The sequence below is a fragment of the Schistocerca americana genome, chromosome 5, assembly GCF_021461395.2.
Source record: "Schistocerca americana isolate TAMUIC-IGC-003095 chromosome 5, iqSchAmer2.1, whole genome shotgun sequence".
Taxonomy (NCBI): Eukaryota; Metazoa; Arthropoda; class Insecta; order Orthoptera; family Acrididae; genus Schistocerca; species Schistocerca americana.
The window spans coordinates 187,387,031-187,459,119 of NC_060123.1; positions in this window are offsets into that span (position 1 = coordinate 187,387,031).

The following is a 72,089-nucleotide window of genomic DNA, read 5'->3' on the forward strand; positions in this document are numbered from 1 at the left end:
TATGTTTTAGGGTGAATTCCACTGTACGTGTTCCTACATTTCTCCGGAACCCGAACTCATCTACCCCGTAATCGACTTCTACCAGTCTTTTCAAGTTTTTGGCAATATTTGGCAACCATGTCGTGTTAAACTGACGGTTTTGTAATTCGTGGTATCTCTCCATGGATCTTAACAATTTTTAGGGAATTTAGTCTACTCAAGGGGCCATGTTCCAACCGAGGACTTTGAGCACGCTGTCAGATTCTACTCGCTGCGTCATGTCACCATCTGATCGTCATTTACTTTCTCTTCCCTGTCTACACTCCTGGAAATGGAAAAAAGAACACATTGACACCGGTGTGTCAGACCCACCGTACTTGCTCCGGACACTGCGAGAGGGCTGTACAAGCAATGATCACATGCACGGCACAGCGGACACACCAGGAACCGCGGTGTTGGCCGTCGAATGGCGCTAGCTGCGCAGCATTTGTGCACCGCCGCCGTCAGTGTCAGCCAGTTTGCCGTGGCATACGGAGCTCCATCGCAGTCGTTAACACTGGTAGCATGCCGCGACAGCGTGGACGTGAACCGTATGTGCAGTTGACGGACTTTGAGCGAGGGCGTATAGTGGGCATGCGGGAGGCCGGGTGGACGTACCGCCGAATTTCTCAACACGTGGGGCGTGAGGTCTCCACAGTACATCGATGTTGTCGCCAGTGGTCGGCGGAAGGTGCACGTGCCCGTCGACCTGGGACCGGACCGCAGCGACGCACGGAAGCACGCCAAGACCGTAGGATCCTACGCAGTGCCGTAGGGGACCGCACCGCCACTTCCCAGCAAATTAGGGACACTGTTGCTCCTGGGGTATCGGTGAGGACCATTCGCAACCGTCTCCATGAAGCTGGGCTACGGTCCCGCACACCATTAGGCCGTCTTCCGCTCACGCCCCAACATCGTGCAGCCCGCCTCCAGTGGTGTCGCGACAGGCGTGAATGGAGGGACGAATGGAGACGTGTCGTCTTCAGCGATGAGAGTCGCTTCTGCCTTGGTGCCTATGATGGTCGTATGCGTGTTTGGCGCCCTGCAGGTGAGCGCCACAATCAGGACTGCATATGACCGAGGCACACAGGGCCAACACCCGGCATCATGGTGTGGGGAGCGATCTCCTACACTGGCCGTACACCACTGGTGATCGTCGAGGGGACACTGAATAGTGCACGGTACATCCAAACCATCATCGAACCCATCGTTCTACCATTCCTAGACCGGCAAGGGAACTTGCTGTTCCAACAGGACAATGCACGTCCGCATGTATCCCGTGCCACCCAACGTGCTCTAGAAGGTGTAAGTCAACTACCCTGGCCAGCAAGATCTCCGGATCTGTCCCCCATTGAGCATGTTTGGGACTGGATGAAGCGTCGTCTCACGCGGTCTGCACGTCCAGCACGAACACTGGTCCAACTGAGGCGCCAGGTGGAAATGGCATGGCAAGCTGTTCCACAGGACTACATCCAGCATCTCTACGATCGTCTCCATGGGAGAACAGCAGCCTGCATTGCTGCGAAAGGTGGATATACACTGTACTAGGGCCGACATTGTGCATGCTCTGTTGCCTGTGTCTATGTGCCTGTGGTTCTGTCAGTGTGATCATGTGATGTATCTGACCCCAGGAATGTGTCAATAAAGTTTCCCCTTCCTGGGACAATGAATTCACGGTGTTCTTATTTCAATTTCCAGGAGTGTATAATACTCGAGTTTATTTATTACGGAAATTGCTTCTTTTGACACAGAATATTAGTGGGTGTTTATAGAACGCGGCGATAGTGGCGGGAAACAGACGAGCAATCTCCTGGCAGAATTTTAGTCGCTGCACATACGCGGTTTGTGTCTGACAAGAGACTGTCGCCACAGCTCGAGCATACACAAAAGACGACCTGAATGAACAAGCACACGTGACGCGTTCGTCAGGTGAAATGGCCGGAAAACGCATTCCGCATGCTCTCAAGACACAAGTCTTCTTGTTCCGTTGGAATGACGTCTTGATCTGGAGGTAGGGCAACGGTATCTTTAAAGCTGCCCGCGAGCCAGTAACAGAGGAGCGAGATCAGGAGTTGTTAACAGTCTAACATTATAGAGGAAAGTGCACATTTCCCTCCAGCCATACTAATTTCATCAGTTTCTTTACATTACATCAGATGAATAGACAGGGGCGATTCCCTTTACAAGCCCATAGCGAAACAAACTAATATTTTGTCTCTAACGACACTGACGTCGACAGGCTGCGGATGCTCGGTATATTCGCTTTCAGACACTTTAGCGAATCCACCCGCTTAGCATTTGTATTCCGTAGCTCTGTTCTTCATGAGACATAAGCAGAGTGCGAGGCAGCAGCTAGTGCGCCCCAGCTTCCAGGGTCTCTCGTTTCGCTACAACGCTAGTATATCACAGTTTCCGCCAACAGCGAGCTCCAAAATTCTTTCCATCTGCCTTCAAAAGCATGAAATACCAGAAGTTGAACACGTGTCTAAAGAGAAACGAAAGTGAGAGAGCAAAGATGCTTTAAGTTTTGATAAGACTCCCTTGCGTTGCGGTACCGGCAACCACACGAGGGGGAAAGTGTTGACTGCAAATGCCGTCGTCAAACTCATTCCAGATTCTTTTAACAACTCCTTGCACAGATCGTCTGTTTCCCACGTATGTTGCTGCTGGTGAATCAGCTGTCATTTTAGTCTACACAAAATTTATTTCAGTTGTGATAAAGACATGAATATCGCAGACTACGGATATCTATATACAATTCGGAGTATCCCTTGGACGATATGCATATTGGCGTATTGGATACAAGTACTCGTCGGGACAGCGGCGACGAACACGCAAGAAAAGGAGGAGGTGGACGATAGCGGCTTCTCACCGCATCTGGACCCGAAAGAGATCTCGAAGGTCATTATAAACTATTCAGCCAGAACATTATGACTACCTACCTAATAGTCGGTATTTCCACCTTTGGCTCGGATAACAGCGGCGACTCGCCGTGACATGGAAGCAAAGAGGCCTTAGTGCGTCGCTGGAGGGCGTCAGAACCACATCTGCACACACAAGTCACCTAATTCCTGTAAATTGCATGGAGGGGGGCAGGGGGGGTGGGTGATGAGCTCTGACGCCACGTTCAATCACATCCTACATGTGTTCGATTTGGTTCAGATCTGGCGATTTGGGGGACCAGCACATCAACTGGAACTCGCAGCTGTGTTCCTCGAATCACTCCGTCACACTCCTAGCCTTATGACATGGCACATTACCTTGTCGAAAAATGCTGCTGCCGTCGGAAAACATGATCGTCACAAGCAGGTTTACTCGTCTGCTGCCAGTGTACGATATTCATTGGCCGTCATTCTGAGTTGCAAAAGCACCACTAAATCCATCGATGCGCACGTGAATGTTCCCCAGAGCCACCGCCAGCTTTTCCCCGACCCGCAGTGTAGGTCTCAAGTAGCTGCTGCCCTGGAAGGCGACACATTCGCGCCCTCCCATCGCCATGATGAAGAAGGCGGGGGCATTCGCCAGAGCATGCAGCGTTCCGCCACTACGCCAAGGTCCAGTGCCGATGGTCACACGCCTATTTCGGTCGAATTCTCCGCTGTCTTGGTGTTAACATTGTCACACGCACGGATCGTCGGCTGCGGAAGTCCATCGTTGGGAGTGTTCGGCGCACTGTGTGTTCTGACACACTTGTACTGTGCCCAGCATTAAAATCTAATGTTAGTTACGCCACAGTTTCCCGCCTGTCCTGTTTGACCAGTCTGCCCAGCCTACGACGCCCAGCGTCTGTAACGAGGAGTTGCCGCCCAAGCCCACGACGTCTGGACGTAGTTTGATCTTGGTTCCGCCACGTGTTGAAAACACTCACCACAGCACTCCTCGAATATCCGACAAGTCGTGCAGTCGGGCCATCACAATCCACCCTCGGTCAGACTCAGTCAGATCGCGCGCCTTCCCCCTTCTACACACGAACAGCACGCCCACTGATGCTACATGGACCGTGCATATGTCTGACTAGCAGTCATTACTCGCCAGGTGACGCTGCTATCGGCTGGGCGGCTTTATATCGATAGTAGGTCTCAGTGTTGTATAGTGCTACGTAACGATTCTGGATTGTTTAGCATTCTGTTGTGAAGGTTGAGACGCCTTGCTAAACGAGCAGGACAGGACAGGTAGTTTAAGCTGTGGAAAGGGGCCAAAATAAGCGGCTGTCAAACTCGAACATACAATCTTTTATTTGATCAAACATTACAAGAGCTAAGAAATTCTTTTTTAAACAATCATCTTTAGTTTTGGAATTTGATTATGGGTTGAATGCGCCGTACAATCTCAAGCTTTAAGGGCAAGACCACTTTAATTTAAAAACGGCTGAAAGCCAATAACTTAAAGCTCAACCAAAATTCAGAAATTTAAAAGCCAAAGCCTTATGTTAAAACAGTTCCTTATTAGGCTGAAGGCCCAAAGAATCTAACAGTTTAAGAGCAAACAGCTTAAATTCAAAATCGGCTGATGGCCCAACACTTACTACTCAATAACATTAATTCTAAAAATGCTAAAGTCTTTACATAAAACAGTTCTTACACTAGGCTGAAGGCCCAAACCATCTGACAGCTTAAGAGCAGAACAAATTTAATCCAAAATCTGCTGAAGGCTCCAAGAATCTGACACTTGAAGAGCAAAACAACTTAAATTCAGAACCGGCTGAAGGCCCAACACTTAAGACTCAATAACAATAGTTTTAAAAATGCCAAAGGCTTTATGTAAAACAGTTTTTAAATTAGGCTGAAGGCCCAAAGCATCTGACGCCTTAAGGGCAAAACAACCTTAATCTAAAAATCGGCTAGAAACCATACAAGTGCAAACAACAAAAACAAACACGAAGAGGCAGTACACCCAAGGGCGCTCAGAAGTTCTGAGGATCGGCCTGGAACCCTCGCTTAGGTGGGACAGGCAGTCGCCCCAACCATTGTCGATCAGACAACAACCCAAGTGGCAGACAGTCAACGGACTCACTGACAAGACAACCTCCGCTTCACCCGATCAGCACACAACAGGCAGGTCAACGGAACAACGTATAAGGTATTGGCGCCCACAACCAATTATACATTGAGCTGTCAAACTACACACCGTGCTGTACAGCGACAACACGATAAGGAAAATACACTGCCTGAATTTATGTCAACGGCCAGGGCAGGTAACCAGAACGTTAACGGCCACAAGGCAGAAGATTCCGCTGGTGCACTTCAATTCAAATAACCAAGTACAGTTTAACCCCCCGGAAGATGGCTAAAATTTTCCAACTTGAAAACACACGTTGTTACTCGTGGGAACATCCCAACAGCCGACAACGAAATGCAAACGACACAATGTGAACAGTCGTGACTTGCTGGTAGATTAAGTCAAAACTCAAATTTCATGTCCAGGATCGGTGAGCCACGAACCTCGTAGCAATGGGAACAGCACCACACACTCCGACACCACTGGACAAACCACGCGCCGCGGAATTTCCTCGCTGCTCCACGCCAACCGACCGACTGCCTAGGCCCGGAAACGTTGAAAGGACCAAGTATACGTCGGACGATGAGGCGACCAACTGAACGACCAATCAATGATCGTCCCGCTCCAATCTCCCTCCGTCTGACAGTTCATGTGTGTCGCCAGCGGTCGGCGAGGACTGGCTGTCGCCGCCTCACCGGCGCTCCGTCCCCCGACTTCACTGCTGCTGCGTCCCGACTGCACTGCTGGTCCGTCCCGAACTGACTGCCAGACGCACGACGACCCGGAAACACTGCCGGTCGCTCCACAGATGGTAGAAGTGCACATATCGATTTCGCTGCTGCTGCCGCTCACGGGCAAGTAAGGCAGCAAGTTAGTGACGCCAGTAAATGGAATAAGAAAACGTAATAGAAGATGACAAACAATAAATGGGATAAAAGCGAGCCGTGTACGGCTCAAAGGTAAATCCTCCTGCAACCACCTTCTGCATCAAGTTCATAGCAACAGGCATGAGAGGACTCCTTGCACAGGAATACTGTCCAGTAAAGATTTCTTCTTTGACGGTAAAAAATCATAACGGCGAAGGACGTAGTACAAGGAAGCAAGTTGGTGTGTGTGTGTCGATATACAGTTTCTAGGAACCGCTGTGCAAGTACATCTACTACATAATCTGTCTGGCTGAGGCACCACTACAGCTGTTGTGATCCCATAGATACTGTGATCAGCCAGTCACCCTATTACGTTAAGGAAAAACTTGGTTCTTTCTTTGATCTTTTGTCTGAAGAGTGGCCGGAAACATCTCTCCACGCTGGTCCATCCCCTGCAGATCCCTTCAACCCTGCATGACTGCAACAACCAGCACCTTTCTGAACCCGCTTAGAGTATTTGAGCCTTCGTCTTTCTCTACAGTTTTTAACCTCCCCACTTCCCCTGTATACAATCTGACCAATGCTCGATGCCTCACGGTATGTGCTAAGAACCGATCCCTTATTTTATTCAAGTTGTGCCACGAAACTCTCTCCGCGCAAACTCGCTTCCGTACTACTTCATTACTTATGCGACCCAGACATCTCTCTTCAGCATTCTTCTGTAGCACCACATTTGAAAAGCTTGTGTCCTCTCTTGTCTAAACCGTATATCGTCTACTTTTCAATTCCGTACAAGAATCCACTATTTATTTATTTGCTATTTCCTTTTGGTCTGTTATCTATATAAAAGAACAGACCGAATGTTGCACATTAATGAAGCACACAATACTTTAAAATGATTTCAAATGTGTTAGTATGTAACGCCGGAAATGCATATCCTCCTATTTCCATCTATTGTACTATAATTTGTTTTCCTTATTTTTGTTACCTGAATATATGACATTTCTGTGTCTTTACATATTGTAATTGTTTTACTATTTGTATATATATATTTATGCATTTATGTCGATGTATAATTGGTTTGTTTCGTAAATATTATTTGTATTTTACGCTGGGTCTTGCCTAGGGAAAACTGCTATCGAACGATTACATCGATAGGTCGTGTGAAGACTCAAAGTGTGTAGGATCTTTGGTAGTGTTAACTCTGCCGCATGGAGCGCGGGCAGAGCAGTAGGAGTCTGGCTGGAGTAGCGAGTGGAACAGGTGTGTTGTGTGACGCTCCCGCGAGTTGCCGCGCTTTCAGGGTTTGGCAGCATGTAATTGCTCTCGACTCGCGATGATAGTTTCTGACATGGTGTCGTGGACGGGAAGCATTAGCTGGCGCACATCAAGAGCCCGTTTCGCCTGGTGACCGTGTCGAGAAGAAGGCGCGCCAACCTCCAGCTTCTGCAACAGCGACGGCCGACAATGAGTGACTGTCGCCACCTCCTCGATCGACGGCTTCAAACCTTCAATCAACCAACAAGGAAGACTAAAAGCACGTAAAGTTTCAGAACTGTATGGCAGACCTCAGCTTTTCAAATTGTTCCATTTGCCTCGCAAAATTACAGCAACTTAGCATGAACCTTTGTTGCTCATTGTCCCAATTGCATTGCCAAGCAGGGTCCCTTCCTTTTCCGAAATGAACCCGAGTGTCGCTGAAATTCAAACGCCAGCATAATTCCATTTCACTGCTTTAATTCCAAAGTTCAATTTAAGTATTCATAGCTGGCTACAATAGTTAGATTACACAAGCACAAATTAAGAGTGCGAGTTTTGTTACCGTATTTTAGCTTACCTGTGACTGCAGCTCAGCTTGGTACGTACTAAATTTTACTATTGTTAATTGTTCAGAATCGTTTAATTCAAGTTCAAAGTTAGATCTCTTCTTTCTAAATTGCGTAGATTCAAGTAGCTTTAGAAATGATTGTTGAGGTAGTCCAAGACTAACTGTATTTCGATGTGCTTCAGAAAGAAAGCTCACTATTAACTTCAGTCACTAAATTAACTTTCGATTTTCCGGTTTCATTAATTCTTTTGCTAAATTAAGTGTAGCGAAATTTGTTACTTCTGACAATCTTTCAGTTTTCACACTACACGTGTCAACCTTCAGTTGCCACGCTTCTAGTGCTAATTATATGTGTAATAACCTTTCTTTTTCAGTTATTATAGTAATTGTCCATAGGACTGGCGACCGTAATTTCCCCCAAATCTCAAATATCTAATTACCGCTAGTTGATTGTTAACGTAACGGCCGCACATTTACTTTCTTTATTAACTTTGTCCCTATTTCAAAATTAATTTCCACCAGTTTCACTTGCATTTTTCCTTTCATTTAGATGTAACCCTTTCCTCCCTCTTTACCGACAGGTTAACTTCGGTGACGATTGCTTTTCCAAAATTCCCATTAGGTACACGCGGTTTCATTTTTCACTGTCATTAAGGTCGATAAGTGAGGGGGAGGTTACATGTGGCGACCTGGTGACAGGACAGTCTTCAAGTTCGAGGTTGTTCTGGACACGAATTTTGCATTGTACAAATCTCGTAACAAAGTACTGGTTACGAAATGGTCGATACGTCAGCGAGAATATTAGTGTGAGGAATCCTAATTAGATTGAGATTTGGCATTTATATTGAAAATTATTAAAATGAGTGAAGGCAACAATTACCAAAATTTGGTAGGCTTGGATAAGGAACAATCGGTCGAACAGTGGGGAACGCGCACCGCGGTACCCATTGTTCAGGGACAGGCGGCTAGCAGGAAAGACGCGACCGCCGAAACGCAACAAAGAGCAGAAATGGAATTCCACACTTTAGAAAATTTTTCGGAGTCGGAAGTGAAAATCAAATGAGAATCCCGTGATGACGAATACGGGGGGACAATTAAAGAGGAAGCCGCTACGGAAGTAAAACCGGTAGTTTCCGGGAATTTAACTGATTTATTGAATGTTTTGATTAACGAAATCAAGAGTCAATCGGCCAAGCAAGAAGCTCAGTCTGAAAAATTTGAACGGATGCTAGACAATCAGAACAAAGCTATTAACGTTGTTATCAACAATGTTGGAGTTGTTAACACGAAAGTTGATAAAATCAAAGAAGATATTGTTGTAATTAATACCGAAATCGGTAATCTTAAACAGGAAATGATAGGCGTTCAGGCGGAAATTGCGAGCATAAATACTCGTTTTAATTCCGAAATTAGCAGAATCGAGAAAAGTGTAGGAGAATCAGTTGCTCCGATCATCGAGAATAAGGTGACGGAACAAATTCAATTAGTAAAAAAAGTGGATCAAAAGAAGGTGGAAACTTTAAGGACTTTAGTATCCGAAGTAGATACCAAAGTGACGAAGCAGGCTAATACCTGCGAAGAAAAAAAAGGGAAGTAGAAACGCTTGCGACAACCACTTGCCACGTAATTACGAGAGTGTCGGAATTAGAAAAGAAACTTGACGAAAAACAGAGCTATGTGCCAATCTATGCACATAGTTCGGAATTGTTGACGAAAGAGGAGCGGTTCGACCCCTTGAAAAAAGGCGGTATACACGCGACGGATTTCATTAAGAATTGTGAAAGAGTTTTATCCAGATCATGGACTAATGAGAGAAAAATTAATGCGATTATTGATGTGTTGGCTGGTGATGCCAAGCGTTGGCGCTTAAACCTCAACATTACGGACCTGACTTTTGACGAATTTAAAAATTTGTTTCTGGCTGAATACTGTTCAGAGCAAAAACAGCAAAGTGTCTGGTGCGAATTTGTCGTATCGAGGCCTTTCGATGCGAATTCGCGCGGTTCGATGAAGGAGTTTTGTGAGGGCTGGATCCGCAAGTTGGAATACTTGCGTGATCGCCGCACGGAATCCGAAATAGTCTGGGAACTCTACATGAAGCTTCCAGATGATACAAAACGCTACGTAGGAAGCAATTACAGGACAATAAATGATTTCCTGGAAAGAGTGGAGGACGAGGACTATTGGCGCAATAATCGCGACAGTGGTAGAGGCCGTGGTAACAACAACGGGTGCCACAGCAACCACAACAACGATAACCATGGGAATAATGCATATCGCAACCATGGCAGCAATAACAATAATGGTTCGGATCGTAATAACAATCGGTACAATGCAAATAATAACAGGAATGACGGAAACCAGTATCATACTAACGTGATACGGGCTTCACAGAATAGTAATAACGCCAGAGGGTGTGATCAGCCGCCTCAGCAGCATCCGGGGACCGTATCTGCTGGGACGAGACAGGGAAACCATTAGCCGCGCCGGTGAGGGCCGACCGGGCGTGGAGAAATTTTGGCGGCCCAATAGCAGGAGAAAACCCAGGTGTCGTCGATATGAAAATTCCGTGTGGAATAATCAACGGCGGGAGGGTGTGCCAGTGTTAGGAGAAAGGAGTGCGCCCACATGTAGTAGATCAGCTGTATACACGGCAGTAGGAAGTACATTCACTGTCAGTGAGAACAATTTAAGTAGTGTTCCGGAAATCGATTATAAAGTGGCAGCTGTAATACCCACAGCGGAACTGGAGATTGAGTTTAAGAATGATTCACAAGTGTTGAGAGAAGATCAGATGTCGGATAAAACGTCCGTCATCGAGCGAGGGGATGCAGGGAGGGATGAGGTCTGGTTAAGGCAGTTCGGTCGCTTATACGACGAACTAAGAGATTATAGGGGCCTGTATGGGAGAAGTGTTTATGGGGAGCGCGTGCAGGATTTTCCGCGTCTCGTCCCGCAGGAAGATAGTGTTTGTGAAATGATAGAAAGTTCTGGCCCTAACCGGCAGACTTTACTAGAAATAGTTGATGTTAATGGGGAGCATGAGCAAGATTGGTCGTGTTTCTTCCCGCAAGAGTTGGATGTTGAAGTAGTAACGGAAAGTTCTGGCCCTAACCGGCAGACCTTACCGAAAGTTTCAGTGGTAGAAGTAGCCGACCCATCCCACGCAAACCTCCAGTTTAAACATTGCGAAAGTATTAAGGAGAAAGATTGCGAAAATTTTAGTGATAGCCGGACACGATTGGTAGAAAACCACGTAGATTACAGTGTGTATGAGGTTAGAGCTGACGTTATACGGTCAGACGATAACAGTGTGGGTTGCGCAGATCTAGAGGAAGTAATTGCAGATACTACTGGGCACATCAGGTAGATTGGCAGATGAGATCAATCTGGCTAAAGAGGAATCAACGAAGGTGACAATTAGTGAATTGATAGCAAAGCAACACTCGCTAGTTGACGAGTTACAGGAAAAGGTTTCGGTATTGGAGGCGAAGCTACAGACAAAGCCTCAGGACAAACGTGTTGAAATTAAAACTGTATGTGAACAGAGGCTGAAAAAGCCGCCAGATAAGCCGGATTTGGGATCAAAGCCGGATGGTTTTTTCTGGAATGACCTGGATATAGACGAGGATTTACTGTGGGAAAATAAAGAAACAGTCGAGGACATGTGTAGACGGGTAGTAGTGTCTGTTAATATGCACGACCTACAACTAAACGTGTTGATTGACACCGGTGCAGAATTGAGTGTTGTATCTGGGAAAATATTTGAGTTACTGAAAGATAGACCTGGCATCGTAGTTATGCCAGTAACAGGAGTGAAAATTATCGGTGCTACTGGGAAGGCCAGTAAACCGGTCACAAAACAGATTTTTGTCCACTTCGAGATATGTGGGGCACGATTTGAACAAGAGTTTGTCGTCGTGCCAGACTTGACTACGGAAGTAATTATCGGGTTAGATTGGCTATTAAAGTACCGTGCAGTGATTAATTGCGAAAGCAAAACTTTGACATGTACGTCACAAGATAAAACAATAGTAGTTAGTTTTGACGAGGCAGGAGACGGTGTGCATAGGCAATACCAGTCTATACACATTGTTAACTGGCCGGATGCTATTGACGTAGGTATGAATTTGAACTACTGTAATGTGAGGAATCTCGGCATTGACAATAGTGTAGAAAGTGAATTGGAAAGTATTGTAGACGGTGTGTCAAACGTAACACACGAACAAAGACGAGGCCTGTATGAAGTAATAATGAAGAATAAGAGAGTGTTTTCAGACAAACCGGGACTTGTGGAAGGATATAAATGCAAGTTGCATGTGATTCCGCACGAACCATTCTTCGTGAGACCGTATGCTATACCGCTGTCCAAAAAGGAAGCAGTGCAACGGAAGATAGATAAGATGATCGAATGGGGAGTGATTGAAAGAAGTACGAGTCCATATAATAACGGTTTGGTCATTGTAGCAAAACGGGATGGTAGTATGCGTATTGTGATTGACGCACGCACGTTGAATAGGGTCGTTCAACGTGAAACAGACAGACCAGAGAGTATGGAGGACATTTTGCAACGTTTTCATGACGTTAAATTCATGACTAGCCTCGATCTGACGGCTAGTTACTGGCAAATAGAACTCGAAGAAGAATCTAGGCCATACACCGCCTTCTTGTTTGCGGGCAGGTGTTATCAGTATAGAGTACTGCCGTTTGGACTTAATATATCTGTGTCCGTATTCATCAGGGCCCTAGATAAAGTGCTAGGACCGGCTTTGAGTTCAAGATTAACTGTATATGTTGACGACCTATTGTTGGCCAATGCCACTTGGCATGACCATTGTGACCTGTTAGATGAAGTTTTTAGAGCATTGCGCCGTGGCGGAATGACTCTAAAGCTAAAGAAATGCGAATTTGTGAAGCAGGAACTGAAATTTTTAGGGCATGTAATTACCACTGCTGGTATTACAAAGGACCCAGAGAAACTAGAGGCAATAAGGAATTGTCCTCCACCCAAGTCTAGGAAACAGTTAAAAAGTTTTCTAGGGCTAACAGGATTTTACCGTAAATTTGTAAAAGGACAAGTGTTTAATGATGAAAATTTGAATAACCTCTTACGCAAAAACGTTCCGTTTGTGTGGACTGACGGGTGTCAGGCCGCTTTCGAGAGATTAAAAGACGAGTTGTTAAGATCTAACATACTATTTCATCCTGATTTATCGCTACCCTTCCATCTGGGAACGGATTCGTCGAATTATGGGGTGGGGGTAGAACTGTTCCAAGAAGTTGGTAAAGGAGAGGATAAGGAACACCGGACGATAGCGTTCGCGAGTCGAACTTTATCAAAAAGTGAGCGAAACTACACGATTTCTGAGAAAGAGTGTCTCGCTATCGTGTGGGGATTCAAGAAGTTCAAGGGTTACCTATGGGACCGTAAGGTGATTATTCATACGGACCATAAGGCGCTCACTTATCTGAAGGATTGTAAACTACTTCACGAAAGACTGACTAGGTGGTCGCTGTATTTACAGCAATTTAACTATGACATCTGTTACGTAAAAGGGACCGACAATTGCGTAGCGGATGCGCTGTCGCGTTTGCCCGAGTCTAATCAAGAGATATTGAAAGATGAGTCAGATGGAGTGGTCAAATTATACTATTTTAAAGAAGTTGAGGGACGTAAGTTAATAATGAACATCTGTAAGAATCTACGTCGTCATCAGAACGAGGACGGTTGTTTAAATATGGTGAAAACCCGATATGACGAAAGGAGTCCAGAAGGAAAAAAATTAAGGAAGTATTACAAGATATACGATCATATCTTGTACATATGTAAGAGTGAAGATAGTAATATTTGGCCGGTATGCTGGCCCACCAAATACGTCACGGAAATAATTGACTACTACCATTTGGCGTATGGTCACTGTGGACCAAAGAAATATATGGAAAAGCTGAGTGAAGTAGCGCATTTTAACAACATGTTAAAACGCGTTACTGACAGAGTGAAAACTTGCGATTTATGTCAGAAGGTGAAGGTTACCAACTATGCAAAGTATAAGGCCTAACGACACCTTTGAATTACTGTGTGTGGACTTGTACGGACCTTTGCCCAAGTCATCAGGAAATTTCGCCTACATTTTAGTAGTGCTAGAAGCTTTTTCCAAGTTCATCAAACTATACCCGATTAGGAAAGCTACAGCCAAAGCGGTCTATAGCAAGCTTGTGAACGATTATTTTGTTCATATTGGTACGCCCAAGGCGATTCTATCAGACAATGGGGCACAATTTACTTCTAAGTTGTGGAATGAAGGCTTGGAAAGTAATGGGGTCGAGGTGATCCATATTTCAGCTTATTGTCCGGCTGGGAATCCCGCTGAGAGGTATATGCGCGAGCTAGGCCGACTTTGCCGTACCTATTGCCATCACAACCATAGGGCATGGGGCAAATATGAAGCAGTATTTGAGAGAATTATGAACACCTTGAGACATGAATCTACGGGATTTTCTCCAGAGGAAATCCTGTTGGGTGACAGAAGTAAAAGTTTAGTGGAAGAGATAATCAAATTCCCTCCACGGATTGACATTAGTATTTGTGTGAAAAAAGATCGTTTGCGAGAAGTAATGAAGCTAAAATCCGATGCTCGCATACGTCGTCATGACGCTTAAGTGCGTTTTGCTAAGTTTGCAATCGGAGACTTAGTACTTGTAAAAGCTCATGAGAAATCGAGCGAGATAGACAATGAAATCTCTAAATTTAAGTTTGTTTATAATGGACCATATAAAGTCATTGGTATACCTCACACAAATGCTTATTGCTTAGAGTATCCAAGCTCTGGAAAACTATTAGGTATACGGAACATTGTAGACCTGAAATTGTACCAACCTAGGATTGATTAATACCACAGAATGGGTAATTTGTACAGTATGTAAAATAGAGTGTAAGATTTAAGGTTTGCTAGATTGCCATGCTTTTGCCTGACCAAGAGGACATTAAAGAAGTTGCAATTAATAAGTAATTAATTTTGACTAAATGATTTAAGAGAGAGTGATTAGTTATCAATTGAAAAATCCAAGCTGCTAGTTTAAGTTTTCAGCTGAGTCACAGTAGATTAAGGAATGTAAATATGATTTTGTAACTAGCTGTAAGATTTCATAAATATGTGATTTACTAGTCATTGCCGATGTACTTAGACGCTGTTTTAAGTTTCAGGCTAGTACATGCGTGTGATGATGGACAGTGTTGAGTTATCCACTCCTTGAGATTACTTGGGAGTGAGTTTTTCCGAAAGAATTCAGTGAAACGGACATTCTGGAGATGCCGTTACACAGGGCGAGTGAGATCAAGCGTGCCGCACAGGCGGGCGCAACAATACTGGCGAGGCGGAGTCGCTGTCGGCTCTTGTGCCGCTGTCGGCTCTTGTGCCGCTGTCGGCATTCTTTATACTTGCGAGTACGGAAGGCGGAGTTGTTTTTCTTCCCGGACAGCTGATGTGAAAGAATTCTGCTGTCAATATTTATGTTTTTTCGATCTGATGTGTATTATTTTCTTGTTTACCGTTTAAGGGGACTCTCATGACGAGAATATTAATTATGAAAAGGTTACTTAAAAATGTGTGTAATATGTAATTAATAATTAAATTGCGTATTTTGATCTACCTGTTTTTATGACCATGTACTCTGATTAATTTTGTAAATAGTATTCCATTTCTTGATAGTGTTACGAACTTTGACGATTTTGCAATAGCTAAACCATTTCCATGTTTTCTATGAATTTTAATATGTTGTCAACCTGTTTTATTTTGATCAAGATGACAGAGTGGAATAAGATTAGGAGTGTCTCCACTCAATTATTATCGTCTAAAAATTGGTTTATGGTTAATTAGGCGAATGCTAAATTTTGTTGATGTTTTGAGCATATGCATTTCCACTGTTTCTTTTTTTTTTTTTGTTTGGACATTTTCTGAGTCTGTTTACGTTACACGAACATCCTCAGACAATGTGGGGCACGTGTAACGCCGGAAATGCATATCCTCCTATTTCCATCTATTGTACTATAATTTGTTTTCCTTATTTTTGTTACCTGAATATATGACATTTCTGTGTCTTTACATATTGTAATTGTTTTACTATTTGTATATATATATTTATGCATTTATGTCGATGTATAATTGGTTTGTTTCGTAAATATTATTTGTATTTTTACGCTGGGTCTTGCCTAGGGAAAACTGCTATCGAACGATTACATCGATAGGTCGTGTGAAGACTCAAAGTGTGTAGGATCTTTGGTAGTGTTAACTCTGCCGCATGGAGCGCGGGCAGAGCAGTAGGAGTCTGGCTGGAGTAGCGAGTGGAACAGGTGTGTTGTGTGACGCTCCCGCGAGTTGCCGCGCTTTCAGGGTTTGCAGCATGTAATTGCGCTCGACTCGCGATGATAGTTTCTGACATGGTGTCGCGGACGGGAAGCATTAGCTGGCGCTCATCAAGAGCCCGTTTCGCCTGGTGACCGTGTCGAGAAGAAGGCGCGCCAACCTCCAGCTTCTGCAACAGCGACGGCCGACAATGAGTGACTGTCGCCACCTCCTCGATCGACGGCTTCAAACCTTCAATCAACCAACAAGGAAGACTAAAAGCACGTAAAGTTTCAGAACTGTATGGCAGACCTCAGCTTTTCAAATTGTTCCATTTGCCTCGCAAAATTACAGCAACTTAGCATGAACCTTTGTTGCTCATTGTCCCAATTGCATTGCCAAGCAGGGTCCCTTCCTTTTCCGAAATGAACCCGAGTGTCGCTGAAATTCAAACGCCAGCATAATTCCATTTCACTGCTTTAATTCCAAAGTTCAATTTAAGTATTCATAGCTGGCTACAATAGTTAGATTACACAAGCACAAATTAAGAGTGCGAGTTGTGTTACCGTATTTTAGCTTACCTGTGACTGCAGCTCAGCTTGGTATGTACTAAATTTTACTATTGTTAATTGTTCAGAATCGTTTAATTCAAGTTCAAAGTTAAATCTCTTCTTTCTAAATTGCGTAGATTCAAGTAGCTTTAGAAATGATTGTTGAGGTAGTCCAAGACTAACTGTATTTCGATGTGCTTCAGAAAGAAAGCTCACTATTAACTTCAGTCACTAAATTAACTTTCGATTTTCCGGTTTCATTAATTCTTTTGCTAAATTAAGTGTAGCGAAATTTGTTACTTCTGACAATCTTTCAGTTTTCACACTACACGTGTCAACCTTCAGTTGCCACGCTTCTAGTGCTAATTATATGTGTAATAACCTTTCTTTTTCAGTTATTATAGTAATTGTCCATAGGACTGGCGACCGTAATTTCCCCCAAATCTCAAATATCTAATTACCGCTAGTTGATTGTTAACGTAACGGCCGCACATTTACTTTCTTTATTAACTTTGTCCCTATTTCAAAATTAATTTCCACCAGTTTCACTTGCATTTTTCCTTTCATTTAGATGTAACCCTTTCCTCCCTCTTTACCGACAGGTTAACTTCGGTGACGATTGCTTTTCCAAAATTCCCATTAGGTACACGCGGTTTCATTTTTCACTGTCATTAAGGTCGATAAGTGAGGGGGAGGTTACATGTGGCGACCTGGTGACAGGACAGTCTTCAAGTTCGAGGTTGTTCTGGACACGAATTTTGCATTGTACAAATCTCGTAACAAAGTACTGGTTACGAAATGGTCGATACGTCAGCGAGAATATTAGTGTGAGGAATCCTAATTAGATTGAGATTTGGCAACAATTACCAAAATTTGGTAGGCTTGGATAAGGAACAATCGGTCGAACAGTGGGGAACGCGCACCGCGGTACCCATTGTTCAGGGACAGGCGGCTAGCATGAAAGACGCGACCGCCGAAACGCAACAAAGAGCAGAAATGGAATTCCACACTTTAGAAAATTTTTCGGAGTCGGAAGTGAAAATCAAATGAGAATCCCGTGATGACGAATACGGGGGGACAATTAAAGAGGAAGCCGCTACGGAAGTAAAACCGGTAGTTTCCGGGAATTTAACTGATTTATTGAATGTTTTGATTAACGAAATCAAGAGTCAATCGGCCAAGCAAGAAGCTCAGTCTGAAAAATTTGAACGGATGCTAGACAATCAGAACAAAGCTATTAACGTTGTTATCAACAATGTTGGAGTTGTTAACACGAAAGTTGATAAAATCAAAGAAGATATTGTTGTAATTAATACCGAAATCGGTAATCTTAAACAGGAAATGATAGGCGTTCAGGCGGAAATTGCGAGCATAAATACTCGTTTTAATTCCGAAATTAGCAGAATCGAGAAAAGTGTAGGAGAATCAGTTGCTCTGATCATCGAGAATAAGGTGACGGAACAAATTCAATTAGTGAAAAAAGTGGATCAAAAGAAGGTGGAAACTTTAAAGACTTTAGTATCCGAAGTAGATACCAAAGTGACGAAGCAGGCTAATACCTGCGAAGAAAAAAAAGGGAAGTAGAAACGCTTGCGACAACCACTTGCCACGTAATTACGAGAGTGTCGAAATTAGAAAAGAAACTTGACGAAAAACAGAGCTATGTGCCAATCTATGCACATAGTTCGGAATTGTTGACGAAAGAGGAGCGGTTCGACCCCTTGAAAAACGGCGGTATACACGCGACGGATTTCATTAAGAATTGTGAAAGAGTTTTATCCAGATCATGGACTAATGAGAGAAAAATTAATGCGATTATTGATGTGTTGGCTGGTGATGCCAAGCGTTGGCGCTTAAACCTCAACATTACGGACCTGACTTTTGACGAATTTAAAAATTTGTTTCTGGCTGAATACTGTTCAGAGCAAAAACAGCAAAGTGTCTGGTGCGAATTTGTCGTATCGAGGCCTTTCGATGCGAATTCGCGCGGTTCGATGAAGGAGTTTTGTGAGGGCTGGATCCGCAAGTTGGAATACTTGCGTGATCGCCGCACGGAATCCGAAATACTCTGGGAACTCTACATGAAGCTTCCAGATGATACAAAACGCTACGTAGGAAGCAATTACAGGACAATAAATGATTTCCTGGAAAGAGTGGAGGACGAGGACTATTGGCGCAATAATCGCGACAGTGGTAGAGGCCGTGGTAACAACAACGGGTGCCACAGCAACCACAACAATTATATGTGTAATAACCTTTCTTTTTCAGTTATTATAGTAATTGTCCATAGGACTGGCGACCGTAATTTCCCCCAAATCTCAAATATCTAATTACCGCTAGTTGATTGTTAACATAACGGCCGCACATTTACTTTCTTTATTAACTTTATCCCTATTTCAAAATTAATTTCCACCAGTTTCACTTGCATTTTTCCTTTCATTTAGATGTAACCTTTTCCTCCCTCTTTACCGACAGGTTAACTTCGGTGACGATTGCTTTTCCAAAAGTCCCATTAGGTACACGCGGTTCCATTTTTCACTGTCATTAAGGTCGATAAGTGAGGGGGAGGTTACAAGTTTATCTAAGCATTAGGCTCAGCTCCAAGCAAATACCTTCAGAAAACTTAACACTGAAATTTATTTTCTCACAAATCTCTTTTTTTCAGAATTGCCTTTTCTTCTACCACCAATCTGCATTTTATATTTTTCCTGCATTGGCCATCATTAGTTATTTTTCCGTCGAAATAGTAAGCCCCGCCGACTACTTTGCCTGATTTCCTAACCTAAATGCCCCATGATCTCCAAATTTAATTGAATTACATTCAGTTACTTTTGCTTCAGTTTTATTGATATGTCGCATGTAGCTCAGTAACTATCATTTAATTTTTAAATCGTGCTGTGGGAGTTCTATTTTCACTGTTATCAAATTACGTTTTCAACTTTTCTTTCAAATGCGTTAGTCGAAGCGAAATGTCAGTTGATAAATATTGAATTATAATCTTTTATCTTCATTTGTTAATTGCAATAAAATGAGAATATCCATTATAACAGAAGTTTCGTTTTCGAAAATTAACTACTGAAAAATTGTTTTACCATGCTTTCATTCCTTAGCGTTTCTAAACATCGCTACAAAAGTATGTCTTGTGGATTTTTAAAGTAGAAGACAATTTCCATATCCACAATGATATCACGTAAAATACACTAGCTGGGAAAGAAATACCATATAAAGCTTAGAGGCTACTAACTTCAACAATGAATATCCAAGTATAAGACTCTGAAATCGCTTCAGAGCGTCTAAAATAACACAAATGAAAAGCTTTTTTTTCTGGTCGATTCCCATTTTTCCCGGAAGGTTGTAAAATGGCTAATAGTCTTCATCACGGCACACTTTTATTTACTTCACGTTGAAAGTATAATAATCAAGTACAAAAGAAGCTAGAATTTCTACTATAATATGACTGTCAAATCAGCGTCGTGTGATATTCAGTGGCAACAGCACTCCCCGCACGAATTCATGAAAAAAAAATGACGGCCATCTGTGAATACTATCTATGGCCTAACGAGTATTGGGCACTTTGTATATGTATATAACATCTCTAATGTCATCGTACCACAAGTGCTGGCGCCTAACGCCAAGTAATCACACTAACACTACTAATAGCGTAAATCCCGCAGTGCATAGTTTGAACATAATTCCTATAAAGTTGTGTACCCATACGGTAAATAGTTTTCCGTCTACACTGGCTCACGTAGCGAAAGTTTAATTGTAACCATCTTGTATGAAAATCTTTCTTTGGCTTTATTAACAGAGTAAATATCCAAGCAGTAACAAATTTTAAACGCTCTTCTGGAAGGCATTGCATATAACGTGACGAAACAAACCATCCTGTGAATATTCAAGATTACGCTTATCAGAAGTTTAAATGGGGCCATGTACGTCATGAGCAAGCCCGTGACCACTAGCACTAATAATTTACTGTCCGTATCATGAAACGGTTACACCCAGAGCAAAAAAGTGGCTCTGAGCACTATGAGACAGCATCTGAGGTCATTAGTCCCCTAGAATTTAGAACTACTTAAACCTAACTAACCTAAGGACATCACACACATCCATGCCCGAGGCAGGATTCGAACCTGCGACCATAGCGGTCGCGCGGTTCCAGACTGAAGCGCCTAGAACCGCTCGGCCACGTCAACCGGCCACCCAGAGCAAAACAGATCCACTTACCAACTCAGTCTCTGCCCTACTTCATATTAAGTACTCGCTCAGGCGACTTGGCAGAATAAAAACACCACATTCCAAGAAGCAGCTCCAGAGGTTCTTGAAGTATACAATGCGTGGGTAATAATTCTGTAGCAATATAAGTCAGGAAAAATTCAATAGTAGAGCAGCTGTGATAGATAAAAGTGTACCAAAGAAAAATAACGTATTGGTTGTAAGGTAGAACCACTGTACTTGAAACGTCCCCTTTGAACAATTATACATGACTGTCCTTAAACTGACACACAATATTTTTAGCGCAACGCCATCTGACTATCAAAGACCCTGCAAAAGGATAGCGCTGAGGAACATTAAACTACACCATTCAGAAATCACTTACCTCACAAAAATCTTCATTACTCGAACTCCTGCAGTACAGCGAGCGCCACTACTGCCAGCTAAATAAAAGATTCAAATTACGGAAGGTACTAACTACTGATAGGGATAGTTAGCAAATGAAAGATATTAATAGAGAACAAACAATGTATTTACCTTAATAGTCATAATATATATAGCAGTTCATGACAAATTACAAAACTCCGCCACCTCTCTCCCCACATCCACCACTGCTGGCGGCTCACCTCCAACTGCACAACGCTACACGCTGTTCACATCCAGCTGCCGCTGCCCAACACTACAATGGCAGACAACAATGCAAACTAGCCACAGACTTCACACAGCACAGCCAGTGATTTTTATACAGAGGTGGCGTTACCAATAAAAAAAACCTAAACAGCCTACTTACATAGACCCCATGCTCCCCACAAAAAATTTTACAAATTGTTTTGGGCAGTGGCCAATAATGATTTGATAAAATTTTTCATAATTACAATAACAAAGATATCAAATGCACACACTTATTGATACAATGTTGGTCAGAAGCTAAACTTTCTCACAGTCCATAGAGACAGTCCTGATTGTTTATCACAGTAAAATAGCAGTGTATTTCTCAAAGTCTGAGCAGTAAAAGAAAATGCACACGGAAGTAGTGGATTTCCATGCAGTCTTGAAGAAGTAGTGTTGTCCTTCCAACGGAAAGACTGTGCTGACTCTTGACATGCAGACAGGTATTGGTCCACAACAGAGCAAACCCACAGCAGAGTCAGTCGAAGTTTTGAAGAATATTGGTAGGTAGGTCGTCACAGAGCATACCCATTGTAGTCCTGGTAGAGATTACGGTATTGGTGGGCCACCAGAGGTGCAGACCCACTGCAGTCCTTGTAGAAATAATGGTATTGGTGAGTCAGCAAGGGTGTAGACCCACTGTAGTCCTTGTAGAAATAATGGTATTGGTGGGTCATCAAAGATGCAGACCCACTGTAGTCCTTGTAGAGATGGCCAGCAGCCATCTGTTGTGACTGTGCAGGTGCACAATCACCACTGAAGAGTCTTGCAGATAATATAGCAAGTCCATAACCACCACTTGTGCACTCACAAAGTTTTTGCAATTGTCCTTAGAACCAGCAATGCTGTTATCCAGTCCCTTGCAGAATTATTAACACACGTGCAAACACTAACAGTCCCTACTTCTCACATATTGTCCGTATACTATGACCAACAGAAATGTGTGCAGTGAAATGTAACTTACAAGTTAATAATATAATGAACTGGTGTCAATTACAATTTTATAACATAAGAATACAATTACAAAGGTACAAAATACATCATTAAAGAACATAACAATACAGACAACATTTGTAGTACAGGCTTTTAAAACAGAATAGAAATAAACATATACATCAATGTTACAGGAATTATGAGATAAGTAGATACATAAAAGATCAGAATAAATTTTGAAACATCAACTTCACACATGAGCATTAAAACAAAACAGAATAAATAATGTCTAAGCATATTTAAGAGGTAAATAACATACACTCCTGGAAATTGAAATAAGAACACCGTGAATTCATTGTCCCAGGAAGGGGAAACTTTATTGACACATTCCTGGGGTCAGATACATCACATGATCACACTGACAGAACCACAGGCACATAGACACAGGAAACAGAGCATGCACAATGTCGGCACTAGTACAGTGTATATCCACCTTTCGCAGCAATGCAGGCTGCTATTCTCCCATGGAGACGATCGTAGAGATGCTGGATGTAGTCCTGTGGAACGGCTTGCCATGCCATTTCCACCTGGCGCCTCAGTTGGACCAGCGTTCGTGCTGGACGTGCAGACCGCGTGAGACGACGCTTCATCCAGTCCCAAACATGCTCAATGGGGGACAGATCCGGAGATCGTGCTGGCCAGGGTAGTTGACTTACACCTTCTAGAGCACGTTGGGTGGCACGGGATACATGCGGACGTGCATTGTCCTGTTGGAACAGCAAGTTCCCTTGCCGGTCTAGGAATGGTAGAACGATGGGTTCGATGACGGTTTGGATGTACCGTGCACTATTCAGTGTCCCCTCGACGATCACCAGTGGTGTACGGCCAGTGTAGGAGATCGCTCCCCACACCATGATGCCGGGTGTTGGCCCTGTGTGCCTCGGTCGTATGCAGTCCTGATTGTGGCGCTCACCTGCACGGCGCCAAACATGCATACGACCATCATTGGCACCAAGGCAGAAGCGACTCTCATCGCTGAAGACGACACGTCTCCATTCGTCCCTCCATTCACGCCTGTCGCGACACCTCTGGAGGCGGGCTGCACGATGTTGGGGCGTGAGCGGAAGACGGCCTAACGGTGTGCGGGACCGTAGCCCAGCTTCATGGAGACGGTTGCGAATGGTCCTCGCCGATACCCCAGGAGCAACAGTGTCCCTAATTTGCTGGGAAGTGGCGGTGCGGTCCCCTACGGCACTACGTAGGATCCTACGGTCTTGGCGTGCATCCGTGCGTCGCTGCGGTCTGGTCCCACGTCGACGGGCACGTGCACCTTCCGCCGACCACTGGCGACAACATCGATGTACTGTGGAGACCTCACGCCCCACGTGTTGAGCAATTCGGTGGTACGTCCACCCGGCCTCCCGCATGCCCACTATATGCCCTCGCTCAAAGTCCGTCAACTGCACATACGGTTCACGTCCACGCTGTCGCGGCATGCTACCAGTGTTAAAGACTGCGATGGAGCTCCGTATGCCACGGCAAACTGGCTGACACTGACGGCGGCGGTGCACAAATGCTGCGCAGCTAGCGCCATTCGACGGCCAACACCGCGGTTCCTGGTGTGTCCGCTGTGCCGTGCATGTGATCATTGCTTGTACAGCCCTCTCGCAGTGTCCGGAGCAAGTATGGTGGGTCTGACACACCGGTGTCAATGTGTTCTTTTTTCCATTTCCAGGAGTGTATTATTAATGCAAATTGTATTTGAGGATAACAGTATTCCTCATCATAGTTCATGTTGTGGAATATTAGAAAAATTCTACAACATAAGTCTTATCAGATAAACATATAAAGACAGGAAGAACATAAATACACAAGGGTACACAAACACATAGTGGGATAACACAAGGAAAGGACAGCGTTTCATTTACTGCAGTATTTTGCAAACAAAACTTTCTTTACTTCTCAGAGATCTCCCTTCATTCTTCATTATTTCCAAAAACTTCTATCTATACCTGCTTTCTGTACTTTTTTCGTATGACTTCTCAATGCATTTCTTCCAATTCATCGCAACTCATTCTCTTATATAGTTTACCCCCTCTTAAGCTAACTTAAATCTACTGAGCTCAGATGCTAAACTAAGGTATGAGGCAATGCAGCAGTACAAAACAATTAACACAAACAGCAATGACAAAATATTCAAATTGGCCAAGCAAGCAGCAATATTACAACTAATATTACGCAATGAGCAGCAAACAAGAAAAATAAATCACTAGTAAAACTGGCTTAACAGAGTAATGTAAAGTGAAATTTAGTAGCACTATGCCTGGCAAACAGCAGAAGCAGAAGCAATAAATTATATCTAAACATGACAAAGCTCAAGCAGAAAAAATAGTACACTAAATACAACAATGCATATAAGGGAAATGTCTATTCACATCTTAATGACTATGTAATTAAAGTGGTGCACCACAAAAACTAATTCTACAAAAAATTACTGAGTACTAGAAAAGAAAATTATATATGCAGTTACTGTTATTAGTCCCTTCTTATTGTTCTTTCCATTTCAAGAGCTCCTTTTTCGAAGAATGTATATCATAAAATAATTATTTAATAGATCTGTTGACAGAAAGTATTCACATTAGCAAATGCATTTTATTTTATTTTATGAAACCAGTGCTGCAAGACAGCTGGAAACCAGATATCAAATGAAATAAGCTACTATGTACAAAGTAAAGCATAAGAACATCATTCAGTAGTCATGAGGCATTTCATAAGTTAGTAGAAAAATCTCTCAACTAGAAAGACAGTAGTCATAATCAGGTGTATAGACATAAAAATATTTCTCGTCATTTCATTAGGCATTTCAGTAAATATCATAAATTAAGAGCTCCACAATGTTATCATATATTTCCAAGTTTGAGCGTGTCGTATTTGCGATGCTTTTTACAAAGGAATGTCAATAGCGAGGATAATGGCCTCCCTTTTTTTTTTTTCACCTGTGCCTCTGAAAGGCTTTTTTTCAGGCGTCTGTCGCGCAGCTGCCCACGTAATGCGTCGTGCCCATGACGCATAACGTGAAGGTCACTTTCTTGCCGAAATATTTATGACACCGGTTTCCGCTACAGTGACAGTCTCATATAAAAATATTTCACAGGTCGAGAATTTGCGTTGCAAATGTGTAGAAACAAAATCCTATGAATATAACAGTGTTCAAAAAGTTTTCGTTGGCATTGTGATACTATGAAACGTACCCTTTGAACAATTATACATGACTGTCCCTAAACTGACACACAATATTTTTAGCGCAACGCAATCTGACTATCAAAGACCCTGCAAAAGAATGGCCCTGAGTAACATTAAACTATACCTTTCAGAAATCACTTACCTCACAAAAATCTTCATTACTCGAACTACTGCAATACAGCGAGCGCCACTACTGCCAGCTAAATAAAAGATTCAAACTACGGAAGGCACTAACTACTGATAGGGATAGTTAGCAAATGAAAGATATTAATAGAGAACAAACAATGTATTTACCTTAATAGTCATAATATATATAGCAGTTCATGACAAATTACAAAACTCCGCCATCTCTCTCCCCACATCCACCACTGCTGGCGGCTCACCTCCAACTGCGCAACGCTACGCGCTGTTCACATTCAGCTGCCGCTGCCCAACACTACAATGGCAGACAACAATGCAAACTAGCCACAGACTTCACACAGCACAGCCAGTGATTTTTATACAGAGGTGGCGTTACCAATAAAAAAAACCTAAACAGCCTACTTACATACTTCACCTCTGTTTTCTAGCCCCAGTACCAATGCTTCCAATGGCTCTGAGCACTATGGGACTTAACATCTGAGGTCATCAGTCCCCTAGAACTTAGAACTACTTAAACCCAATTAACCTAAGGACATCACACACATCCATGCCCGAGGCAGGATTCGAACCTGCGACTGTAGAGACCCAGTATGATAAAGAAAACAAACAAAGCGAAAGAACATTTCAGAATAGGATACTAATTATAAGCGATATTACAATCTCATATTAAAGTCTAAGTATGATACTGTACTACACCTGAAACTAGGAAAGAGATTTAACTTTCTTTTACTTGAATTGAAACCTACGAGGCATATAATGCGGGGAGACTTTGACCGAGAAATAGACAGAATACGAAACAAATTCATTATTTCATCTCTATTGTTTTGAAAAACTTTCTTCTATGTCTCGTCGTGTCGACGTTCGTAATCACCTGCATTTCACATTCTAGCCCTGGACATCGGCTGCAAGTCTTATCTTCCAATGTTTTTCTTTATTGCCAGATAAAGTAGCCTTGAATGGTCTATTGCGTACTCCACGAGTCACGTTTCACATATCGACTCAATAGTTCAAACCGCTGATGCATCTCTCGTACTTTGCAAACTGCACAGGGACACTCAAACACACTTTTACTGCAATAGCACTCCAGGCAGAATGGATACACTGGAGAACGTTGAGCCGGCCCCTGTGGCTGAGCGGTTCTAGGCGCATCAGTCCGGAATTGTGCTGCTGCTACGGTCGCAGGTTCGAATCCTGTCTCAGGCAGGGATGTGTGTGATGCACTTAGGTTAGTTAGGTTTAAGTAGTTCTAAGTCTAGGGGACTGATGACCTCAGATGTTAAGTCCCATAGTGCTTAGAGCCATTTGAACCATTTTTTTGGAGAACGTTGGGTTGGGTTGTTTGGGGGAAGAGAGCAAACAGCAAGGTCATCGGTCTCATCGGATTAGGTAAGGATGGGGAAGGAAGTCGGTCGTGTCCTTCCAAAGGAACCATCCCGGCATTTCCCTGGAGCGATTTAGGTAAATCACGGAAAACCTAAATCAGGATTGCCTGACTCGGGATTGAACCATCGTCCTTCCGAACGCCAGTCCATCGTGCTAACTACTGAGGAGAACGTATTAACCACAAGCTAAGAGTTGTATCACTCTTGTGACTCACTCTGGAACAGAGAGTACGATGTAATTAAACGCCTTGGTAGACAATATCGTGTTCCGGATCTGAAACATGCGGAAAGCTGTGTTTAAAATCCTTTTGAGGAAATTTAATTTTTCCTTGTGAGGAAATTTAATTTTTCTAACTTCTTCTGAACGCCAGTCCATCGTGCTAACTACTAAGGAGAACGTATTAACCACAAGCTAAGAGTTGTATCACTCTTGTGATTCACTCTGGAACAGAGAGTACGATGTAATTAAACGCCTTGGTAGACAATATCATGTTCCGGATCTGAAACATGCGGAAAGCTGTGTTTAAAGTCCTTGTGAGGAAATTTAATTTTTCTAACTTCTTATTTCGGTCAGTAGGGTAGTGTCGCTAGCAGTCTCATTAATACGTTAATCTTACATTTTTACTGCGGATGTCAATTTGCTTTCCACTAACTTTATTTGCCCCTAGGGACGTAGTTTACGCAACGTTGCTAGTGAACTTGTATCCCTCTTAATAAGATTCTATATTTATGGATTTCTCACTCTATCTGCGCCCGCTTAGTTTTCATACAGAGATACACGTTACATATAGGAGTAGAAGCTTCATGCACAATGAAACCGTATTAAATGGGAGTGATTTCATATGTAAATTTTCAGATTCTTGGTTCCCCCTGTAATCATTTTGTGCCGTATTTAAATTAAAAGTGAGCATTGTTATCATTCTTTGGCTGAACTGTAGGCAGCAAATGAAATCTGGGTCCTAAATATTAGCTTTAGCTTGAATTTCAGCTCCAGGAGAAAGGCGAGAAATGACCGTTCTTTAACTGAATATTACAGTGAATTGATATGTTTTTACCCTGTCCATAGTCTCTGGGCGAGATTCAGTCATCTCGTTGCACTTTCATAGCGTGATCATTGCATTCGTTTTCGAATTCATGGCACAGTGTCACGAATATTTTTATAGAGCATGCACTAAATCCTATTGCAACTCAATTAGGCCACTACACTCATTCTCTACACAGCAGTTATTCTGTTAACTTCTTCCGTAACGGACATGACTTTTTTATAGAGTTCTTCACCTAGACAAACTCACCAGCTCTTTATTTCACAACCGTTCCCAAATAAGAACCGGTGCGATGCCACATAGTGGTCGAGCCTCCGGATTTGCATTAGTGAAGAATCTAAATCTACATCTACATTTGTATCTACAAACATACTCCGCGAGTCAGCGTACCGTGTGTGACGGAGGGTACCCCGTACCACTACTAGTTATTCCCTTTCCTGTTCTCGCAAATAGAGTGAGGCTATCTATATCCCTCCCTATGAACACTAATTTCTCGTATCTAATTTTCGTGGTCTTTACGCGCAACGTTTGTTGGTGGCGGTAGAATCGTTCGGCAGTCAGCTTCAAATACCGGGTTTCTAATTTTTTTCAAAAAGAACGTCGCCTTCCCTCCAGGGATTCCCATTTGACTTTTCGAAGCATCTCCGTAACACCTACGTGTTGTTTGAACCTACCGGTAACAATTCCAGCAGCCCCCCTCTGAATTGCTTCCATGTTGTACCTGGTACGAATTCCAAACACTCAGGCAGTACTCAACAAAAGGTTGCACCAGCGTCCTATATGTAGTCTCCTACACAGGTGAACCACTGTTTCCTAAAACTCTTCCAATAAATCGGATTCGATCATTTTTCTTCCCAACACAGTTCTCGCATGCTCGTTCTTTTATATCGCTTTGCTACCTTAAGCCCAGGTATTTAAATGACTTGACTGTGTCAAACGAGACACTAGTAATACTCCAACCGAACAATACAGGTCTTTTCTTCCTACTCATCCGCATTAACTAACAATTTTCCACATTTACAGTTAGCTGTCACTCATCACACCAACCAGAAATTTTGCCTAAGTCGTCTTGCATCTTCCCACAATCACTCAACTTCGACATCTTAACATCATCAGCAAACAACCAAAAATTGATGTCCACCCTGTTCGCCAAATCATTTATGCATGTAGAGCACAACAGCCGTCCTATCACACTTCCCTGAGGCACACCTGACTTGATACCCTTGTCTCTGATGAACACTTATTGTCGGGGCAACAAAATGGATTCTATTCGTTAAGAAGTCTTCGAGCCACTCAGATATCTGTGAACTTATTCCATACTCTCCTACCTTCGTTAACAGCTATTAAATACTTTAGAAACGTCTTCCTCGCCAGAGCCAGTCTACGTTTTATATCCTCTCTACTTCGACCATCAGTTATTTTGCTCCCCAAATAGCAAAACTCATCTACTACTTTAAGTGTCTCATTTCCTAATCTAATTTCCTCAACATCGCCTGATTTAATTCGACTACATTCCACTACCCTCGTTTTACTTTTGTTGACGTTCATCTTATATCCTCCTTTCAAGACAATGTACATTCCATTCAACTGCTCTTCCAGGTCCTTTGCTGTCTCTGACAGAATTACAATGTCATCGGCAAACCTCAATGTTTTCATTTCTTCTCCATGGATTTTAATTCCTACTCCAAATTTTTCTTCTGTTTCCTTTGGTGCTTGTTCAATATACAGATTGAACAACATCGGGGATAGGCTACAACCCTGTCTCAACCCCTTCCCAACCACTGCTTCCATGCTCCTCGACTCATACAACTGCCATCTGGTTTCTGTACAAATTGTAAATAGTCTTTCTCTCTCTGTATTTGAGCTCTGCCACCCACAGAACTTGAAAGAGAGTATTCCTGTCAACATTTTCAAAAGCTTTCTCTAAGCCTACAAATGCAAGAAACGTAGGTTTTCCTTTCGTTAATCTATATTCTAAGATAATATTGTCAGTATTTCCTCACGTGTTCCAACATTTCTACGGAATCCAAACTGATCATCCTCGAGGTCAGCTTCAACCAGTTTTTCCATTAGTTTGTAAAGAATTCGTGTAAGTATTTTGCAACCATGACTTTTTAAACTGATAGTTCGATAATTATCACTCCTGTAAACACTTGCTTTCTATGAGATTGGAATTATTATATTCTTCTTGAAATCTGATGGTGTTTCACCCGTCTTATACATCTTGCTCACCAGATGGTAGAGTTTTGTCAGGGCTTACACTCTCAAGGCTATCAGTAGTTCTAATGGAACGTTGTCTACTCCTGGGGCCTTGTTTCGACTTTAGGTCTTTCAGTGCTCTGTCAAATTCTTCGCGCAGTATCATATCTCCTATTTCATCTTCATCTACGTCCTCTTCCTTTTCCATAATATTGTCCTCAATACATTGCCCTTGTATAGACCTCTTTATGCTTTCCCTTCTTTGCTTAGAACTGGGTTTCCATCTGAGCTCTTGACGCTCACACAAGTGGTTCTCTTTTCTCCAAACGTCTCTTTAATTTTCCTGTATGCATTATCTATCGTACCCCTACTAATATATGCCTCTACATACTTACATTTGTCCTCTAGCCATTTCTGCTCAGCAATTTTGCACTTCCTATCGATCTCATTTTTGATACGTTTATAATTCTTTTTGCCTGCTTCGTTTACTGCATTTTCATATTTTCTTCTCTCATTAATTAAATTCAGTATCTCTTCTGTTACCCATGGATATCTACTAGCCCTCGTCTTTTTACCTACTTGATCCTCTGCTGCCTTCACTATTTCATCTCTGAAAGCTACCCATTCTTCTTCTGCTGTATTTCATTCCCCCGTTCTTGTCAATCGTTACTACCGGTTTCTAAGTAAAAATTCGTCGATAGAGTTGCTCAGGTTGGTTGGTTGGTTGGTTGGTTGGTTGGTTTGGGGGAGGGGACCAAACAGTTGAGGTCATCGGTCCCATTGGATTAGGGCAGGATGGGGAAGGAAGTCAGCCTTGCCCCCTTGTAAAGAAACATCCCGGCGCGTGCCTCAACCGATTTAGGGAACTCACGGAAAACTAAATCAGGATGGCCGGGCGCGTGTTTGAAACATGGTCCTGCAGAACGCGAGTTGCCCAAGAGAAATGATTTAAATTAGATTTAAAATTTGCTTTGATATCTGTCAGAATTTTCTGTTATTGGGAAACTGAGCAAGGACTTCTGTTCTGCATACTGAATTTCTCTCTCAGCCATTGACAGCTTTAATAGTGGGAATTAAAAGTCGTTTTTCCTTTTAGTGTTGTAGGTGTGGAACTCACTCTTCTTGTTAGATTCTGATGGATTATTTATGAAGAACTTCACTAGCGAATATATGTATTCTGACAGGGCAGTTAAATTGCCTCGCTCCTTGAAGATATACCAACATGACGTCCGTGAACGAACACCACATATTATTCCTAGTGTAAGCTTTTGTACAACCAACAATTTCTCAGTGTTTAGTTACCCCAGAAAATTATTCCGTAAGATATTACTGAGTGAAATATGTCAGAAGGTTACTTCATGTATTCTCAAGAGTAGCAATTATACGAAGAGCGAAAGTAGCTGAACATAACTGTTTGGGAAACTCAGTAATATGTGTCTTCCAGTTCAAGTTTTATCAGTATATACACCCTATGTTTGGAGCATTCTACCCTCAAAGTTTGAAGCATTCTTTATTATTTACTGACTCCTGCAAATGTGCTACATCAGTTGTTGCTATGACTTCATTTATTATATAGAACTGAATGTGTTTCAAAATTTACACTCACTTTTCTGAGAGCCACTTAGCAATTCTTTGGAAAAGATCGTTTACAATCTCTTCTGTTGCTTTATAATGGTATCTATCACAACAGTAGTGTCGTCTGAAAAAAATAGCAATTCTGCTTGTTGAATGTTAAGTGGAATGTCATTCACTTGCATAAGCGATAGGAGTAGATCTAAAATTGAATCCTATATGTGTGTAGCGCAAAGGCATCGACTGCACACCGATCGGAGCAGCGCCGCGAAACGACATCAAGAAGGCGCTGAATCACGAGCCAATGGAAAGAGTACGCAGTGCCACACCTCCAGGAAGACAGCGTCCCCTATCAACGCTGATTTAACCAGTTGCCTCTCGCTGGTCGGCTCGAGTTCGGTCGCAGTCTTCGAGAGTATCAGTACTAAGTAATAGGAAGCTGATACTTAGCCTGCGTTCTGTGAGTAGTAATAGTACTTGCAAGTAGGAGGCGCAGGAGCCACTTCGTAAAGAGAAGTTATGTTTATTTTCTTTTTATGAATACAGTGTTATAACAATTAGCATGTGATATGTACAGATGACCCGCCAGGTTCGCCGAGAGCGCTAATGCAGTGCTTCCTGGACTCGGGTAGGCGCGCCGGCCCCGAATCGAATCCGCTCGGCGGATTAACTACGACGGCTGGTGTGCCGGCCAGCCTGGATGAGGTTTTTAGGCGGCTTTCCAAATCCCCCTAGGTGAATACCGGGCTGGTCCCCACATTCTGCCTCAGTTACACGGCTCGCAGACATTTGAACACTTTCACACTATTCTATTGATTACACTACTTGCAGACAGTTGGGGTACACTAATTCTGTCCCGGGGGGTACGGCCACCCCTTAAACTAACATTGCCAAATCCGATTGAGCATGCTGACCCTGCCTAACTGTGGGAAAAGGCACAAGTGAAAAAAAGAAAGAAAGAAGGAAATGTGACATGTAGCGATCATTTTGGATTCCTGGTGCTGGCCATCACAACTTCTTTCCTTTCTTGGGTGTGTTGGTGCTGACTCCCACAGTATCCAACACGACAGTGTGACTCCCTTTGTGATTTCTTCCCAGTTACTAGAAGTTTCTACGCCTCCAACATTGTTTGAATTATTCATGATAACGTTTTACATTTTGTTTGTTAAGTATGATTCATGCCAGTTGCGTATAAAGCCGTCAGTTCCAAAAAAAACTTATGTTTTTTCTGGGAGAGTAACATGATATACACATTCAGATATTTACAGAATGCTAACCTGCTTCCGTCAGTTCTGTAGCTCTTTCTCTCTAACAACATAAGGACAGTGGCATACAGAAGAATGGAAACGAAAACTGAAGAGGTATTAGATGACAATCACTTTTGTTTCAACAAAGAAAATAGTACCTGAAACGCAGTTCTGACATAGCGCTTGATAATGGAAGCAAGACCTGATAAAAGTCAAGAGCCAAGAAGCAACAATGAGAATAAAAGACCAAGAACGTAGTACATATTCGGATTACAAAGGGTATAATACATGGGTGTAGTCTTTAGCCCCGACTATTCAATATGTATATCGAAGAAACAATGACATAAGCAAAAGGAAGGTGTAGAAGTGGGATTATAATTCACAGTGAAAGGATATGAGTGATAAGATTCGCTGAAGGCATTGTTATCCACACTGAAAGTGGGGAAAAACTGCAGGACCTCTCGAATCGAACGAACAGTCTAACGAGCACACACCATGGACTGAGAATGAACGAAGAAAAACGAAAGTAACGGATAGTAGGAAGAATGACATTAGCGATAAAACAGGGACTAGGAAGAACACAAAGTGAAGCAAACTCCGCTGTCTTGGAGCAAAGTAACACAGGACGCACGAAGCGAGGAGGTCATACAACGTATGCTAGCTCAGGCAAAGAGGGTGTTCCAGCAATAAAAGTCTCCTAGTCTCAATCAGCAGCCTTAATCTGAGGTGGAAATTTCTGATGGTTAAAATGGCTCTGAGCACTATGGGACTTAACATCTGAGGTCATCAGTCACCTAGAACTCAGAACTACGTAAACCTAACTAACCTAAGGACATCACACTTATCCATGCCCGAGGCAGGATTCGAACCGGCGACCGTAGCAGCAGCGCGGTTCCGGACTCGACTAGAACCGCTCGGTCATAGCGGCCGGTGCAAATTCTTAGAACGTGCGGTTGGGGCACAGACGTGAACCACAGACTGTGTGAAAATAATAATAAGAGAATCGAAGCATCTGACATATGGTGCCACAGAGACATATTGATCATTAGCTGGGCTGGTATGATGAGAAATGAGGCTCTCCACAGAGTCAGTAAGGAGAGGAACTGTGTAAAACACTAACGAGAAGAAGTGATAGGATGTTAGGACATGTGTTAACACATCAAGAAATAACTTCCATGGTATTTGAGGAAGCTGTAGAGGGTAAAGTACTGTAACAAAAAAGATTCGAATACGTCTAACAAATAAATGCAGACTTTAGATATAAGTGCTACTCTGAGAGTTTCGTAGCGGGCTCCATCAAACCAGTCAGAGGACTGAGGACCAAAACCAAGAAAAAAAAAGTAGAAGAAGAAGGCATGCACCACTGAGTGCATATGTACAGGTAGGCCTGATACAGTTACTTCTTAATAACATCGAATGGCACTGCGTCCACTGCTGGCTCTGAGCACTATGGGACTTAACATCTGTGGCCATCAGTCCCCCAGAACTTAGAACTACTTAAACCTAACTAACCTAAGGACATCACACACATCCATGCCCGAGGCAGGATTCGAACGTGCGACCGTAGCAGTCACGCAGTTCCGGACTGAGCGCCTAGAACCGCTAGACCACCGCGGCCGGCGCGTCCACGGCACTCATATTTATGCACTGTGGTTTTTTCCACCGTGTACAAACTATTGGGATTAATCGATGAACAAAAAAGGTCTCATGAACTTATGTCCGGCAATTCAAGGTTTCCTTGCCACTGACTATTTATTTAACCACACATGGTTACAGAGACTGCGGTCTAATACGCGCTGTACCGTGCAGCCTCAGTTTCAGTATGTGTTGAAAATGGTTTCCATGTGCCTCAACGCATGTGTGTACGCGCCGTAGCATGTTCTGTCTCTCACGTTCACATCGGCCAGGCTGTATCCCAAAAGTGTCAAAGGCAGCACGATTACGCTGCTCCATTGCCTCTATATCTGGAATGGGCTCTGCATACATGATACTATTGAGATGGCCCCTAACCAGAAATCACACGGGTTGAGATCCGGTGAACGAGCAGGCCATGTAACTGGACCCCCTTGTCCGATCCATCGACCAGGAAAGGCACGATTGAGATGCATCCGGACGTTAACGTTGAAGTTAGCTGGAACATCATCATGCAGCACCCACATAACCCATCGAATCGCCAGTGGCACTTCTTCCAGCAGGGAAGACAAAGTTACCCGCAAAAACGTCGATAGTTCCGGCCTGCTGGCAGACATGGAAGAAAGACTGATCCCAAAATACGGTCGCCAATTATCCCGGCCCACACATTGTCTGCACCAAGGCTGATGATTCGTTATCACCATACCATGGAGGTTCTGCATACTATCACACAGATGACTATTATGAAAGGTGAAGATAGCACTCCGCGTAAATGGCCTCATCTGTGAATAAGATGGATGACAGAAATCCCGGAATCGTCGTTGTGTGGTGAAGAAACCAGTGACAACACTGCTCTCGATATGGAGAGTCCGTTGCTAGTAAGCCCTGCCTGTGATGAAAATGATGTCATGGAGAATGTTCCACACGGTCGTCTGGCTTACCCTCTGCTGGTGGGCCTACAGCCTGCTACTGACACCGCGGTCGCCGTCCACAGTGTTAATCACATTTTCCTCCAGATATGGTGTCCGAACATACCGGGTGCGTTCTTCATGATTCTGTAATTCCTGAAACGACCCTGTCTCAGACAAACGGCAAAACACTGTTGCAAAACATTGAATGCTGTGGTTGTCATCGGCGGGGATAGGTCTCCTGATACAACCTTGTTGCCAGGCGCCAGTTGCCATTTGCCTTTCCGTAAGTAAACCCCATATCGGCAAGCTCTCCATTCGAATATGGAATCATTGTGTACAACGGTGTATCATATCCACTACAAGGTGAGTCAGCAAGAGAAGTGAATCGGACACAGCATTACCAATTACTATGGCACGAAAGGACGCTAGGGCATGACGTATGAGGAATAGTATTACCTTCTAGGAGGAAATCATGCATACTGTAACTGTTGCTGCATGGTATGAGCGGATATTAGCCATGCATTTCAGGACATAAGATCATTAGACCATTTTTCTTCCGTATCCTCTCATCGATCGGTACCTAGAGTTGTACATGGTGGAAAAAAATCACCCTGTATAATGAACGCTGAAGTGGAATCATGGATGATAAAACAGGGAACACAGAGACTTTGCCTGTATTTTACACTACTGACCATTAAAATTGCTACAATACGAAGATGACGTGCTACAGACGCGAAATTTAACCGACAGGAAGAAGATGCTATGATTGCAAATGATTAGCTTTTCAGAGCACTCAGTTCGCACCTCGTGGTCGTGCGGTAGCGTTCTCGCTTCCCATGCCCGGGTTCCCGGGTTCGATTTCCGGCCGGGTCAGGAATTTTCTCTGCCTCGTGATGACTGGGTATTTCGTGATGTCCTTAGGTTAGTTAGGTTTAAGTAGTTCTAAGTTCTAGGGGACTGATGACCATAGCTGTTAAGTCCCATAGTGCTCAGAGCCATTTTCAGAGCACTCACACAAGTTTGGCGCCGGTGGTGACACCTACAACTTGCTGACATGAGGAAACTTTCCAATCGATTTCTCATACACGAACAGCAGTTGACTGGTGTTGCCTAGTGAAACGTTGCTGTGATGCCTCGTGTAAGGAGGACAAATGCGTACCATCTCGTTTCCGACTTTGATAAAGATCGGATTGTAGCGTATCGCGATTGCGGTTTATCGTATCGCGACATTGCTGCTCGCGTTGGTCGAGATCCAATGACTGTTGGCAGAATATGGAATCGGTGGGTTCAGGAGGGTAACACGGAACGCCGTACTGGATCCCAACGGCATCTTATCACTAGCAGTCGAGATGACAGGCATCTAATCCGCATGGCTGCTACGGATCATGCAGCCACGTCTCGATACCTTAGTCAACAGATGGGGACGTTTGCAAGACAACAACCATCTGCACGAACAGTTCGACAAGTTTGCAGCAGCATGGACTATCACCTCGGAGACAATGGCTGCGGTTACCAATGACGCTGCATCACAGACAGGAGCGCCTGAGATGGTGCACTCAACGACGAACGTGGGTGTACGAATAGCAAAACGTCATTTTTTCGGATGAATCCAGGTTCTGTTTACAGCATCATGATGGTCACATCCGTGTTTGGCGACATAGCGCTGAACGCACATTGGAAGCGTGTATTCGTCATCACCATACTGGCGTATCACCCGGCATGATGGTATGGGGTGCCATTGGTTACACGTCTCGGTCACCTCTTGTTCGCATTGACCGCACTTTGAACAGTGGACGTTACATTTCAGATGTGTTACGTCCCGTGGCTCTACCCTTCTTTCGATCCCTGCAAAACCCTACATTTCAGCAGGATAATGCACGACCGCATGTTGCAGGTCCTGGGCGGGCCTTCCTGGATACAGAAAATGTTGGACTGCTGCCTTGGCCAGCACATTTTCCGGATCTCTCGCAAATTGAAAACGTCTGGTCAATGGCGGCCGAGCAACTAGCTCGTCACAATACGCCAGTCACTACTCTTGATGAACTGTGGTATCGCGTTGAAGTTGCATGGGCAGCTGTACCTGTACACACTATCCAAGCTCTGTTTGACTAAATGCCCAGGCGTATTAAGGCCGTTATTATGGCCAGAGGCGGTTGTTCTGGATACTGATTTCTCAGGATCTATGCAACCAAATTGCGTGAAAATGTAATCACATGTCAGTTGTAGTATAATATATGTGTCCAATGAATACCCGTTTATCATCTGCATTTCTTCTTGGTGTAGCAATTTTAATGGCCAGTAGTGTATAAATCAGTAAATTTGAAACGACCAGAACGTCTGAGGTCGTACGGGTCTCCGATATTACACGAAATCATTAAGTCACAGCAAAAACTAGCATCGCATGGAGCTCTACAAATCCTATGATAGCAGCCTATCCGAGCACCAGCCGTAAGGAGTGCACACGGACCGACACTGGCGCCTGTGCAGTCGCAGGCTGTTTTAACGACGCGCCGCGTCGCGCAGCCCGCACCGCAGAACACTGCACGCGGCCCAGCAGCTGCGCGACGTTAGGGCAGGTGCTGCCGAGGGCTGCTCCTTTCTGCCGTTCTGTTCTGTAATCCTGGGACGCGGGGACGCCAGCTGCCGCCCGCCAAGGACACCCGCCGCGCCGCCAGCTGCCTGCTGCATTCCGCTTCCTCGTCTTCTGCGAGCCGTGTGGCGTGCCAGAGTCGCTACGTGGCATACACAGTGCAGAACGGGGATAAACATCCACTGGTATATCATGGCGGAACTCGAGGTGTCAAGCGATTCAACATATTTGCTTCCTTTCTTTATTCCTTTTTTGACTTTAGTCCCCAACATCAAATCACAAACGGTGTAAATAAATTCGAGGGAAAAAAAAACACTTAAAATATAAAATACATTCAGTTGTTGGCGTTAACACGACACGGTTACATTTAATATTCGTAATGAACCCACTCCTTCTTCTTCTCCTTTTGGAAACAAAATGGAAGCTTTTATACACAAGAGACATGACTTCGTTCACTGCTAGATAAGAACAGTAGTAGTAACAGGCAACATCGGAACACGATAAGAGTATATTTAAAAACACTGATGTTGAAAAGAAGCACTTCACTGCCACTAAATGTAGAACGAACTGCCTTGTTAGTCAGTTTTTGAAGTGAAAGGGGTCGGTTGTTGAAGAGGATATAAGGGTGCTGGTATAAGAATTCAGAGAAGATGCAGAGCTCGTGCGTAGTATCGATGGCGTAAGAGTGGCTGTTAGGAAGCAAGAGGGAGTCGAAGCAAGAGGGTGTATCAGTGAGGCTAAAATGTAATGGTTGAAAGGGGGTAGGGAAAGACGGCAAGAATGGGCAAACAGAGAGTAGGTAAATATGGGGATAGGAGGAAGAAGGAGCCCTGGCGAGGTGAAACGGGTGGTGTGGAGGCAAAGTTGGTAGGAAGCGTAAATGTCAGGATGGGTTTTACGATATGGGAGGGGGAAACTGTGAAAAGTTCCTCTGGGAGAGTATATGGAGCGTGTGCCAGAGTGGCGTTGGCAGGATGACTTGTTAGAGGCACCGTAAATGATCCTTGTGGGGGAAGGTAAACGGAGCGGAAGGAGAGGCAGAGTGCATGGCGCTCAAGGATCTGAAGTGACTTACAGAAATTGAGAGGCGAGGTGGGGTGGAGTGGAAATCCATGCATTATTTGTGTAGCAAGGGATGCTCAAATCAAGCTTTTGTAGGTGTTTGGGACAGTGAAGCCGTATAATACCCAAGTTCGGTCTGTTAGTAGTTTTACTCTACTGTGGACTTTCTGTTGGATGGTTGGTAGGTAAGGTTACTATGATATTTGACTGTCAGTGGGTACTCCAACATATGTTATTGTTTTAGTTAACTGGATAGGGCGGTTGTAAATGGTAAGGTAGAAGTCATGGAGATGGAAGGTGCAGGTCCTGTGTCCGATTGCCTCAGTTTTTTAGAGGTTGATGTTCAGAAACCACACAAGGAAGTTAAATGATTAGAAGTATATTTGGAGGGATTGTTGGGGCTTCTGGAGTGAAGGATACAGAGCGAGGAAGTGGTGTCATCAGCATACAGCACTCCGTCTGCAGGCCCCAAGTGGCCCATCGGGACCGCCGTGTCATCTTCAGCTGAGGATGCGGATAGGAGGGGTATGTGGTCAGCACACCACTCTCCTGGCATTATGATGATTTGCTTTGACCAGAGCCGAGTAGCTCCTCAATTGGCATCACGAGACTGAGTGCATCCCGAAAAATGGCAACTGCGCATGGTGGCCTTTGGTCAGCTTTGTTGAGGTTGCCAGGTAAGGGTTTCTTACAGTGGAGGAGAGGGTAGTGAGGGATGGTATGACTGCCAATGAATCAGTGGAATGCTTTACAAACTTGGAAGAGTTAACAGGAAATGTTGCATTGAGTCTGCTTGTCTGGTGCCAGTCCCGGTGTTTTTGAACTTTGAGTAAATTTCTCTTGCATCGCTATCCTCGACAACGAGGCTTGACAGTAAACATGCACTGGAAGTAACCCAATACTGTGCTGAAAAGCTTTAAAAGAAACTATCCGGACACGAAAAAGTTCATCAAGGGTGTGTTGTTGGTCATCTGACAGTGGAAGCCTGTTGACGAATGTCAGTATTCTTTAGTTTGAGTAGAAACGCTTCTCTGTGACCTCTGTCCCTTTGGAAGCGAAAACTATATGCCTCCCGGAGAATTGCACCCGTGGTCTAGGGACCTCTGTAATAAAAACTGAGTCAACGGCTCAACTCTGAACTTGAATGGCTGTCCTGGGACATCCGCACCGAAAAAATATGGGTAGCGTCTTTGATTCATAATGAAAACATCTTCAGTCCCGGGTTCGAATCCCGCTGCTGCTTAAATTTTTTATTAGTAATCAGCATTGGTGGCCGATGACTTCCGGCATAAGAAGTCACACTCATTCTGCCAACGGCGGAGGAGCTGACAGACGTTCAGGGCACTCTCTTTTCCTAGAGGAGGGAAACTGCCCCTAAAGGTGGAAGAATTAGCAATGATAAACGGCATGAGGATGCAGAAGGCAATGGGAACCACTGCATTAAAGACACGTAACGTGTATCCACAGAACATGTGGCCTGTAATTGAAGTTGTGTCATGATGATCTCTCCATTGGTAAAAGATTTCGGAATAGTCCCCCATTCGGATCTCCGGGAGGGGACTGCCAAGGGGGAGGTTACCATGAGAAAAAGATTGAATAATCAACGGAAGGATAACGTTCTACGAGTCGGGGCGTGGAATGTCAGAAGCTTGAACGTGGTAGGGAAGCTAGAAAATCTGGAAAGGGAATGCGAAGGCTCAATCTAGATATAGTATGGGTCATTGAAGTGAAATGGAAAGAAGACTTCTGGTCAGATGAGTATAGGGTAATATCGACAGCAGCGGAAAAATTGTGTAACAGGAGTAGGATTCGTTACCAATAGGAAGGTAGGGCAGAGAGGGTGTTTCTGTGAACAGTTCAGTGACAGGGTCGTTCTTATCAGAATCGACAGCAACCCAACACCGACATCGATAGTTTAGGTGTACATGCCGCCGTAGCAAGCTGAAGAGATAAAGAAAGTGCATGAGGATATTGAAATGTAAAGGGGGATGAAAATCTAATATTCATGGGGGACTGGAATGCGGTTTTAGGGGAAGGAGTAGAAGAAAAGGTTGGAGGAGAACATGGGCTTGGGACAAATAATGAGAGAGGAGAAATACTAATTGAGTTCTGTAACAAGTTTCAGCTAGTAATAGCGAATACCTTGTTCAAGAACCAGCAGAGGGGGAGTTATACGTGGAAAAGGCCGTGTGATACGAGAAGATTTCAGTTAGGTTACATCATGGTCAGACAGAGATTGCGAAATCAGATACACTATAAGACGTACCCGGGGCAGATATAGACTCAGATCACAATATAGTAGGCTGAAGTTTGACATTAGTCAGGAAAAATCAATACGCAAAGAAGTGTGATGCGGAAGTATTAAGGAATGACGAGACACGCTTGAAGTTCTCTGAGGCCATAGATACAGAAATAAGGAATAGCTTAGTAGGCAGTACAGTTGAAGAGGAATGGACATCTCTAAAAAGAGCCACCACAGAAGTTGAGAAGGACAACATAGGTACAAAGGAGGTAACTGCGAAGAAACCATGGGTAACGGAAGGTTTGATGAAAGGAGGAAGTACAAAAATATTCCGGGAAACTCAGGAGAACAAAAATACAATTCGCTGCGGAATGACATAAATAGGAAATACAGGCAAGCTACGACGAAATGGCTGCAGGAAAAATGTGAAGACATCGAAAAAGAAATATTTGTCGGAAGGACAGACTCAGCATGCAGGAAAGTCGAAACAACTTTCGGTGACATTAAAAGCAAAGATAGTAACATTTAGAGTGCAACGGGAATTCCACTGATAAATACAGAGGAGAGAGCGGATAGGTGGAAAGAATACATCGAAATCCTCTATGGGGGGAGGATTTGATTGACGTGATAGAGAAAGAAACAGGAGTCGATTTAGAAGAGACAGAGGATCCAGTATTAGAACCAGAAATTAAAAGAGCTTTGGAGGGGTTAAGGTCAAAAAGGCAGAAGGGATATGTAACATTTCATCACAATTTCTAAAAATCATTGGGAGAAGTGGCAACAAAACGACTATTCACGTTGGTGTGTTGAGTGTATGAGTCTGTCGGCATATCATCTGACTTTCGGAAAAGCATCATCCACACAACTCCGAAGACGGCAAGAGATGACAAGTGAGAGAATTATCGCACATTCAGTTTAACAGGTCATGCATACAAATTGCTTACAAGAATAATATACAGAAGAATGGAAAAGAAAATTGAGGATGCGCTAGATGACGATCAGTTTGGCTGTAGGAAATGTAAAGACACGAGAGAGGCAATTCTAACGTTGCGGTTAATAATGGAAGCAAGACTAAAGAAAAATCAAGACACGTTCATAGGATTTGTCGACATGGAAAAAAGGTTCGACAATGTAAAATGCTGAAAGATGTTCCAAAATTCTGAAAAAAAGTAAGGGTAAGCTGTAGTGAGAGATGGGACATATACAATATGTACAACAGACAAGAGGGAATAATAAGAGTGGACGACCAAGAACGAAGCACTCGTATTAAAAAGGGTGTAAGACAAGGATGTAACCTTTCGCCCCTACTCTTCAACCTGTACATCGAGCAAGCAATGATGGAAATAAAAAAAAGATTCAGGAGTGGAATTAAAATTCAAGGTGAAAGGATATCAATGATACGATTCGCTGATGACATTGCTAAAGTGAGTGAAAGTGAAGAAGAATTACATGATCTATTGAATGGAATGAACAATCTAATGAGTACAGAATATGGATTGAGAATAAATCGAAGAAACACGAAAGTAATCAGGCTGGCCGTGGTGGCCGAGCGGTTCTAGGTGCTTCAGTCTGGAACCGCGCGACTGCTACGGTCGCAGGTTCGAATCCTGCCTGGGACATAGATGTGTGTGATGTCCTTAGGTTAGTTAGGTTTAAGTAGTTCTAAGTTATAGGGGACTGATGACCTCATATGTTAAGTCACATAGCGCTCAGAGCCATTTTAACCATTTTAATCGAAAGTAATGAGAAGCATCAGAAGTGAGAATAGAGAGAAACTCAAAATAAGGATTGATGGTCACGAAGTAGGTGAAGTTAAGTAATTCTGCTACCTAGGCAGTAAAATAGCCAATGACGGACGGAGCAAGAAGGACACCAAAAGCAAACTAGCTTTGGCAAAAAAGGGCATTCCTGGCCAAGAGAAGTCTATTAACGTCAAATACCGCCCTTAATTTGAGGGTGAAATTTCTGATAATGTACGTCTGGAGTAGAGCATTGTGTAGGAGCGAAAGAGCGAAACATAGACTGTGGGAAAACCGGAACAGAAGAGAATCGGAGCATTTGAGATGTGGTGCTACAGACGAATGTTAACAATTAGGTAAACTGATAAAGTAAGGGATGAGGAGGTTCTGCGCAGAATCAGAGAGGAAAGGAGTATGTGGAAAACACTGATAAGGAGGACAGGATGATAGGACATCTATTAAGACATGAGGGAATGACTTCCATGGAACTAAAGGGAGCTGCAAAAACTGTAAAAGAAGACAGATTAGAATACATCCAGCAAGTAATTGAGGACGTAGGTTGCTAGTGCTACTCTGAGATGAAGAGGTTAGCACAGGAGAGGGTTTCGCGGATGGTCTGCATCAAGCCAGTCAGAAGACTGATGACAGAAAAAAGGTGGGTAAGGACAGAATCTCAGAAATGAAATTTATATTGAGTTATTGAGCGTGTATTCTTATAAGTAATTACATTTTCATATACACTAGGCTTTCAGTTTATGTCCGGGACAAATTGGCCCAGAATTAAATTAGCATCCAGTTATGACCAAGACCTACGGGAAATGTTCCTTGATTCTGACCGGCTCCTTATTCCTCACTACCTCCTAGCCTGGTATTTGGCTGAAATGTCCCTGACTCGAAACATGCTATCACTCGAAGAGAAAATGGTTGAAATGCCTCTAAGCACTATGGGACTTAACATCTCAGGTCATTAGTCCCCTAGACTTAGAGCTACTTAAACCTAACTAACCTAAGGACATCACACACATCCATGCCCGAGGCAGGATTTGAACCTGCGACCGTAGCAGCCGCGCGGTTCCGGACAGAAGCGCCTAGAACCGCTCGACCACAGCGGCCGGCTCACTCGAAGAGACTGCTCTCTCTAAGGCAAAAAGTACATAAATAACTGAATTAACTTTAGTTGTCCTGAGTTATCGGATACTTATGTGTGGTATCCTACAATTTTTATTTTTTCAGTAAGTCTTCTGCCTGGTTTAATGCTGGCCTTCCTCTCGTGTGCGAACGTCTTCATCTCAGAATAGCGCTTACACACTGCGTCCTCAATTATTTGTTCTATACATTCCATTCGCTTTCTTCCCCTTAAGTTTTGGTTCTCTACGGCTTCTCTTGTACCACAGAACCTAACCCCTTAACAAATGTCCTAGCATCCTTTAATTTAATGATATCCTCATCTTTCCTGTAAGGAGAACCTCCATATGTCTTATACAGTCAAAGACAAGAGAAAAAGATACACCACGAAGGTATTGTCCTAAGGGGACGAATATCGGGACGTGTAACTTACATGCACAGACAGAGAAACGATTACAGTTTCAGAAGAATGGGATGATTTATTAAAGAGCAAGAACTTCGCAAATTGAGCAAATCAGTAATGCGTTGGTCAACCTCTGGTCCTTGGGCCAGCAGTTATTTCGCTTGGCATTGATTGAAAGAGTTTTTAGACGTCATCCTGAGGGACACCGTACCAAATTCTGTACAGTTTACACCAGATCGTCAAAATCTTTGGGTGATTGAAGGGCCCTGCCTATAGTACTCCGAAAGTTCTCATTTCGGGAGAGATGCGGTGACTTTTCTGGCCAAGGTAAGGTTTGACTCTCAGTAGAACCCTCAGCGTATGGGGACGGGCATTATCTTGCTGAAATTTAGGCCCAGAATGGCGGCAATGAAGGGCAACAAAACAGAGTATATAATATCGCCAATGTACCACTGTGCTGTAACGGTGCCGCGTGTGACATCTGAAGCGGTACTGTTATGTAAAGAAATGGCTCTCCAGACAGTCACACCTAGTTGTCGGGTTGTATGGCGTATTGCAGTCAGGATGGTCTCCCACCACTGGCTAGTGCATCTCCAGGTCAACTGGGCTCAGTTCGAAGCGGGATTCGTCACTGATTGGAGTAGAATAATCTTCAGTGGGACTCCAGGCCGAAGACGTGTCTGGAGACTCCCCAGATAGTGGTGGGATAGCATCTCATTGCCGTCCGCCTTACGGATGAACAACCAGGAATGATAGTTTGGGGTGCCATTTCTTTTCAGAGCAGGGCCTCTTAGGTTGTCATCCATGGCACACTTTCAGCACACTGGTATGTCGACGATATTCTACGCCCCGTTTTGTTGCCCTTCCTAACAATCCATCCTCGGCTTACATTTCAGCAAGAGTTCCCACTGCTTGTCTTGGTGCTTGCCAAACGCTACTTTGTCCAATAAGGTCCTAGGTCTCTCCCCAGCTGAGTCCGTTTAGTGCATATGGGCAGAGCCCAACAACCAGCTCGGGAGTTTGACGACATAACTAGCCATTTGAACAGAGTTTGTCACGATACCCCTCAGGAGGACATCCAACAACTCTTCTAATCAATGCGAAGCCCAATAACTGCTTGCACAGTAGCCTGTAGTTGAAAAGTGTCATGTCCATTGGCAAAAGATTCCGGACTAGCTCCGATTTGCAACACCGGGAGGGGACTGCCAAGGGGGAAGTGACCACGAGAAAATGACTGAATAACCAACTGAAGGGCTACATCGTACGAATCGTGGTGCGGAATATCACAAGTTTGAATGTAGTAGGGAGGCTAGAAAATCAAGAAAAGATAAATGCTAGGGCTGAGTTTAAATACAGTGGGGGTCAGTGAAATAAAGTGGAAAGAAGACAAGGATTTCTGATCAGAAGAATATAGGGTAATATAAAGAGCAGCAGAATATGGTATAATGGGAATTGGATTCGATATGAATAGGAAGATAGGGCAAAGAATGAGTTCCTGTGGATAGTTCAGTGATAGGGCTGTTCTCAAGAGAATCGACAGCAAGCCAACATCGACAACGGTAATTCAGGTAAACATACCGACATCGCAAGCAGAAGATGAAGAGACAGAGAAAGTACATGAGGATAGTGAAAGGGTAGTGCAGTATGTAAAGGGGGATGAAAATCTAATAGTTGATACCTCACAACAAGGGTTGGAATAATTTTAGGGAAAAACACATAGTAGATGGACCCATATATTTCATCATTCGTTGTTTCATGGAAAACACTTTATTGCTTAACAACAATATCTTACAATTAAAAAAAACTTAAAAGAATAGCAACGTTCACTACCTTTTAAAAAACTTGAACAGGCTCAATTCATTAATAACAAACTTTAACAGTTTAAACCATTAACAGCAGGGATGGAAACCAGGAGTACACAGTCCTCAAATACAAGTAAGAATTCGCACCAACTAGGCATGGCTGCATGCGAGTTCAAGAAACTGAATTTTATCAGTAAAATGAATTACAGTGACTGCGACTTACCACAAGCGGATAACGCCCATCCAAACTACAGAGTGGATAAAAAGTCACGCAACTCATTGTGGTTGCTGGAAAGTCCTTAACACTGTATAAGTCATAATAAATATCCCTTAAGCAAGGAAATACACAATTCCCCAAAATACAAGCAAAGCTGGGAAGACATACAATTGAAATGTCACTCCCAACTGGTAAACACCAGCAGAAACTTTGACAACGCCCCTTCAAGAAATATACAGTCGCCCAAAATGCAAGATAAGCTGCGAGCAGATGAAATTTAAAAGTGACTCCCAAATGGAACATGTCAGCATAAACACTGACAATGAGCATTAGTAAATATATAATTGCCCAAAATACAAAATAACCTGAGAAATACAGTAGGCGGCTATCACAGCCAACAGGGAAGAAGCATGCAAGTTTCACAATGAGTGGAGCTAGCTAGTGATGGTAGACAAAAGAAAAGGCTTTCAGTTCATACTGACAGGTAAAAGAACGCGGGGTAGCCGTGCGGTCTTGGGGGCCTTGTCACGGTTCGCGCGCCTCCCCTGTCGGAGGTTCGAGGCCTCCCTCGGGCATGGATGTGTATGCTGTCTTTAGCGTAAGTTAGTCTAAGTTAGATTAAGTAGCGTGAGTAAGCTTGTAACACCATGATCGATAGGGAGTAGTTGTTCAGGGTAATTAATGATGTGAAATGTAAAGTGTTTTCTGTTTACTGCTTCATACCATTTACTTACTGTAAGAAAATAGACTTTTACGAAATATGTTTTGTAGAATTGTAAATGTGTATTTCAATAATGAGACTTTCTAAACTAGGTTTGTTTATGTAAAGGAAATAATAATGTAAAAAACTGGTTCATTCTTAGGAACCCGCATTGTATAATGAAAAACACATAGTACTTCCCTCCGCAACGGAAGTGAGTTGGCGCGCGCCAAAAGGTGGGTTTGGCGCTCAGTATGGCTGACAAGCGAGAGAGCACAGGAAGGGGTCAGTAGCCAGCACCCGATGAGTGAACATCGCAGGTGCCGAGCGAGGCATCCAGTACCTAATTGGAGATGGAATGGCCTCGGGTGTGATTGTGGTTGTGAAACGGTGCTCTCGCATTGGAAATGGCTCTAAAACTGGTATTCACGCCGCCAAGAAGAATTTAATAGAGCATATTACTGCCAAAGGAGAGACCAGATAGCCGCCACGTGCTCGCCACCATTATTGCGCCACCACTTCATTAGATTCCAGAGGTTAGAACTGTATATCAGTATGAACCAGTGTATATGTGTGAATTAATTTGCAATAATAATCAAATAATACTAAAATTTGTGTTCGAATCATGAATTGTCTCTTTTGATGGTACCTATCAAGGTCCTCTCCTCATAATTACCAATATCCGAGTACCCTGTGTGTGAAAAATGATAATCATCTGTGTTATTTAACAACGCATAGTTCAGAATGTAAAAATATACAGAATTGAGTAGTTAATCATTAATTTCATTGATATTAATGGAGGCACTAATTATTGAATCAATGAAAATCTCCAATGCGTTCTGGTTTGCTTCTATTTTACAAGTATCAGTGTTTTTAAAGTTTAGCTGCATAAAAAGTTGTCAGAGAAAATCACTTGCTTCGTAAGTGGTGTTATAAAGCACTTGGTTTTGATGCTATTCAAATTTTAACTTTTAGTTGAAGCCATTTCTGAAGCTGTAGACAGTATTGCCAATGCAAATTGTTTTAAGGTTTTGCAAGGTAAATGAAATTAAGTGGGGAATTAACTAAGCTGGTCTCATAATGTAAACTACTTTATAAAAGGTGTGTATAGTCTGCTTTTATAAAGACGGGATAGTTTGTGGAGGTGACAAACCATACAAAAATGCACGGAAGTATGTTTTTTAACACAAACCTACCTTTTTTTAAATTGCACCACGTTAGTTTTGTTAGCACATCTGAACATACAAACAAATTCGTAATCAGTGCCGTTTGTTGCATTGTAAAATGTTAATTACATCCGGAGATATTGTAACCTAAAGTTGACGCTTGAAACCTCCGACGTTCAGTTGCGTGTTGTAACAAACACGGGCCACGGTCGGCGAGCAGCATCTGCAGGGACATGTTACGATGACGACTGTGTTTACGAGTGTGGCTGTAGTGCACTGTTGTGGTTTGGTCTAACTGTCGCAATGTCCGCATGTAGCGCTTGCTGCTATTGTTATTCTGCATTCGTCTCCGCACGCAGACCAACTGTAGTACACCGTGTTACCAGACGTCTGTGATAGTGTATTGTTGTAGGAACTGTGACCATGGTGTATTCGAACTCTGAAAAGGCGGAGGTGATACTCATCTATGACGAGTGTCGACGAAATGCAGCTGAAGCCTGCAGGGTGTATGCAGAACGCTACCCGGACAAAGAGCATCCAACGTGCCGCACATTGCAAAACATCTACCGCCAACTGTATGCAACAGGTATGGTCGTAGCACGCAAACGGGTCCGTAACAGGCCCGTCACAGGAGAAGCGGGTGCAGTTAGTGTGTTAGCTGCTGTTGCCATGAGCCCACACATGAGTACACGGGACATTGCGAGAGCCGGTGGACTGAGTCAAAGTAGTGTCATGCGCATACTGCATCGTCACCGCTTTCACCCGTTTCATGTGTCGCTACATCAGCAATTACATGGTGATGACTTTAATAATCGAGTGCAATTCTGTCAATGGGCATTACCATAGAATGCGTTGCAGTTTCACCTGTTTACCTATGAAGCGGGTTTCACAAACCACGGGGCAGTGAATCTACGGAACATGCATTACTGGTCCATGGACAATCCTCGCTGGCTCAGACAGGTAGAGCGACAGCGACCGTGGACTGTAAATGTATGGTGCGGAATCATTGGCGACCACCTCATTGGTCCTTACTTCATTGCAGGGGCCCAAACAGCTGCAACATACATCGCGTTTCTACAGAATCATCTGCCAACGTTGCTCGAAAATGTCCCACTGGAAACGCGTCGACGTATGTGGTATCAGCATGATGGTGCACCTGCACATTCCGCAATTAACACTAGGCTGACCCTTGACAGGATGTTCGACGGGCGTTTCATAGGACGTGGAGGACGCATAAATTGGCCAGCCCGTTCTCCTGATCGTACACCTCTGGACTTCTTTCTGTGGGGTACGTTAAAGGAGAATGTGTACCGTGATTTGCCTACAACCCCAGAGGATATGAAACAACGTATTGTGGCAGCCTGCGGCGACATTACACCAGGTGTACTGCGGGGTGTACGACATTCATTACGCCAGAGAGTCCAATTGTGTGCAGCAAATGGTGGCCACCACATTGAATATCTATTGGCCTGGCATGTCGGGACACACTCTATTCCACTCCGTAATTGAAAGCGGAAACCACGTGTGTACGTGTACCTCACCCCTCATGGTAATGTACATGTGCGTCAGTGAGAAAGGCCAATAAAAAGGTGTTAGCATGTGGACGTAATGTGCTGTTCCAGTCTCTTCTGTACCTAAGGTCCATCACCGTTCCCTTTGGATCCCTACGTAATTCGGTGCTCTCCGATACACACGAGGAGTGGTACTCAAGCGTCAACTTTAGGTTACAATATCTCCGGATGTAATTAATATTTTACAATGCAACAAACGGCGCTGATTACGTATTTGTTTATATGTTCAGATGTGCTAACAAAACTAACGGGGTTCCATTTAAAAAAAACGTAGGTTTGTGTTAAAATACATACTTCCGTGCATTTTTTATGGTTTGTATTAACCAATTACACTAGCCCCTCTCCTCACGTTCGGTCTGTGGAATCGATTCGTCAGTATTTGATGTGGTTTACGAAATATATCCAGCGGTAATGTTATGTGACTCATCCTGTATAAAAGGTATGTGTATAGTGCTATCTTGTTGCATTTGAGATGTGTATTTGTGTGTTAGTCAAACTTGAACTTTTGTCAGGTGCTATTTAGTCCCGTGTATGCCTCTAAAAACAATTTGTGTGTTACATTATTGAAAGGTAGGAGTGGAGATTTTGGTTAACAGGGATAAATTTTCTGTTTATTTCTGTGATTGCTTATAAATGCTATTCATAACTACTGCTATTCATTGCGTAGCTCGTCTGATTACTGAAGAGATTCATTGCACTTCATTAAGGTGGAAGTAATGAAAGTTTCTTTTGCACAATTAAAGATAGATATATTCAAAATAATGTTTCCACATTATTATGCCCAATTAGGCTGGCGACCGTTTTATTATTTCATTTACAAGAATTCTGTTACTGCAATTTCTAACAAAAAGTAGCCTTTCTGTCTTCTACCAGTTGCTATCAATACGAAATTCATGTCCGATAACCTCATTCTGTTAGGTAACACACGGTCAAATTCAAAATTCCTTCCAGGGGGTAATACTATTTGCTAGCTTATGTCATATTTGGCAAATACACTGCTAGAGTGTTGTACATGGCAGGTTAGAAAATATCGTTACTAAAGCTAAGTATAGCATGCAGCGCCAATAGTGTAATAAGCTAAGGGACCGATGACCTCGGCAGTTTGGTCCCATAGGACTTACCGCAAAATTGATAGCGGATATGGAAGAGCATGTGGTCAGCACATTGTTTTACCGGCCGTTGTGAGCTTTCGTGTCCGAAGCCGCAACCTCTCGCTCAAAGAGGTCCTTAATTGGGCTCACAAAGCTGAGCACAGCCTGCTTGCCTAGAGCACTTGGCACACCTAAGTGATACACAAGACCAACGGCGCTGAACTTCGGTGATCAGAGGGGAGCCAGTGTCACCACTGCGGCAAAGCTCAAATGGCCCTGAACACTATGGGACTTAACTTCTGAGGTCATCAGTCCGCTAGAACGTAGAACTACTTAAACCTAACTAACCTAAGGACATCACACACATCCATGCCCGAGGCAGGATTCGAACCTGCAACCGTAGCGGTCGCGCAGTTCCATAATGAAGCGGCTAGAACCGCTCGGCCACACCTGCCGGCGCGGCAAAGCCGTTGGTTCTCATTCCTACTACCAAGTGCATCTTCTCCTCCAGCAATCCTTTCTCCTACTCCTTCCCTTACAACCGCATTCCAATCCATGACTAATCAGGCGTGGCGGCTTTAATTTTGGCGGCATGGCGCTCCACTGGCGACACTAATTATTTGGTTTGCCGGTATCTATCTGATCACATTTCTTTCTTTGAGGCGTGTATGATTGGTTTGGTGGGCCCTGTTACAGACAGTTAGCTGGAGGTCACGTCGCTGGCGAGCTGTTGCTGTTGAGGGACTTCGGCTGTCCAGTACGAGCCTCGAGAAGACGCTAGTGATTGAATCAGTCGGAGGTAAACCTTGCCGGCTCGCTTAAGGAGTGGTAGCGGCGAGTTGCGGGAAGAGCAGCGGAAGTCGCGTGGAAACTGCTCGGCAGGTTCTCAGCCTACTCCGCAAGCTTAAATTTTACGGCACCTCGAAGATCGCCTGTACGGTTTGGAGGCAATAACTCTCTGGCTTCGAATCCTGGAAGTCACGGCTCCTTCACACCTGAGTGGAGTTAAGTGTTGTTTTTTTAATATTGTGGGTACTTGATATTTGAAGGCCACGTCTGTGTTAATGTGGAATTGGACCTGTTGTATCAACCCGCCTCCGTGTGATAGTGTGTATGATCATCGGTCAGTGTAACAGATCGCAATTTTTTGTTTCAGACCATATTCCATGCAAGCCTACAAGTATTTTCTGTTACAAATTGATTTGACGAAATTAAATTTGTAACATAATCTGTGTCAGAAGCAAGGAATCTGTTGCAGATTTGCATCAGCAAGCGCTGATATTTCCTCTTGTAATATACAAGTAATTCTAAGAAGTTCAAAAATGGTTCAAATGGCTCTAACCACCATGGAACTTGACGTCGGCGGTCATCTGTCCCCTAGACTTAGAACTACTTAAACTTAACAAACCTAAGGATATTGAGACGCCCTGCTAAACTCACAGGACAGGTCGTTTAAATTGTGGAAAGGGGCCAAAATAAGCGGCTGTCAGTGACACCCGAACATGCAACTTTGTTTATTTGTCCAAACATTACAAGAGCCAAGAAAATTTTTAAAAAAACACAGCATTAGTTTTTGGAACTTAATTACCAGCTGGATGCGCCAAATAATCTCATACCTTAAGGGGAAGACCACTTTAATTTAGCCGGTCGGAGTGGCCGAGCGGTTCTAGGCGCCACAGTCTGGAACCGCGCGACCGCTACGGTCGCGGGTTCGAATCCTGCCTTGGGCATGGATGTGTGTGATGTCCTTAGGTTAGTTAGGTTTAAGTAGTTCTACGTTCTAGGGGACTGATGACCTCAGAGGTTAAGGCCCATAGTGCTCAGAGCCATTTGAACCATTTTGAATTTAAAATAGGCTGAAAGCCAGTAACTTAAGATTCAAACCAAAATCAGAAATTTAAAGGGCAGACGGCCTTATTTAAATCAGTTATTTAATTAGGCTGAAGGTCCAAACAATCTGACACCTTAAGAGCAAAATAATTTAAAATATCGGCTGAAGGCCCGTCACTTAATACTCAAACCAAATTAAATTTTTAAAAGCCCAAAGGTCTTATCTTAAAACAGTACTTTAATTAGGCTGAAGGTGCAAACAATCTGACACCTTAAGAGAAAAACAACCTTAATTTAAAAATCGGCTGAAGGCCCATCATTTAAGACTCAAACCAAAATAAATTTTTAAAAGGCCAAAGGCCTTACCTTAAAACCTTTAAATTAGGCTGAAGCCCCAACCATCTTACGCCTTAAGGGCAAAACAGCCATAATTTAACAATCGGCTAGAAGCCATACAATTACAAACAACAAGAACAAACAAGAACAGGCAGTACATCCAACGGCGCTCAGAAATTTCCGAGTGAGAGTTCAATGGAAGAACGTAGAAAGTATTGGCGCCCGCAACCAATTATACATTGAGCTGTCAAACTACACACCGTGCTGGACAGCAACAACATGATGAGGAAAATACATTACCTGAGTTTACGTCAATGGCCAGGGCAGGTAACCGGAACGTTAACGGCCGCAAGGCAGAAGATTCCTCTGGTGCACTTCAATTCAAAATAACCAAGTACAGCTAAACTCCACCGGAGGGTGGCTAAAATTTGCCAACTTGAAAACACACGTTGTTGCTCGCGGGAAAGTCCCAACAGCCGACAACGAGATGCAAACGACGCAATATGAACAGTCGTGACTTGCTGGTAGATTAAGTCAATACTCAACTTTAGTGTCCGGGATCGGTGAGCCACGGACCTCGTAGCAACCTCGGGAACAGCACCACACACTCCCACCGCACGTACACGCCGCCAGCAGCCGCGGCCAAACTACGCGCCGCGGGGATTTCCTCGCTGCTCCACGCCAACCAACCAACTGCCCAGGCCTGGAAATGGTGAAAGGACCAAGTATACGTCGGCCGATGAGACGACCAACCGAACGACCAACCAACAGTCGTCCTTCTCCAATCACCCTCCGTCAGACAGTTCATGAGTGTCGCCAGCGGTCGGCGAGCAATGGCTGTCGGCGCCTCACCGGCGCTCCGTCCCCCGACTTCACTGCTGCTGCGTCCCGACTGCACTGCTGGTCCGTCTCGGACTGACTGCCAGACACACGACGACCCGGAAATATCATCGGTCGCTCCAGAGATGGTACGACAGTGAACTTACCGATACACGCTGCTGCTGCCGCTCACGGGCAAGTAAGGCACGAAGTTAGTGGCGCCAGTAAACGCAATAAGAAAACGAGGCGGCAGTACCTTAATAGAAGATGAGGAACAATAAATGGGATAAATGCGAGCCGTACATGGCTCAGAAATCACACACACCCATGCTCGAGGCAGGATTCGAAACTGCGGCCGTAGCAGCGCGGTTCCGGACTGAAACGCCTAGAACCGCTCGGCCACATCGGGCGGCAATTCTGTTAAGCTTTTAACTGGTATGCGTAGCCGCTTCCGCGATAAAAATTTCTACATCTTAGGCATTCTCGTCTGTAGCCTCATTTGCGCATATTACTGTTCCTTTCTGATGTGTGCTGGCAGGGTAGAACGGCGGCAGACGACGCGCTCCTGTTCTCTGGGCCCGGAGCAGAGACGTGTTTTCTTTCTGCCGTGGCGGCACATCCGTCGTCGCGCGACGTCTCGCTTGACCAGCAGTCTGGTGTCTCTACCAGCCACATCGTGGCAGCTCAAGCTCGCACGGCGGTCGGCCTGTAATGCTGAGCCTTCTGAGGCCTGTCCCGGTGCTGCCTGAGTTTGAGTAGGAATGAAAGATGAGAAACACTAATGGAGTTCTGAAGTAAATTTCAGCTAGTATTAGCAAATACCCTGTTCAATAATTACAAGGCAAGGATGTATATTTGAAAAAGGCTGTGATATACGGGTATATTCCAGTTAGATTACAACATGGTCAGGCAGAGATTCTGAAATCAGGCACTGAATTGTAAGGCATACCCAGGAGCAGATATGACCTCAAATCACAATATAGTATTAATGAACAGTAGGCTGAAGTTTAAGAGACTAGTCAGGAAGAACAACTGCACAAAGAAGTGGTACATGGAAGTATTAAAGAATAAAGAGATACGCTTGACGTTTTATGAGGCTATAGATACTAAGATAATGAATAGTTCAGTAGGCAGTTCAGTTGAAGAGGAACAGAAATCTCTAAAAAGGTCAGTCACAGAAATTAGAAAGAAGAACACAGGTACAAGGAAGGCAAGTGTGAAGAAACAATGGGTAACAGAAGAAATATTTCAGTCGTGTGACGAAAGGACGAAGTGAAAAAGTGTTCAGGAAAATACAGAAATACAAGTCACTTACGAACGAAATAAATAGGGAGTGCAGGGAAGCTAAGGCAAAATCACTGTACGAAAAATGTGGGGGAACGAAAAAGAAGTGATTGTCATAAGAAGTGAGTCAGGTACTGAAAGGCCAAGACAACCTTCTGTGAAATTAAAGGTAAGGGTGGTAACATTAAGATTACAACGCGAATTTCACTGTTAAATGCAGAGAAGAGAGCAGGTAGAGGGAAAAAGTACATTGATGGCCTCTATGAGAGGACAACTTGTCTGAAGACGTGATAGAAACAAGCGTCGACAGGGATGAGACAGTCGATCCAGTACCACAATCAGAATTTGAAACACATTTGAACGACTCAAAGGCAAATAAGTCAGAATGGTTAGATAACATTCCATTGGAATTTCTAAAATCATTGAGGGGAAGCAGCAACAAAATGACTACTGACGATGGTGTGCAAGATGTATGAGGCCGGAGATACGTGTACCATCTGACTTCCGTAAAAAACATCATCCATGCGATTCAGAAAATAGCAAGACCTGACGAGATTGAGATTATCGCTCAATCAGCTTAACAGCTCATGCATCCAAGTTACTGGAAGGAATAATAAACAAAAGAGTAGAAATGAAAATTAAAGATGTGTTAGATACCGATCTATTTGGCTTTAGAGAAGGTGACGACATCATAGAAGCAGTTCTGACGATGCAGTTGATAACTGAAGCAAGACCGAAGAAAAATCAAGACACGTCCATAGAATCTGTTGAACGGAAAAAGCGTTCGACAGTGTAAAGTGGTGCAAGATGTTCGAATTTCTGAAAAAACAGTGGTAATGTATAGGAATGGTAGGTAATATACATTATGTGCAGGAACCAAGAGAACAAGATTGGAGGCTGAAGATTGAAATGCTCGCATTCAAAGGATTAAGACAGGGATGTGATCTTGCGACCTTACTGTTCAATCTATACATCGAGGAAGCGATGACATAAAAGAAAGTTTCAAGAGTGGAATTAAAAATGGTTCAAATGGCTCTGAGCACTTTGGGACTTAACATCTGAGGTCATCAGTCCCCTAGAACGTAGAACTACTTAAACCTAAGTAACCTAAGGGCATCACACACATCCATGCCCGAGGCAGGAATCAAACCTGCGACCGTAGCGGTGGCGCTGTTCCAGACTGAAGCTCCTAGAACCGCTCGGCCACAACGGCTGGCGAGTGGAATTAAAATTCAATGTGAAAGGATATCAATGTTAACATTCGCTGATGGCACTTTGCTATCCTCAGTGAACATGAAGAAGAATTACAGAAACTCTTGAATGGCCTGAACAGTCTAATGCGTACAGAATATGGATTGAGAGTAAATCGAAGAAAGACGAAAGTAATGAGGAGTAGCAAGTATGAGAACAGCGAGAAACTTAACATCACAAATGAGGATCTTGAAGTAGACGAAGTTAAGGAATTCTGTTACCTAGGCAGCAGGGTAACCCGAGTAAACTTAAAAACTATCTTTAATAGTAGTAGGAGAATACTCTTTTTGTCCGCAATATTCTGCTCGTTCTCCCTACCGTCATGTGTTATTTCGCTTATAAGGTAGCAGAATTCCCTCATTTTATCCACTACGCAACTCGGTTTTCCTTGATTTCATTGCCGCTACCTTCCTTGTCCCTTGACTCCGCCTTAATCCGTACTTTGTTTTCAGCAGCCTGTGCTTTCCACTGCACAGGTCCCGTAATAATATAAAGCTCTTATGTGTCCATGACGAGACACGTTGTTGAAAAGTCGCAACGTTTCCACGTGCAGCATACGAAGTTAGACTTCGCCAACACCGCAATTTGCCCGCAAAACCGTAAGCGCTGCATCAGCCGTATACGAATTTAATCGACTGTCATTTTGCAGGGGTGGCGTCGAAACTCAAAGCGCGCGGCTGTGGTTTGTTCCTCACGAAGTACTGCCTGTCTCCATCAGCACACGTTGGGGCTGGTCGCGTCCTGCCGACATTTGTGCCCTACATACGCTGTGTATCACAATGACCAGTCAGATCTCAAAATAACGAAAATTACGTTCCATTTCCGCTCTTATTCATCAAGCAGACCTGCCAAATGTTTAAAAATGGTTTAAATGGCTCTGAGCACTATGGGACTCAACTGCTGAGGTCATTAGTCCCCTATAACTTAGAACTAGTTAAACCTAACTAACCTAAGGACATCACAAACATCCATGCCCGAGGCAGGATTCGAACCTGCGACCGTAGCGGTCTTGCGGTTCCAGACTGCAGCGCCTTTAACCGCACGGCCACTTCGGCCTCTGCCAAATGTTATAAAAAGTGTTTTTAGTTTGGATGATGGACTAATCCATCTTGACTGGTGTTCTAACGCGATGTTCTACCACGTCATTGATATTTTAAACATTTTGTGGCTACGAGCTCAGCAACCGTTATGCAATTATAAAAAATTTAATAGTCAACCAAGCGGTTGCACACAATTTTTTTGAAAAATCACATTAACCAGGTTTCGATAGTTCAAAGACTATCTTCATCAGAAGTGTAAACGTTACCAATAAAAATGTATAAGGTAGAGATAATATGTATAAAATAGATGCATAAGTGAAAATTCTCAACCAAAACCAAAAAACTGTACTTACATGAAGTCACACAACAACTTTTAAATTTCAGCAACAGTGCTCTCGTCAAATGGCATGTTTGTGCTCCATGAGTCAATAATAGAAATGACAATAAAAATTACATAGTTCTCACAGAATGATGAACCCATGGTTGCAAGTAGTGGCACAAGTTAACACCCGTAGCCGGCTAAGACCACCACACACAGCGCAAGAGGCGTGACGCTCAACGGCATCTAAGCCGACACTGCCATGAAAGGGACACTGGTAACAAAACGGCAAACTTAAAAACATCAACGAAAATGTTGAAGCAGAAATAAACTTTATCAAAACTATTGCAGTTAAAAATGGCTCCGAACCCAAGATGGTAAATAACATTTTCAATAATTAAGCAAAGAATAGAGTCACCACTCAGAGCGGTTCCATTAATGAGCGAAATGATAAGAAAAATTTTCTTTCCATAACATTTCTTGGACCTGTCTCTTACAGAATACAGCGTCTTCTGCAAAACAAATATGATTGCAAGGTAGCTTTTCCCACTAATAATTTTCTAAAAATAATCTTACAGTTTGGATTCAACACAACCTCATTTGCGAAAGACAGGAGTTTATAAAATCGTCTGTGACTCTTGTCCGGCCTATTAGACACGACAAACAGGGCGAGCTATATCTGTAAGATTTAGATAACATCTTATAGGAAAAAAGGGTACTAATGTTCATAATTCATCCTTTGCCGACCACTTGTTCATCACAGGGCATAAACCCAAAGAAGTGCGAGATGAAGTATTCTACATTCCGAGAAAAAAGATCTCTGACTCGGTATGCCTGAAGAATTGGAAATTTTCAAACACCTCTCCCTTAATGAAGCTTTTATTTTTAACGAACAATTACAATTGCGTAATAAAAACTTATTTCAAGGTTTACAGCCGTTACATAGAATTGCCTGATTTTTGCATTTTTCCCCACAGTCGGGAATGTCGGTTTCCCTTATTTAGCTGTCATCATCAGTTTTTCACTTAATTTAAGACTACCCGTAAAAAAGCTGATTTACTATTTCTGAAATCTTTCATATTGCCTGTTATCTGGGTACTATATGTTACAGTATATACCTACAGCGACGTAATTTTGCTGTTAACACAGATGTTTATAAGTTTGCAGTTTTGTTACTAGATGGTACTACCAATCCTCGTGTCCATCTCATGGCAGTGTCGGCTTACATGCCGTGTAGTCTGATGCCTCTTGTGGTGTGCGTGCGCCGGTCTTATCTGGTTACAGCAGTTAACTTGCGCCGCCACTTGCAATCATGGTTTTATCATTCTGTGGTAACCGTGTGTCTACAGCTACATCTACATCTACATTTATACTCCGCAAGCCACCCAACGGTGTGTGGCGGAGGGCACTTTACGTGCCACTGTCATTACCTCCCTTTCCTGTTCCAGTCGCGTATGGTTCGCGGGAGGAACGACTGTCTGAAAGCCTCCGTGCGCGCTCTAATCTCTCTAATTTTACATTCGTGATCTCCTCGGGAGGTATAAGTAGGGGGAAGCAATATATTCGATACCTCATCCAGAAACGCACCCTCTCGAAACCTGGACAGCAAGCTACACCGCGATGCAGAGCGCCTCTCTTGCAGAGTCTGCCACTTGAGTTTGTTAAACATCTCCGTAACGCTATCACGGTTACCAAATAACCCTGTGACGAAACGCGCCGCTCTTCTTTGGATCTTCTCTATCTCCTCCGTCAACCCGATCTGGTACGGATCCCACACTGATGAGCAATATTCAAGTATAGGTCGAACGAGTGTTTTGTAAGCCACCTCCTTTGTTGATGGACTACATTTTCTAAGGACTCTCCCAATGAATCTCAACCTGGTACCTGCCTTACCAACAATTAATTTTATATGATTATTCCACTTCAAATCGTTCCGCACGCATACTCCCAGATATTTTACAGAAGTAACTGCTACCAGTGTTTGTTCCGCTATCATATAATCATACAATAAAGGATCCTTCTTTCTATGTATTCGCAATACATTACATTTGTCTATGTTAAGAGTCAGTTGCCACTCCCTGCACCAAGTGCCTATCCGCTGCAGATCTTCCTGCATTTCGCTACAATTTTCTAATGCTGCAACTTCTCTGTATACTACAGCATCATCCGCGAAAAGCCGCATGGGACTTCCGACACTATCTACTAGGTCATTTATATATATTGTGAAAAGCAATGGTCTCATAACACTCCCCTGTGGCACGCCAGAGGTTACTTTAACGTCTGTAGACGTCTCTCCATTGATAACAACATGTTGTGTTCTGTTTGCTAAAAACTCTTCAATCCAGCCACACAGCTGGTCTGATATTCCGTAGGCTCTTACTTTGTTTATCGGGCGACAGTGCGGAACTGTATCGAACGCCTTCCGGAAGTCAAGAAAAATAGCATCTACCTGGGAGCCTGTATCTAATATTTTCTGGGTCTCATGAACAAATAAAGCGAGTTGGGTCTCACACGATCGCTGTTTCCGGAATCCATGTTGATTCCTACATAGTAGATTCTGGGTTTCCAAAAACGACATGATACTCGAGCAAAAAACATGTTCTAAAATTCTACAACATATCGACGTCAGAGATATAGGTCTATAGTTTTGCGCATCTGCTCGACGACCCTTCTTAAAGACTGGGACTGCCTGTGCTCTTTTCCAATCATTTGGAACCTTCCGTTACTCTAGAGACTTGCGGTACACGGCTGTTAGAAGGGGGGCAAGTTCTTTCGCGTACTCTGTGTAGAATCGAATTGGTATCCCGTCAGGTCCAGTGGACTTTCCTCTGTTGAGTTATTCCAGTTGCTTTTCTATTCCTTGGACACTTATTTCGATGTCAGCCATTTTTTCGTTTGTGCGAGGATTTAGAGAAGGAACTGCAGTGCGGTCTTCCTCTGTGAAACAGCTTTGGAAAAAGGTGTTTAGTATTTCAGCTTTACGCGTGTCATCCTCTGTTTCAATGCCATCATCATCCCGGAGTGACTGGAAATGCTGTTTCGAGCCACTTACTGATTTAACGTAAGACCAGAACTTCCTAGGATTTTCTGTCAAGTCGGTACATAGAATTTTACTTTCAAATTCATTGAACGCTTCACGCATAGCCCTCCTTACGCTAACTTTGACATCGTTTAGCTTCTGTTTGTCTGAGAGGTTTTGGCTGCGTTTAAACTTAGAGTGAAGCTATCTTTGCTTTCGCAGTAGTTTCCTAACTTTGTTGTTGTACCACGGTGGGTTTTTCCCGTCCCTCACATGTCATTTGACATTTGACATTCAAACGTTATGTGATTTCCTGTAAGTACAGTTTTCTGGTTTCGGTTGAGAATTTTCACATATGTACACTCCTGGAAATTGAAATAAGAACACCGTGATTTCATTGTCCCAGGAAGGGGAAACTTTATTGACACATTCCTGGGGTCAGATACATCACATGATCACACTGACAGAACCACAGGCACATAGACACAGGCAACAGAGCATGCACAATGTCGGCACTAGTACAGTATATATCCACCTTTCGCAGCAATGCAGGCTGCTATTCTCCCATGGAGACGATCGTAGAGATGCTGGATGTAGTCCTGTGGAACGGCTTGCCATGCCATTTCCACCTGGCGCCTCAGTTGGACCAGCGTTCGTGCTGGACGTGCAGACCGCGTGAGACGACGCTTCATCCAGCCCAAACATGCTCAATGGGGGACAGATCCGGAGATCTTGCTGGCCAGGGTAGTTGACTTACACCTTCTAGAGCACGTTGGGTGGCACGGGATACATGCGGATGTGCATTGTCCTGTTGGAACAGCAAGTTCCCTTGCCGGTCTAGGAATGGTAGAACGATGGGTTCGATGACGGTTTGGATGTACCGTGCACTATTCAGTGTCCCCTCGACGATCACCAGTGGTGTATGGCCAGTGTAGGAGATCGCTCCCCACACCATGATGCCGGGGGTTGGCCCTGTGTGCCTCGGTCGTATGCAGTCCTGATTGTGGCGCTACCCTGCACGGCGCCAAAACACGCATACGACCATCATTGGCACCAAGGCAGAAGCGACTCTCATCGCTGAAGACGACACGTCTCCATTCGTCCCTCCATTCACGCCTGTCGCGACACCACTGGAGGCGGGCTGCACGATGTTGGGGCGTGAGCGGAAGACGGCCTAACGGTGTGCGGGACCGTAGCCCAGCTTCATGGAGACGGTTGCGAATGGTCCTCGTCGATACCCCAGGAGCAACAATGTCCCTAATTTGCTGGGAAGTGGCGGTGCGGTCCCCTACGGCACTGCGTAGGATCCTACGGTCTTGGCGTGCATCCGTGCGCCGCTGCGGTCCGGTCCCAGGTCGACGGGCACGTGCACCTTCCGCCGACCACTGGCGACAACATCGATGTACTGTGGAGACCTCACGCCCCACGTGTTGAGCAATTCGGCGGTACGTCCACCCGGCCTCCCGCGTGCCCACTATACGCCCTCGCTCAAAGTCCGTCAACTGCACATACGGTTCACGTCCACGCTGTCGCGGCATGCTACCAGTGTTAAAGACTGCGATGGAGCTCCGTATGCCACGGCAAACAGGCTGACACTGACGACGGCGGTGCACAAATGCTGCGCAGCTAGCGCCATTCGACGGCCAACACCGCGGTTCCTGGTGTGTCCGCTGTGCCGTGCGTGTGATCATTGCTTGTACGGCCCTCTCGCAGTGTCCGGAGCAAGTATGGTGGGTCTGACACACCGGTGTCAATGTGTTCTTTTTTCCATTTCCAGGAGTGTATTTTATGTACCGTATATTATCTGTACATTATATATTTTTCTAAGTAACTTTTAGTATTCCGGTGAAGACAGTCTTAGAAGTATCGAAACCTGCTTAATGTGTAATTTAAAAGACTTGTGAGCAACAGGTTGGCTGACTATTACAATTTATATGCTAAATCATTATTACTTGATTTCGTGGTATTTTGTGTTTATATGGGCAACACCGTATGTCTTTACCTCCTCTCCTTGCAAAATACACTGCCTGACAAAAAAGGGAAGCACTCAGAAGAGGAGGAAACGAACTGAGTTGAGAAGTTGTGTAATGTCGTCTCAGTGAGCACAATATCGAGTGAAATTTAGAACGTATTTGGCAGTATTAGTCCACTTATCAGTGTAACGTTGGATCTCGTCACTCCCCCGCCCCCCTAGCTACCTGACTGTCGGAAACACGTTGCAACTTCTTTGACCCAAGGAGGTCAACGACTGTTGTAACTGGTCCTTGATATCCCGGATACTGGGGCTGTGAAGTAGTACGCGTCAGAGCTGGTCCCGCAAGTATTCTATCGAGGACAAACCTGGGATCGTGCTTGTCACTGGAATACTTCAGCATCATTTCAGTTCAGACAGTTGATAGAGATATGTGCCACATTTGGACGAGTACTGACCTGTCGCGAAAGGGCACCACGACACTGCTGCATGAGTGGTTAACACTTGGGGATGTAGGATGTCCGTGATGTACCGTTGTACCGCACAGTTCCCTCACCTGCTGTGACATGTAGTCATACCCAATTGTTCCGCACATCATAATGTCAGGAGTAACGCTGTATCTCTCCAGAGCACTGAAGCAGTGCTGCCTCTCTCCATGTCGCCGCCGTACTCACTGACGATGGTCTTCCAGGATTTGTGTGTAACAACAATTTCTTTCTGAATACAGTGTAACCTTCCCGTATAAATAGGAAAGAAACATAAAATAATGAAATTTGGATAATTAAGTTCTGACGTATGAAAACAGATAAATCCTAACTCATGAAAAACTGATAAATTTTGACGTAAGCAGCGCTATGCCATGGCCCTGTGAAATCAACCTGAATCTGTACGTGAGAAATAAAGTGAAAAATTCTTACCTCGTGATGGTGTCGCCAGATAACGTTGTCTATATATCTGCTCGTAAATGGCACAGCTTAGTGCAACCCTGGCCTAGCTACTAATAGCGGATAACATTTGTCTGAGATATGAATTACTAGAAAAACTGACTTTACTTAGTGGCACAGCTGCACAGCTGGTCGTCTGATTACTAAAGAGCACATGACTATGATCTGACAAAAATTCTGGAATATTTTAATTTAGATAAATGACTGGATCAGGACTGGCAGTGACTTAAGGGGAAATTATACTTTTATAGTTGACTGGTAAAAACAATTATATTCTGAAAAATTTTTACGTTATTGATAAAGACCTACAATTCATTACACGGGAAAATTGAATATATTACAAATCTGGGTCAACTGGTGCTGATGAATCACAAAAGAAAGGATTGAAACAAATTCATATTAACATCTTAGACAAGTGACTTAACTGGTCCCGGTGGAGCTTCTAGTCCTCCCTCGGGCGTGGGTGTGTGTGTGTTGTCCTTAGCGCAAGTTAGTTTAAGTAGTGCGTAAGATTAGGGACCGATGACCTCAGCAGTTTGGTCCCACAAGACCTGACCACAAATTTCAAAATTTACAAATCGCCTGAAAGTTTTGTTTCAAATTTCGGGAGAGGTACCTCATCACAGTAGTTGTATCACAACTCGAATGAAACTAATCATTAAAATGAATGTGAATTTCTTGACTCAAATTAATTTGATTCACATATCAAGTGCTGACAAATACCAGATCTTTTCTCAAACAATTAAAATCACGGAGAGTGAAGTACAATGATGAATCCCGATTCTTCGGGGAAATTAATTAAAAACTAACTTCGAAATTAACATTTGAAACCAGAAGGCGCCTGAAAGCAACACGGTGTAACAAAAAGAATCAGACGATTAAAAAAAAAAAAAAACAGAACTGTTATATTAATGTGAGTGAATAATGTACTGTTGGAAAAAGCAAACTCTCGAGTTTTACATGCTTCCCGTCACACTGGTATCTGGAAGTGTGGAAATTTTTAAATACGAGGATTACTGAAGGATGGATCGGTCGCACTGGACCAAATGATTCAGCTTTACATTACTGGCCTCCAAGGTCACCGCACCTGACTGTATGTGCTTATTTCTTGTGGAGGTTCATAAAACACTCTGTTTATGTGCCTTCGTTGCCATCAACAATGAATGAACTGAGACATCGCATAACAGCACTGTGGAAGTTGCAACTGAAGATATGTTCGCTGCAGTGTGGGAACAATTTGAATACCGCATAGACATACGCTGTGCATCTCAAGGGGAGGGGGATTGTACACTTATGAAGAGGTATGAAAAACAAGGTTTTGATTTTCTCATTCATCAAAAAACAAAACTCATTGTATATGTTTGTTAGTTTCAGAAATGTAGACGTCCCAAATCGGATGATTCTTTTTTATATACCTTGTATTTGGGAGACTGTTAACGTCTTGTCCAAACTACATATCAAAGCTTGGCAGCCCACAAATGCAGTAATACTGTCGAAGCTCGGAACACAATGTTCGTAATAGGAACTCCGAACGAATATCAACAACACAAGTTGCAGAAAGCACTCACAAGTTGAAAGCCATGCAGACTACAAGTAGCGCAAAGGCTACTGACGACACTTAACACCAGCAACAAAAAGTACCAAGCTGGACCGGACACCACTCGTAACCTCTACTGCGAGAGCACCAGCAGCAGCGAGTACTGTTTGTATAAAGCGTTTTTGTACTTATTTGCTGCGCTTAGCTTTTAAATAGTTTTTCTGGGAAAACCTAGCGTAGTTTTCGCGTCTCGTATTTCAGTGAGTGTTTCTTGATTATCAGAGTAGCTCATCAGAAGATTATCTTGGGAATTTGTCACCGTATAGAGTAGGGTAAACATAGTCATGTGTAGGGACTGTGGTTGTTGTGAGCGGACGCAAGGAGAATTGGCCACTCTTCGGGGGCAGGTGGAGGCTTTGTCTGTTAGGCTCATCGAGCTCGAGGCGCAGGCGTCGGCTCGTAGTGGCGTTGGGGCAACTGTGGTGAGACCTATGCCTACTTCGGTGGCCTTGGAATCACATGGAACCCCTGATGTCGCTGCGTCTTCCGGCAGTGAGCATCTTACCGGTCAGCCATCACTCCAGGGTGAATGGCGGACAGTGGTGGGCTCGCGCGTGCCTGGCCGAAAGGCGAAGGTGGGATCTGGCCGCGTGGCAGCTGCCTTACCCATTTCCAACAGGTACGGGGTGCTTCCTAGTGGTGATGACATCGTTTCCGAGCCACCACAGGATGCCTCGCCTGTTGGGCCAGTGGCCGATTCTCCGGCAAGGTCCCGACAGTCACAGAGGGCGGGCCTATTAGTTATAGGGAGCTCCAACGTTAGGCGGGTTATGGAGCCCCTCAGGAAAATAGCGGGTAGGTCGAGTGTGCACTCGGTGTGCTTGCCGGGGGGTCTCGTCCGTAATGTGGAGGAGGCCCTTCCGGCAGCTATTGAACGCACTGGGTGTGACCGGCTGCAGATAGTAGCACATGTCGGAACGAATGACGCCTGCCGCTTGGGTTCTGAGGCCATCCTTGGTTCCTTCCGGCGGCTGGCTGATTTGGTGAAGACAACCAGCATCGCACGCGGAGTGCAAGCTGAGCTTAATATCTGCAGCATAGTGCCCAGAGTCGATCGCGGTCCTCTGGTTTGGAGCCGTGTGGAGGGTCTAAACCAGAGGCTCAGAGGACTCTGCGACTATAATGGTTGCAAATTCATCGACCTCCGTTATTGGGTGGAGAACTGTAGGGCCCCCCTAGACAGGTCAGGCGTGCACTACACACCGGAAGCAGCTACTAGGGTAGCAGAGTACGTGTGGCGTGCACACGGGGGTTTTTTAGGTTAGAGGGACCCCCCCCTTGGGCGAAACGATAAAGTACCTGACGGCTTACCAGAGAGGACATTATCATCGTTGATAAAGAACGTCCGTCCTCAGAGACCAAAAACAGGAAAAGTTAACGTAATATTGGTAAGCTGCAGGAGTATCCAGGGCAAGGTTCCTGAATTAGTATCTCTTATTGAAGGAAATAGTGCGCATATAGTATTAGGAACGGAAAGTTGGTTAAAACCGGAAGTGAACAGTAACGAAATCCTAGACACAGAATGGAATATATACCGCAAGGATAGGATAAACGCCAATGGTGGAGGAGTATTTATAGCAGTAAAGAATTCAATAATATCCAGCGAAGTTATTAGCGAATGCGAATGTGAAATAATCTGGGTTAAGTTAAGTATCAAAGGTGGGTCAGATATGATAGTCGGATGCTTCTATAGACCACCTGCATCAGCAACCGTAGTAGTTGAGCGCCTCAGAGAGAACCTGCAGAACGTCGTGAAGAAGTTTCGTGATCATACTATTGTAATAGGGGGAGACTTCAATCTACCAGGTATAGAATGGGATAGTCACACAATCAGAACTGGAGCCAGGGACAGAGACTCTTGTGACATTATCCTGACTGCCTTGTCCGAGAATTACTTCGAGCAGATAGTTAGAGAACCAACTCGTGAAGCTAACGTTTTAGACCTCATAGCAACAAATAGACCGGAACTTTTCGACTCCGTGAATGTAGAAGAAGGTATCAGTGATCATAAGTCAGTGGTTGCATCAGTGACTACAAGTGTAATAAGAAATGCCAAGAAAGGAAGGAAAATATATTTGCTTAACAAGAGTGATAGGGCAAAAATCGCAGAATATCTGAGTGACCACCATCAAACGTTCATTTCTGAGGAAGAGGATGTGGAACAAAAATGGAAAAAATTCAGAAACATCGTCCAGTACGCCTTAGATAAGTTCGTACCGACTAAGGTCCAAAGCGAGGGGAAAGATCCACCGTGGTATAACAATCATGTACGAAAGGTACTACGGAAACAAAGAAAGCTTCATCATAGGTTTAAGAGTAGTCGAATCATAGCTGATAAGGAAAAGCTGAACGAAGCGAAAAAGAGCGTAAAGAGAGCAATGAGAGAAGCATTCAACGAATTCGAACATAAAACATTGGCAAACAATCTAAACAAGAACCCTAAAAAGTTTTGGTCATATGTAAAATCGGTAAGCGGATCTAAATCCCCTTATTCAGTCACTCGTTGACCACGATGGCACCGAAACGGAGGACGACCGAAGAAAGGCAGAAATACTGAATTCAGTGTTCCGAAACTGTTTCACTGCGGAAAATCGTAACACGGTCCCTGATTTCAGCCGTCGCACGGACGCCAAAATGGAAAATATTGAAATAAACGATATCGGAATTGAAAAACAACTGCTATCACTTAGTAGCGGAAAAGCATCCGGACCAGACGAGATACCCTTAAGATTCTACAGTGATTATGCTAAAGAACTTGCCCCCTTTCTATCAGCAATTTATCGTAGATCGCTGGAAGAACGTAAAGTACCTAGCGACTGGAAGAAAGCGCAGGTCGTTCCCATTTTCAAGAAGGGTCATAAATCAGATGCGAATAATTATAGGCCTATTTCGCTTACGTCAATCTGTTGTAGAATAATGGAACATGTTTTGTGTTCTCGTATTATGACGTTCTTAGATAATACAAATCTCCTTCATCATAACCAACATGGATTCCGCAAACAGAGATCATGTGAAACTCAGCTCGCCCTATTTGCCCAAGAAATTCACAGTGCCGTAGACACTGGCGAGCAGAGTGATGCCGTATTCCTGGACTTCAGGAAGGCATTTGATACGGTTCCGCACTTACGTTTAGTGAAAAAAATACGAGCTTACGGAATATCGGACCAGGTTTGTGATTGGATTCAGGATTTCCTAGAAGAAAGAACACAACATGTCATTCTTAACGGTTCAAAATCTGCAGATGTAGAGGTAATTTCGGGAGTACCGCAGGGAAGCGTGATAGGACCTTTATTGTTTACAATATACATAAATGACTTAGTTGACAACATCGGTAGCTCCGTGAGGCTATTTGCAGATGACACGGTTGTCTACAAGAAAGTAGCAACATCAGAAGACTCGTACGTACTCCAGGAGGACCTGCAGAGGATTAATGCATGGTGCGACAGCTGGCAGTTTTCCCTAAACGTAGATAAATGTAATATAATGCGCATACATAGGGGCAGAAATCCATTCCAGTACGATTATGCCATAGGTGGTAAATCATTGGAAGCGGTAACGACCGTAAAATACTTAGGAGTTACTATCCGGAGCGATCTGAAGTGGAATGATCACATAAAACAAATAGTGGGAAAAGCAGGCGCCAGGTTGAGATTCATAGGAAGAATTCTAAGAAAATGTGACTCATCGACGAAAGAAGTAGCTTACAAAACGCTTGTTCGTCCGATTCTTGAGTATTGCTCATCAGTATGGGACCCTTACCAGGTTGGATTAATAGAAGAGATAGACATGATCCAGCGAAAAGCAGCGCGATTCGTCATGGGGACATTTAGTCAGCGCGAGAGCGTTACGGAGATGCTGAACAAGCTCCAGTGGCGGACACTTCAAGAAAGGCGTTACGCAATACGGAGAGAGCACATTCCGGGAAGAGATGGGCAACATATTACTACCGCCTACATATATCTCGCGTAATGATCACAACGAAAAGATCCGAGAAATTAGAGCAAATACGGAGACTTACAAGCAGTCGTTCTTCCCACGCACAATTCGTGAATGGAACAGGGAAGGGGGGATCAGATAGTGGTACAATAAGTACCCTCCGCCACACACCGTAAGGTGGCTCGCGGAGTATAGATGTAGATGTGAAGAGACGTCGCTCTGCGGTGCCAGATACGACCGCCCAGCAACCTTCGTGCTCCCCAACTCCTCTCCAACTACCTTTGGACTGATCTCACACATGGTGAGAGCCAGTCCCCCAGTTTGACACCATGACGAGCATGAATTTCTCATACCACTTTGCAGGGAAGGCTTGCCTAAATTTTCCAGTTTGCGACTGTTGTATTGCCGTAGGCTAACCAGAAGTTGGCAACAGGTAGTGCTCTCTTTCCTTATTGACTGCACGTTTATCCTGCGAAAAGTTACTCGTTTTTTCACACTGAGTGCGAAAATATGGCGGTGGATTTCCTTCTGCTATGCTTCCAGGAAACCACCCAACTGCTTTTCTGAAATGCTTCAGGAGCCACCCGAAGAACAGCCCACCACGCAACAGAAAAGTGGCTGACGCTACCGCCGGTATAGCCCTCTCAGATAGCTGTCTCAGGCGGATTTGCCCGTCCACGCTAAAAATCCTGAGAGTTTCTCGAGACGTCGCTATTGAACCACTGGAAGCCTTGTAATGTAATTTAATAAAAATTTTAATTTATTATATCTATTTTTATATCTTTTAACACAGAGACGTCAAAACAAAAGAGAAATAACTAATAATATTACGAACAGTGTAATGTATTTTTAATTTAGCCCGACGCGGATAAGCAACCAGCAAACTAGCTCAGTCCTCGGGGTGGTTACGGAACTGTAAATAATTAATTGTCTCTCTCTTGAATCCTCACAGATATTCCCCAGTGTACGTATATCCAATGTATAGTTAAAACCTATGTGCTCTTAGCACCCGATAATATTTCGTATGTCAGTTCAATGTGAAGTAATGCAACCCGTAACTCAAGATCGTGGTTTCGTCTCGAATACCAATATAAGATAATAAGCCTTAAGTTTTGCAGATTAAATCTTATACTAGAACTAGAATCCTGTGACCAGGCCTTTCTGCCTGGTATATTCGCAACCTCGAGAAAATCTGAAAGTGAAGTATATTAAATTATTCATAGCGGCTGCATAGCTCGTGGAATCTGAAAGAAAGTTTAGTGTCCTAACCGGCGGCACGTCTAGAAGATGAGCTGAAAGAAAATTACTAATTATTTTCTAGTATGGCGCCTAACAATGGTCAATATTCCGTTAAGAGCACGTCTACTCAGGACAAGCAAGGTTGAAGAATCCACATTATTGAATCCTGTACACAAATCTTAAGTTATAAACAACTATATTTTTTCTTCGTTTTAAACTTGCATAGTCAACTACAGCAAGATGAACTTCAGACAATCGATCTCTTTTCTTCAAGTCCAACAACAGAAGAAGACGACCAAAAAATAGAGAGTTCAGACAGAAAAATCTCTAATGTCCATGGAATACATTGCAACACAGTGCATGTGATTACTCTTTGGTGCACTGCGCCAGCAGTTCATACAGTAACTATCACCACATGTCACTTATAAACTTCAAATTCATGACCACCCCGGAAATACAGTACAGCATCAAGCATGAGGGTGGTCACGCGTCTCTCGTCCCACCAGCGGGGAATTTTAGCGAACACAGAATTTAGCCTACACTTGCCCCGTCCTCCTCCCAGAAAATCACAGTCAGTACAACACACAATGCAATTATGAAAGGTCGCACAGCAACATGTGACTAACCAATATCGTCGCAAACTATATAAATCATTTTTCTGAACATGAAGATAGTTGTTTCGTAATATCATGATTTAAGTTATATCATTATACATATTATTATTGATTTTGCAGACTCGTTTTGGTAGATGCTCACTCCGCAATCGAAGACATATGAACCGGACAATAGGAAAACGAAAAGGACTGGGCCCACATATCAGCTGGTTATTATTTCACGCAAATAACAATTTATTGATAAGTTAAAATTTAACTTAAAATCAAAGAAATAAATACTGAAATTTAAAGCTTTAGGCCTCATTTTAAAAGAAATATAACATGCTTTTAATAATAATGATAATAAAAGGGCCAGCTACGCCAAAGTTCAGGTGAAATGTGCAATGTAAAT